This window comes from Ascaphus truei, chromosome 3 (assembly GCF_040206685.1).
Source record: "Ascaphus truei isolate aAscTru1 chromosome 3, aAscTru1.hap1, whole genome shotgun sequence".
Classification (NCBI taxonomy): domain Eukaryota; kingdom Metazoa; phylum Chordata; class Amphibia; order Anura; family Ascaphidae; genus Ascaphus; species Ascaphus truei.
Genome location: NC_134485.1, coordinates 86,713,774 through 86,785,862, shown reverse-complemented (window position 1 = coordinate 86,785,862; position 72,089 = coordinate 86,713,774). Strand labels below are relative to the sequence as shown.

At 44.8% G+C, this 72,089-nt stretch overlaps 2 protein-coding genes across 3 annotated transcripts in view; one reads left to right on the top strand and one right to left on the bottom strand.

The window, feature by feature from the left end:
- Positions 1-18,010, bottom strand: part of METTL27 (methyltransferase like 27) — a 19,640-nt gene extending 1,630 nt beyond the window's left edge. Inside the window, exons 1-6 of the mRNA XM_075594519.1 lie at positions 17,924-18,010; positions 10,505-10,793; positions 10,277-10,405; positions 6,557-6,692; positions 5,355-5,447; positions 1-3,781 (exon numbers count right to left, since the gene is read on the bottom strand). The exon at positions 1-3,781 is cut by the window's left edge and continues 1,630 nt beyond it. Of these exons, the coding sequence (XP_075450634.1) occupies positions 3,546-3,781; positions 5,355-5,447; positions 6,557-6,692; positions 10,277-10,405; positions 10,505-10,624 (714 nt within the window). The 5' untranslated portion in view covers positions 10,625-10,793; positions 17,924-18,010 and the 3' untranslated portion in view covers positions 1-3,545. The remainder of the gene's footprint in view (positions 3,782-5,354; positions 5,448-6,556; positions 6,693-10,276; positions 10,406-10,504; positions 10,794-17,923) is intronic.
- Positions 18,011-36,512: 18,502 nt separating this feature from the next.
- TMEM270 (transmembrane protein 270) lies at positions 36,513-60,160 on the top strand. Of its 2 annotated transcripts, XM_075593321.1 has the most exons (3): positions 36,513-36,914; positions 53,131-53,505; positions 59,919-60,160. In XM_075593321.1, the coding sequence occupies exons 1-3, from the start codon at positions 36,843-36,845 to the stop codon at positions 60,132-60,134; spliced, it is 663 nt and encodes a 220-aa protein (XP_075449436.1). In that variant the 5' UTR covers positions 36,513-36,842; the 3' UTR covers positions 60,135-60,160. The 2 variants fall into 2 exon arrangements, 1 of the variants encoding a protein (XP_075449436.1); XR_012800173.1 differs by lacking the exon at positions 53,131-53,505.
- Positions 60,161-72,089: the final 11,929 nt, after the last annotated feature.

Sequence of the window (72,089 nt, the reverse complement as noted above, 5' to 3'; positions counted from 1 at the left end):
CATAATTTAACAAGCCTTTTCTCACTTTATCTCCCTTTTTGTAGTGTGAAACAAGCCTGCTTTTGTTCCCCCTCTCCCCCCGTAATATAAAGTACGGAAGAAAAAAGTGGCACGATACCATCAAGGACCAATACTTCTACGATTATTTCTTATGCCACGCACGGGTAGTGGTTTACAGCTGGGGTTGCCAAAATGTTCCATGTAATAATCATTTGAAGGACCAGCATACTTCCACCTAGCTCGCTCTTACCACCGAATATTTAATCATTGTGCTTTCCACAAAATATCTGTTGGCTTTGCACGTTTACCCCAATACCAGAACCGATGTGTGAAGGAGTATTGGGGCATTCCCCTACCACCAGGTCTGGCTCAAGGCCTTTTGGTAGCATAGGTGATATTCTATATTGAACCTCCATGTACACACTCAAGTGTAAGCTCACACATGCTGACACGTGCATGCAGGACCCTATTTTATATGCAGTGAAATAGCTCCTTAATGTCAGGGAAGTCTCTGAACTCCATTTATTTGAGTGGTGCTCACAGGCTGCCCTGACAATAGTGGCACCAACACTTACCTACCCTAGGCAAACACCTACTTTTCCCACCCCCCTGGGCCAGCCATGATTATAGCATCACAAGATTGATAAAAAAACCTTTTATAATAAGTTACGACACCAGTGCATCGCCTCCAAATACCTTCACGTGGCAGATACGGAGCCTTTATATAAAGTTATGTCAGAGAGTGCAACTCGCCTAAGTAATGTCAGGGGGTGTATTCAGTACCTCAATCGCTCCTCGCAGAATCAGGGATACATGAAGTACCTCTCAACAATGGAGCATCAAGGATATTATTTTTTTCCTCCTAGTTAAAATGTAACATAGCAATGTTGTGTTTGGGGGGGGGGGGGGTGGAGGAAGACAGATGTCCATGGAGTTTAACCATTTGGTTTAATGCTAAACTGGATGAGAAACTCCTATTATATTTTTATTTCCTGAGGAAAGCAACCAAAATATTCTAATGCAACATTTCACAAGGAGAAAATAAGTATTCCTTCCCTATGTTTAACCTCTTTAGTTCCCTTTGGACATACTTATCATGGCTGTTCTGGACCAAGCACACCCTGATAGAAGCACAGGGACAGGCAGGTTAACTCAATCCCATATATCAAGCAAGGGAACCTCCTTACTTGCTGAAGTGTTTATTTGGGGCAACAACATATAATTAAAAAGGGCGGGAAAGTACTAAGGGAACACTGGGGCATGAGAGGGGGCGGGGAGCTATCAGGGAAGTGGGATAAATGCAAGATATAGGGATAGGTAAAAATCAGTAACTTTACCAGGATAGGAGAAATGACTGCTCAAGATGGCTGCTGGTACTAAAAGAAAGCAGGCTGGTCTGTGCTGATGGGATACCACCTGGAAAGGGGAGGAGGAGCGCTCCATCTGGGTTATAAAGGCAGGAAGGGGGGTTGCCAAGGCAACTGGCTGAAGCCAAGAATCCCAATGTTGAAACATTGTTGCCACAGCTAGGCTAAGGAGTGCGGGCAGCCTGAAGACAGAGAAAAACACAATCCTGTTCCAGGACAATGGCGCTAGGCTTGATTTCTGCAATCTGCACGGAAGGCGATCACCCACCCATCGACGTTACCAGCGTGACATAGTGATCACATGATTAGTAAGTGCCAGAGGGGGCCGTGGCCACGGAGGTTGCAGGACCCTCTGCCACTGAAGTGTTTGAACCTCGGCTGACAAAAGCTTAACATGGCAAAAACAGAGCTCCTCATACTTCCTCCCAATCCTGGCCCTATTTCCTCCTTAGGAAATTAGGCCTTGAGCATACACAGCGCTATGCGACGTGCGCGCGTTCGTCACTGACCCTTGGCGGCCAATGGTAGTGTCGCCGCTGCAGTTGCTGGAGTCTTTCAAAAGTGTGATTCCAGGCTAAAGCAGCGCGACGTCAGTTTCAGCAGCCAATCAATGTGCAGACGTTTTCATTGATTGGCTGCTGAAATTGCTAGGGTGACGGGTGAGACGGGGTTTATTATTTTATTTATTATTTATTCTAATTATTAAATGATGTACATTATATAACATTATTTATTCATCCGCCGCCCACCAGCTCCCGTGCTTCCTCCCCCGAAACCGGCCCGCTCGCGAATCATTCCGTCTGCTGGGGATGTTCACACCTCGCCCACCAGACGGAGGCGCGTGCACGCAGCGCTGTGTGTGCGCTCTCAGCCTTACTGTTGGAAGTACCATCATTCACCCAGTAGCCCAGGCACGCTGCTTAGGGGTCACACTCGACTCGTCTCTCACATTCAAAAGATAGCAAAAAAACTGTTGTATTTTCCTCCACAATATTACCAAAATACTCCCTTTCCTCTCCCCTACAATCTGTCCTAAACACTGCTGCCAGAATCACTCTACTCTTTCCTAAATCTGTCACCTCCTGAAATCCCTCTCCTGGCTTCCGATCAAATCCCGCATCTCACACTCAATTCTCCTCCTCACTTTTAAAGCTTTACACTCTTCTGCCCCTCCTTACATCTCAGCCCTAATTTCTCGCTATGCACCATCCCGACTCTTGCTTTCCGCTCAAAGATGTCTTCTCTCTACCACTTTTTATCTAAAGCCCTCTCCCGCCTTAAACCTTTCTCACTGACTGCCCCACACCCCTGGAATGCCCTTCTCCTCAATATTTGACTAGCACCCACTCTATCCACCTTTAAGACCCACATTAAAACACACCTGCTTAAGGAAGCATATGAGTCGCTCCATGGCTGATAATTAACACCTCCTACATAAAGCTTGCCCCCCTGCAGACGCACTTACCAGAACGCCCACCTGTCTCTGTACGTTCTTCCTACCAATAAATTAGATTGTAAGCTCTTCGGAGCAGGGACTCCTTTACCTAAATGTTACTTTTATGTCTGAAGCACTTCTCCCTTTCATGTGTTATTTATATTTTCTTATTTGTTATCTATATGATTGTCACATGTATTACTGCTGTGAAGTGCTATGTACATTAATGGCGCTACATAAATAAAGACATACATGCACATGGTCTGAGAAAGTGTGTAACGTTTTCTGAAATGAATCTGCTCTGTCCCAACTTTCCAGCATCCAAGAGAAGCATATGACACATTTTCACTCCACGTCCTTTGTTGCTGCTAAAATATCCTTTAATCTCAGTTGGTGACCCTGTTTTAAATGGTATAGACATAGTTTAAAAAAAATTCCATTGACCCTGAATATAATTGGAAAACAGTAACCATATCCCATCTTTCCGAATGTGAACAATCGTCTAATTTACAGTCTCAAACCATAATTAAGATGTTCCTTCCAGCCTCTCAATGTGGTTGCCTTTCTCTACTTCTTTGATAGTAATAAAACATTCCGCTATAAACGCCCCCTCCTACCATCAGTAGCATCAATGCTTTTATAGAACTCTTCTGTTTAGAAATCATATATTTCTTTACATTAAAAGCACTGGGAAAATATTATCCGTGAAACCACTACTGCTCCCCTGGGTCCTCTTAAAAACATCACCGCACCCCGGGAGTGGCTGCAGGTTTGTGGTACAGGTATATGGACCCGGAAATGTAGTCTGATTCCTCTGCGGCCTCCTCCTCAGAGCTGGCTTTCTCCCACTTCTCCACCTCCTGCACAGAGACGCAGTCCCATAACCCTTTGCTCTGCAGTGCAGACAGCTCTCGCTCGAGCTCAGCCTTGTACTGGAGGTTAGATGGATTACTGCGGGTAGTGAGACACACAAAGCCCCCTGCATGGAGAGAGAGAGAGAGTTAAAAATAGAGAGAGCAGGAAAAGTCAGAGAGCAGAGAGAAACAGAGTTAGTTTAAAAAAGCGACGCCTCCCATTGGCCCCACTTGGTGGTCTTTCACTGGAAAAAAATCCAGTTTGAAAGAAATGTAATTATGTTAAAAGAAAGCATGTTGGTAAAACGTTTGTTTTTCCACTAAGGGATTGAAACTCCTTGGAGGGTTAATATTTCCAGACCTGACACATTCATCTGAAATAATGACACAAATATGCTGTGTAGTGTGGATTGTTTACTTACTGCACCAACCCCCCTCCCCAACAAGTGATGGTGTGTTTAATAAAATATACATTTCATTCCTTACTGTGTTATGGTAGGTGTGTGGGGGGGGGGGGGGGTGCAGTGCCTTGCTGGCATAAGAATGAAAGTGATCTTCTTAATTTAGGATCTATACAAATACCACAGAATAGGAAATATACTTCTTACATCCGAGAATGCAGAGACGACTCCACAACTGCAGTGATCAGGGCGGATTTAGAAATCTATAGTGAAACAGTTCGTGTTTGTGGACATTTTCATTTCCTTTTTTTTTTCCCCTTCTCCTGTTCAATCAGTTCTGAAATCCAATACCAAGAATAATATAATCTGCTCGGTTGGTGATTTTGCCATTGCTACAAATGCACGGCAACAACTTCATTGCAAATCCACAGTATTGATGTCATTGAACAGGGCTGGGGCGCAGAATAAGCTTCATTATAGACTGACAAACCCACCAATGACAACTAATTAAATTACTTCTAGAATTATGAGACAAGAGTGGTGATGCACTTAGAAAACTCAGTTCGGAAATGATGGGGGGGAGGGGGGTTAATAGTTTGCTGGATAGGAATCATTTTCCTCGTCTCTGCGATGTTGGTCAGCTTATAATAATGGTTTCTCCTGTATAGCGTTGACAATGTATGCAGCGAGTCCCTGCCCGGTAGAGCTAACGATCTATTTTTTTGGTGCCTGAGGCACAGGGAGATAAAGTGACTTGGATCACAAGGGATTTGAACCAGGCTCCCCTGCTTCACACTCCGTGTCATTGGTTTCAGAGTCGGTGCCTTTACTCATTGAGTCATTCCAAAGTGGGTACTTTTGCTTGTTCTTTGATAAACACAAATACTAGCAATGCTACTGTAAGGCATTGTTTATACCGGCAGCGGCCGTGTGCACGCCACCAAAACAAATTAATGTAATCCAATGCAACTGCCTATAGTTCGTGCTCGGCTCGAGCGCTGCAGAGCGACCACGCAATCTTTTCCCAAGCAGATTTTGAATTTTGACACGCGCCGGCCACATTATGTGAGCGGTTCAGCCAATGAGGGCGAACCGCTCACAACAATGCCTCCTCCTCGCCACCCGATGCCTTCTGCCTGCAGTGCAGGTTTCGGTCGTGCGCATCGCCCTTGTGACGTCACGAGGGAGCGCGCACACTGCCGGACCGGGTATAATCAAGGCCAAAGAGTCACCACGAGAGCGGCAGAGTCTGCAAGCGAAGAAGACTGAGATAGGACAGACAGTGTGGTTCACTCACCAGGTTTTGTGACACGAATCAGCTCCGGCATCACCGATACTGGAACCTGCCCCTCACTCAGCGCTCCCACAATGACCACGGCATCGTACCGCCCTGAAAAAGAGTGTCAGAAAGCCCGTGAGAGTAATCATGTACCAGTGCATCGCACTCAGCTGAAACACAGTGCCAGAGAAAATGAGACAGCTGGAGTGCGTCACAAACTAAGTGTTCAAGAGACTGTAAGATCCACGTTTAATGGATGAGCAGTGTGGTAACACATTTCAATGAATGTTAATGCACCACTATAATGAATAATGGCCCTGGGGTTACATTTATTAGGCCATGACACACCTTTCCTGTGTTGTAGAAGACACTAGTCTTACTCATTTGAATCAAGCTCAAATCTGGAATAGGGGCCTGAGAGAACGTGTTATATGAACTCAGTAGGGTCAGACTTTAAGGCTACGGCCCTAGAGCGCACGTCACGCACGCGACGGGATGCTTGGCGGTGTTCGTTCCCTACATCCGAGTAATCTGAAGGACTTGAGATCACTCGTGATGGGAAGTCGCAGCGGGAGTGCGACCAGGATGTCACGCAGCCGGTTTGCCCTCATTGGGTGAACCGCCGCCGTGACGTGGCAAAAGCTCGGCCGCTGTGCCAAAAATCGTGTCTTTTGGCAAAGGTGGTCACGTATCGCGCTTTGTGCAGGCGCGTGGCGGCAGTGACTAGGGCCGGGCCCCATAGAGGGCCGTATCTTGTTTGCGTCTTGCACACCATAGCGTGCACAGCTGCAAGCAGTGGGGATGAGGTCTAAGGCTGGGGCCATGGTGCCTTCGCCCGTGCAGAGGCACGCGCGGCCGTGACGTCACCCGCTTAAAGCGGGTGCATTTTTTGGCCATTGTACGCGCTCTGTCTGTGGGCGTGTATGGGGGCGTGCCAGTGACGTCACTGGAGCTGGTTCGCTCTCATTGGGCGAACCGCTCACGTGACCTGTCTGTCGCACTGAGAAATCAGTTTAACTGATTTCTCACGCAACGCGCGCCCCCTCTTGCTTTCGCGTGGACACGCCCGCACGCCACATGGACGCGAACACTGCCTTAAGGCAGTCGGTTTGCTCAGCGTGCGCACTCCTCCGCACGGTCTACAGAACCATGGCCCCAGCCTAAGAGAGGCAAAGCACAGTATCATATCTTCCAGGCACGCCCATCACACTATCTGTTACCAGACGGAGAAGGTAGTGGCTCCTGTCCCAGCATGCACTGCTTCAGCTCCTGATACAGTCCTTTGCTATGAGCAACTTGAAGCATCCCAGCACTGCCATCCAATCCGTGAAACAGGCTAAAGCCGCGACGCTGCAACTGGACGAAAGGGAGAACTGGTGAGAGAAGAAGAGGGAAAAATTGGGGGAAGCTGGGGAGGAAAGAGCAGACAGGAATATTACAGAACAATAAAAAAATGTATTAGTTGCACAGTCATAGTGTTACATAGTTACAGAGTACGAGGTTGAAAAAAAAGACATATTTCCATCGAGTTAAGCCTATGCTAAATGTAGACGACAGATACTTATCCTATACAGGTGGTCCTCCCTATCCGACAGCCAGATAATGCATTCCGATGAACGCATTATCCGACTTTAGAACGGATTATCCGACACTCACCGCCGCGGATTAACATAGAATCCGCAATCTAACGGTCCGCTAACCGATTGCGGTTTGTGGGATGGATTCCGGGTGATAATCTTTGTTTAACATCTACCTGGTATGAGCTGAATAGGCAGACCTCACCCCCCCCCCCTTAATTGTTAGCCAAGTGACTGTGTGTTAGAGTATTTAAGTGAGTCTATCTTGGCTGTGAGCCACATGGCTGTGTCACCTCAAAGCGTCACATAAAGTGTCTGCGGAGTTAATACTGGAGTTAGAATTGGAGTCGAATACTACAAGACGATCTGGACTCTGCACTTCAAAAACAACTACAATCTTGTAAACTGTGAGAACTTGACTTTCTAATTGCTGTGATAATTTGTGCTCTTCCTATCCACCAATACCTGGTTTAGTCTCTCGTCTTGCATCTCACAATGCCTTCCTTACTGCTTTTTCTGTTTAATGTCTCCTCACTCCTTTGTAAACGTTTCTGTTCTCTCCAACATTCCCACTTCCCGCCTATCCACATTTCTTAATCTCTCCTGCCCTCCACCTATGTCTGTGCCCATACTGTACACTGCAACATTATTTATACACCTCTTTCCCAACAACTTCCTTGCCCCTCAATAAAAAGCACCCCCACAAATCTTCTATTCACACCTTCTTTCCTCTCCTAATCCTGAACCCAGACATAAATACACCTGCTCTCACCCATGCCTCCCTGCCATTTCCTCCAATGCAAATGGTGTTAACATTCTGATGTAATTCTGACCAACCTTAAAATTTACCCCACAAATCAAGCATCCCAATAGCCTGCACTCATGGCTATTGTCCCACACTCACAGTCACTCCTACCACCCATTGTGACCAAGCACAGCCATCTACAACACGTATTCCTCACCTGCTGTCTCTGTAAGTTTCCCAACATAACTCTAAGATTGTAAGCTCTTCGGGGCTGGGATTTCCTTTCCTATTGTCTGATTTTGCTGCGCTTAATGTATTATTATAATTCCCTGTACTGTATTCTTTGTGAAGTGCCGAGTACGCTTTTGGCGCTATATACATAAAGACATACATACATACATACATACATACATACATAACACGCCTGTATTTGTATTTACAGTATTTTGATCCAGAGGAAGGCCAACAATGATGTCTCATAAGAGGAAAATAAATTATTTCCTGACTCCAATAATGGCAATCAGATTACTCCCTGAAGAAACATAGTTACATAGTTACATAGTAGATGAGGTTGAAAAAAGACATAGGTCCATCAAGTTCAACCTGTGCTAAATTTATACAACAGATACTTTATCCTATATCTATACTTACTTATTGATCCAGAGGAAGGCAAACAAAAAACCCCATTAAGGGGAAAAATTAATTCATTCCTGACTCCAAGAATTGGCAATCGGATTAATCCCTGGATCAACATCCTTCCCATGTATACTTATTTGGTATATCCCTGTATACCTTTCCCATCTAAAAAGATGTCCAACCTTTGTTTGAACAAATCTATTGTATCTGCCATCACAGTCTCCATGGGTAATGAATTACACATTTTAACTGCCCTTACTGTAAAGAACCCTTTCTTTTGTTGCTGGTGAAATTTCCTTTCCTCCAACCTTAAGGGATGGTCCCGAGTCCTTAGTACTGCCCGTGGGATGAATAGTTCTTTTGAAAGCTCCTTGTATTGTCCCCGAATATATTTGTATATAGTTATCATATCCCCTCTTAGACGCCTCTTTTCTAATGTAAATAAATCTAATTTAGCTAGCCTCTCCTCATAAGTTAGATTGTCCATCCCCTTTATTAATTTGGTGGCTCTTCTCTGCACTCTCTCTAGTTCCATAATGTCTTTTCTTAGGATTGGTGCCCAAAATTGTACTCCATATTCAAGGTGTGGTCTTACTAGTGCTTTGTAAATGGGCATAATTATGTTTACTTCCCTTCAATCCATTGCCCGTTTGATGCAAGATATGATCTTGTTTGCCTTTGCAGCTACTGCATGACTTTGGGCACTATTGCTAAGCCTGCAGTCTACAAGCACTCCTAAATCCTTCTCCATCAAGGATTCCCCCAATATATCTCCATTTAATTTGTAAGTCACCTTTTTATTCTTGCATCCCAAATGCATAACCTTACATTTATCTGTATTAAACCTCATTTGCCATTTACCTGCCCACGTTTCCAGTCTCTCCAAGTCCTTCTGAAGAGAAATTACATCCTGCTCTGATTCTATTACCTTACACAATTTAGTATCATCAGCAAAGATGAAGACTTTGCTCTCGATCCCACATCCTTTCCGTGTTTACTTATTTGGTATATCCCTGTATAACTTTCCTTTCTAATAAGATGTCCAACCTTTTTTTGAAGATATCTATTGTATCTGCCATCCCAGTCTCCATGAGTAATGAATTCCACATTTTAACTGCCCTTACTGTAAAGAACCCTTTCTTTGTTGCTGGTGTTGACACACCCATACTACCCACACTTCACAAACTCTTACAAAACTGCACATATGTTCTGCACACACATACAGACTGCTCATGCACTACTTTCACAAGAACATATCACTGGCATGCATGCATGCATGCATGCATACACATACTACTTGCACATATACATAATTCTGTGATACTCTATATACACGTGCAGTGCTTGCATACATACATGCTTCTCATATTCTTCCCCTGGCACATCCCTAGGGTATGTGCCGCCCTTAGGCAAGCACTATTAAAGATGAACTTTCCCCTCCCCCCTAAAAAATATTTTGTCCCCTGAATTTTTTTCCGCATAACATCTCCCCCCCCCCCCTTCCTTGGTAGGAAGCAGTGAATTTCTAGTTGAACCCCTTTCATTTCAGCTATTGGGAGTCCCTGCTTTCTGAGATACTTACCTCCATAGGGGGTACCAGTATCTCAGCTCAGGTTTAGATGTCCCATCACATGGGCCAATAGGAAGCCGTGATATCATATATGGCTTCCTATTGGCCCATGTGACCCGGGGCTTTAAACCTGAGCTGAGATACCGGCACCCCCTAAGGAGGTGCTTCTCAAGAAGCACGGGGTCCCCGAAGCTGAAATTAACGGGGTTCATTCCTACATGTATATAATAAAAATTAAGGAAAGCAGCAGTGCTGCTACACTTTCCTTCTTGACGCCCCCCTGAGACCTGCTGCCCCTATGCGGTGCCTTACCTGCTTACCGCCTAGGGACGGCCTTCTCTCATCGCTTGCTCATACATACAGTAGACTCCCCAAACATGCTAGTGATGCCCGCACTGAATTGCCTTTTTACCTCCTGAGCTGTAAGTCCGGTTCCGCAAGCTACGTCCAGCACCAGCTGGGACTCCCGATCAGAGACACACACTGAGGCCAGCGCCACCGCAGCCAGACAGGGAGCTTTGTACTCCAACACCGAGACATCCTGAGGAGAGGAAAAATAAATAAAAAAATCACCGACACATGGGAAGATACAGATACAATCACATGGAGAAACTTGTGCACAAACACAGAACTTCATTACCTCTTCGTATTCCTGGGCCCAGTGGTCATAGAACTGCAGCTTTTGTGCAGGTGAGCAGTCTTTGTGAGCGGAGGCAATAACCTCTCTGACTTGTTGCAGGTCTCTGCAAGGGGCGGCCATACCAACCCACCGCTCTTTCCCCCCTGCGACTCTCCCTTTCTGGCTATATAGCTCTTCTCTGTGTACCTACTGGGCTTTGTGACACTGTGACGAAGCCAAAAACCTCTGCCCACGCAGGCTTCTGCTCTCCTCAGTTTCCTTAAACTCAGCAAGACAAGTTACTTGTTCCCTAAAGGAGTGGAAGCAGAGACAATATTACATTTATACATCGTGCAGCTAGAATTTATTATAATATATTGTAAAATAAATTATTCTAAAGGTTTGGATGTGCATATAGTACACGTTTTTTCCCCCTACATCTGAGGATTGTTCTTCACATGGTAAAGGCTGCTCTGCTTTTACTGTAGACGTAGTTCCACGTGTTGGAAAAGTGGCTATGCACATTCTATAGGCTCACACGTTTGTAAAAGTGAAGCCTACTTTCAGTGTGTTGTTAAAGGCATTCCATGCATTTCAAAGGTTACATGTAAAAAGCTGCTGTGGGCAATGTAAACTCATGTTGTGCATTCTAAACACCATTCTGAGCATGTTAAATGTTTCCTTGTTCTTTAGGTAACAAAAAGGGGTTTATTCTATGTCCGCCCAAGCAGCCGATTGGGCCATTTTTTGGCCGAAATTCCCCATATTTACTAAGCTTGTTTGCCTTAAGACAGAAGCCCATGCCGATTTAGCATTTTATATTTTTTTACTTACTTTAAGACATCTATCTTGCCTTTTACAAAGCGGTTTGTATTTTTTTTGTAATGTAATGATCCAGGTCAGGAGATATGAGTACTTAAAATATTAAGTACTTAATTAATGAGGCTTTCCCCAGAGCCTATTGTAGGCTAAAGGTTACCACGGTAACCAGCCGGCTCTTCGGCAACTCGTCGCCATGACAACGCAACATCAAATGACGCCACTGGGTCAAATGGCAACTCGACATCACATGACGCCGCCGATGGCAGAGAGCAGGTTAAGGAGGGGGGAGGGGAGAGCAGACGGGGGCGCGAACAGAAAAGTTTGCGCACCCCTGCCTTAAGGGGACCGAAACGTTAGCCATTTTTTCTATGTACCATACAATTGTTTAACATTACTCCTTGTGCCTTTTTGCTTTTGTCATTCTTACAAGCATTTTGGATCAATACCTACAACCTGATGCAGTGAAATGCAGCTGGTGTCTGGATTTAGCAATGATGTAAACCTCGGGATATTCCACGCATCTTTCCCTGTCACTCCTAATTCTAGTCACAATTTGCATCTGAATGTGTGCCTACTAAATCCTAACGTGATTAGAGATCCACAGAGATGTTTTCGTAACCTGCATCTAAGACTTGTAGCTGTGATTAATATCTACATTTTCCTACTTCAGGATTTTTAATATCGGACGGAGGCTCATTACATTCACATTTTCCTGAATTATGGAAATATGTTTCTCTTTTGTAAGTGTTTATACAAAAAAAAAACAATAAAAAAATGATATGTATATAAATTTGACACCCCCTTCTCCCCCATGTCAGCTGCACTAGCACAGAACATTCTCAGGTTATTTTTTTATGGAACTTGGACATTTCCACTCCAACACACCAAAATTCCTTCAGAGTGATGGCCTCCTGGTGGCTGCAGAACAAGTTTTGGCAAAATCTCTACATGAGCACATTTGCCAAAGGTGCGGCCCCTTCAACACAAAAACATCAAGACTCTTAAAAAGTCTAAAACTTTCCGTATAAATGTTCTCCCAAATTCTTATTAGAAAACGTTAAATAGGCACCGTTATGCAGACCTCGTGCGTGCAATAAGTAAAAAAATTAAAACAATCCAAAAGGCATCTAGGTATTTTTACCATTACATTGCCAACACAACGCAAGGGGACTTTGCATTCAGCTTCAGAGTATAAAAAACATTTGCGTTGTTCAGCGAGTGCTAGTTTACAATTGATGGGGGGGGGGGGGGGGGGTTCCAATAGGGTGAGTTAAGAAATGCACGTATATACATAATATATATCAAATGCACGTATATACATAATATATATCAAACAATGTGTCTGTAATTTGTTTTTTTTGTTACTTTCTATTTGTAACTTATTTTTTATTAGAGGTTTAGGAAAACAAAAAGGAAGGGATACAGAAAATAGAAAAGGGGAAGGGGGGTGGAGGGAGTACCACATTCTTAACAGGGGAATCATAAAATACTGCATATCGTCGATGAGTGACCACAACACCGCTAACATCACACAATAATCAACTCTCTGAGAGGATAGAATTCTCTACTCACACTGATTCAAACATTTCCATTAAGAGTACCAAGGCTCCCATACCTTATGAAATGTTCTTGTGTTATATCTTACATAGGCTGTCAATCTCTCCATTGATTGGACCTCTTTTACACTTAAAATAATCTCTCTCCTGGAAGGGGGTTGGGTCTTTATCCAGACCCCTGCGTTTGCACGCCTCGCCGCGGTCAGAATATGTGATAATCATTTGCATGTATTTTGGTTTAAATTATCCAGGGGTTTCCCCGGGGCCATTGTAAGCGGGTCTAGGGGGATCCTTATCTCAATTATTTCTCGTATCAATTCTGCACGATTACCCCAAATCTCTGTATTTTTGGGCAAAATCACCAAATATGGGCCATATCCCCAACACCACCGCAGCCTCTCCAACACAGATTCGTGGCCCCTGGGTAAATCTGCCTCTGAGGAGTCCGATATCATCTAAAAATAACTTTATAAATATTCTCTTTAGATATTGTTGCATTGTCCCATATCTCTTCCCACAAAAACTCTATCTGGAAATCATGAGCCCATTGATCCATATAACGGTGGGTATAGGAGACGTTAATTTCCCGAGAGATAAGAACTTGGAACAGAGGAGATGAGACCCTTTTGATCATTTTCATTTCTACATAACTCTTCGAAAACAGAGCTATCTAGGAAAGACCCACCTGGGGACAGCAGCCTAATATAATGACAAACTTGTAAAAATCTAAACACCTCAGCACCCGTGAAAGAGCATTTCTGATAAAAAAAATACCTGAACTTTAACAGTTTACCTTTAAATAGCATATCTCCCACATCTCTAATATTCTTTGCCTTCCATACATCAAAAGTGCTGGTAAACCATCCTGGACCAAAGTCAGGGTTATCAAAAATGGGGTTACATCTCGAGGGAACTGATAATAACCGATATTGAGGTTTAACCCTTTGCCAAATCTTAAAAGAGAATTTTATTACTGACAAATCAAAAAGGTCTGGTCTAGAACATTTTATTAATTTATTATTCCACAAAAGGGCCGGAAGTGCCGCTGAACTATTAAATATATTTTCTAAATCTACCCACCTATATTGTTTTTTCTGAGCATGCCAAAAAAATGATCTGTTTCAAGTGGGAGGCTAAATAATATTTCTTAATATCAGGTACCGCCAGACCCCCTCTTTCCATGGGTGCGAGCATAACTGATCTCGCAACTCTTGGTCTTTTTTTACCCCATATTAACTGCATATTCTTATTCTGTAAATCCCTTATATATTTTATCGGGATAGAGACTGAAAGTGTCTGAAAACAGTATAGTAGTTTCGAGAGAAAATTCATCTTAACTGATATAATACAGCCCATCCAGGAGATATGGACACCATTCCATATTAAAAGATCACGTTTGATTCTTGTGAAAAGCTCCGGGTAGGTATATTTGTAAAGAGATTGGTAATTTTTTGTAAGAAAGATCCTTAAATATTTCAATCTTGCTGTATTCCAATGGTAGTTGAAATGTAATTTCATTAGTTTTACCTCTGTATCTGATAAAGTTAAGTTTAGTGCCTCTGACTTGGCAGAATTAATTTTATAACCCGAAAGAGAGCCAAACTCAGAAAGATCTTCTTGTAAATTGGGAAGAGAAATCAGGGGATTCGAGATTGTCAGAATAATATCATCAGCAAACAAAGATAATTTGACATTTTCCCGGTCGATTTTAATACCCTGCATATTTAGAGTTTTGCTAATTTTAGTTGCAAGAGGCTCAATCGTTAACGCAAAAAGCAGAGAAGATAATGGACATCCCTGCCTAATGCCATTCCTGATTTTAATTTGGTTTAACTCCCCACCTGGAATTTTTTTTAAAAGCGGTTGGGGAGTCATATAGAGCCTGGGCCCCTTTTAAAAATGGACCAGAAAAACCAAACGCTTGCATAGTTCTATCCAGAAAATCCCATTTAATTCTATCAAATGTTTTTTTTGGCATCTAAATTCAATAACACAGTTTTGGGTCTAGAAAAACTTAAATAATCTATTATATTAATAATCATACACGTATTATTCGAGGCTTGACGCTTACTTACAAAACCTACCTGATCATTATATATTAGGCGGGGAAGAATTGGGTTTAATCTATTCGCCAGAATTTTACTATAAATTTTAACATCTGTATTAAGACGTGAAATTGACCTATAACTTGCGCAACTCATTCGATCTTTATCTTCTTTAGGTATCACTACCAAATTTTCTTCTGACATTTGCATGGGGATCTGGGAATCCTTAAAACAATTATTGAACATACTGTATCTAGAAGATATGGAGCTACAATGCCAAAATATTTTTTATAGTTTAAATTTGAGAATCCGTCTGGACCAGGAGCTTTTGAGGGTTTCAAACCTTTAATAACCTCCCTTAACTCTAAAATATTTATTTTAGCATTGAGACCCTCGAGCTCTTCCGTAGTCAACTTTGGCAAATCGCAAACCTGTAAATAGCGATTTGTTCTATAGATGCTTTACTAAAATTGGGGTTTGATGACTCCAGATTATACAATTTATTATAATATTTAGAAAACTCCTCGGTAATTTGGAAAGAGTTAAGTGTAACTTCTCCGTTACCATGTCTTATCGCTGAAACGTGCGTTTTAGATGTAAACCCTCTTAACTTACTCGCCTTATTACCCTTTTCTGTGTTTTCCAATCTTAGTCTACGTAATTCCTCTCTGGCCTGGCGTAGAATTTATTAATCTTCCTGCATGGGCGTCTTTTTGTTCCTGTTCTAACTCAATTATTTTTGCCGTTAACTTTCCCTGGTTAAGGTTTTTGACTCTTTTCCTGTATGAAGCTATTGAGATAAATTGACCTCTCATAGAGGCTTTACGGGCTAACCAGAGAATGGTTGGACTCTCAACTGAACCTTTATTTAACTGAAATTGTTGTTACTTTTTATTTAACATTTTCAAATGTCATTTTTAACTTTCTTAGTCTCACAAATCTTAATTTACCATCTTCTTACATACGACAGTCTCAAGCAGAAACACTATTCTTTGCATTGATAGATAGGCGTGTGAATAAGTCCTCGCTCCATTCAATTAAACGGCACTGCACTCTTCCCAGCACATTGACTAGGAGGCATATACAGTACAGCACATATACTGTAGGAACTAACAAGCAGACATTAAGAGTAATTTGGCATAAAAGTGAAAGGATACCTGTAAAAAAGCATGCAAAAAGGCCTGTTAGGACTGCAGTGATTTGTATGGTACTGGGGGAACAGAGCCTACGTTGGTATTTTTACACCCAGGGCACTGCTAATTTTATTTAGAAATGTACAATTATAATTGCACTTCAACCACTCTTCAAGCTCTTCGGGGCAGGGACTCCTTTTCCTAAATGTTACTTTTATGTCTGAAAGTACTTCTTCCCATATTTGTTATTTATACGATTATCACGTGTATCACTGCTGTGAATCACTAGGTACATGAATGACATTATATAAAGATATACATAAATACAAGAGCAACCCTCCCCCCGCCCCCCTGCTGTTATTATTATTTTTTTTACATAGGTGGGGAGCAGAGAGTTTACAGAGCTTTACCACATTACATTTCAGCTCTGGTGCCCCTCTGATTCTCAATATTTTTACCAAGGAAGGTGCTGTCTGGGAAATCAAAATCGCGGTTTAAATATTTGGGTCAAGCGGGCCAATAGGAAGCCGCAACGGCTTCACTAGGGAGTCCTCAGAGCTGAAATGCACATGGTTCACTCCGGATAACCTCTGCTGCCCACCTATGTTAATAAATAAGGGGAGTAAGGCAAGGACTGCTACTGCTAATGTAATGCTGCGTCCATAGACACTGCAGCCATGCGGAGGCGCGCAGAGGCTGAGAGAAAGCGGCTGCTTTCCCTGGCATTAGTACGCGCCGTCCGGGCGTGTCTATGGGTGGGCCACTGCCATCACGGAGCTAGTTCGCCCTCATTGGGCGAACCACTCACGTGACCGCTCTATCGTGCGAGAAATCCGTTTTAACCGATTTCACGCGCATCGCACGCCCCCTCACGCTGTATAGACGCGATCACTGCCTTTAGGCAGTCTGATCGCTCAGCGTGCGGACGCGCGGTCTGCCTATTGCAGCCTAAGGTTATGGGGTCCATTCTATATATGCTAAAATTCCCTATTGTCTTCAATGGGGAATTTGACACAAAAAAACTGCCCGATTGGCCGTTTTGGCATATATAGAATCTGCCCCTATATCTGCAATGAAGTGGAGACTACTCCTTTAATAATAGACAAAAGAAACATGAAAACGAGTGGTTTTGGCAACAGCACTTGGTTGCTTTATCCAATAGACAAAACATGAGCTTTTTATTTTATGCACTTTTGGCTAAGGCCTATTTTTTTTTCAAGGCTGTTTTGTACAATATCAATTTAGATAATAGAAAACAGACAAGAAATATGCGCCTTGGCAAATAATTATTACTCGGAGCCAGAAAAGACACATAAGTTGTGCAATTTTTGCATATAATAAAACAATGGAGCAAATAAAAAAAAAATACAAAAAAGCTATGCAGACTGGAGAACCCTTTTGGATAAAGACACTACTCCTGGCTAATATTGTCCAACTTTGCCAATCTTTCCACTATAATCCTGGCATTGTATAGCAAAACAATGTCTTCATTTGACGTCAACGAGGGCTATTTATGAGTTTAATTCTCTAAAAACCCTAATCTAATTTTCATTATTTAGCAAAAAAAAAAAAAGTTGGACAAAGACTGCCCCATAACATTTATAGAACTTGAAATCCATGTTTCATTTGCAGACCTCTTAAACATGACCATTCTGATATTAAGATTTATGGACAGCTTTGCTGATATTTTGATGGAGCCCTATAGAGAAAATCAAACTCTTCCAACATCCAGGAAGATCAAACGTGCTAATATTGTGCAACAATGCAGAGAAATTGCACCACGAGAAAGTGTAGATATAGAAGGATGAATATTAATGCATTGTCACACATAAATCTCCCTCTGCAATGCTCTGCAGTGACTGACTGGTGATCACACTGCTTTACCTTACGGCTGTCGCATTTCCTCAAGCTGCTCTTTTACAGTATGTTGACTACACTTCCCAGCATGCACTGTGAGAGGAAGCACTGCCTCCTCTCCTCGGCATGGTTAGCCAGGCCCATTGATTAAAGCGGGCTAACTCTTCAATGCATAACATTGTTAATGAAAGCAGTGTAACTGCTCCTCAGGTGCCTCAATAAAAGCAGAGCACACAGTGACCTTATAACCACATAGGGTTCAAAAGGTGTCCGAGCACAAGTGGTGCAATCCTGGGGAAAACAATCTGCAATGTATGTATCATAATATCCCGTTGAAATCAATAGGATTTTATCTTTGACATATCTGGTGCAGCTTTTTTTGCTCCAGAATTGCACCACTTTTTGGTGCCTAAGTCCCCTCAATGTATATGACCTTGTGTCACGGAACTCTTAGATGTCACATTAACCTGTCCCTCTATGGCCAAAATATCACATCAACCATGCAGTGTCACATTAACCCTTTATATGCCACTCATACAAATTACACTGCTGCTTTGTCACATTAACCCTTTATATGCCACCCATCAAAATTATATCAACTTCTCTGCCATAAGCCCTAGTGTTCCTTCAAAATATTTAACCACTTAGATCCATTGTTCATAAACACAGGTGTCACATTAATTTCTCAATGACCCGTGTACTCAAAATGTCACATCAACCCCTCTATGAGAATAGCTTCTTAGAGACATACAGTATTCAATAAGCCCCGAAGCAGCTCATTATGGTAAACTCACATTGTCTTGAATGGGAGTTTTCCTGCTTCAGGGCTTATTGAATACGACTTAAATGCTATTTGAGCTACTCGAGCATCATCTCTTCAGTATACTCTGGTCCATATTTACAAAGCGGCGCTACACCGCAAAACACATTTTCACACCGGAAGATGTCTTGAGGATTAGCACAGTTTTGTAAATATGGGCTTGTATGTCTATTTACTCAATTTCATATTAAAGCCGCATTTCATTCAAAATCCCTTGTTCTTTTGTGGTTTTTTTTTTTTAAATAAATCAGTTGTGAAGTATTAGATAATACGGCAACATTTGTTAAAACATCTCACTCTTTACTTTATGTCTTTATCGAACAGATCGATCGACAGCATAGATAATTGCATTCCCGTAAAGGCAAATAACTGCTGCCTTTATTTATTTTTTTAAAAGAAAGAAAACGGGCAAGACAAAATGCTGCTTTAAGTATGGTGACCATATTTGTATCGGCAAAAACTAGGATAAATGACACTTGCCGGCTGCTCTTGCACATACACGGTCGGCGTTTGCCGGTTGCCCATGCACATGCGCGATCGGAGCATGCCGATTGCACATGCAAGGTCGGCAAATGCCGATGACGTATGCACATGAGCAGCCAGCAAGTGCCGATCGCCTATGCACACGAGCAGCCAGCAAGTGCCGATCACCTATGCACATGAGCGACTGGCTAGCGGGATAGAAAACCGTGACAGCACCCCAAAAAGTTAGGACAGAGGCCTAACAACCAGGACTGTCCCGGCTAAATTGAAACATCAAGTCACCCTAGCTTTAAGGCCACGATGTTCATTAAAATCACAAATCACAAAAAAGTTTCAGCACATCATAGTTAAAAAGCAACAAACAAAATATGTTTACTGAGACATGAAAATAATAAAGTTATGACATGCTGACGTGAGGCACATTCGTTAACAGTTGCATTAAAAAACGGAAGATTTCACATACAATCCACAGGCAGTAAAAAAATGAAGTAAGGTACCTATTATGCCTAAGTGCCACAGAGAAGCAGACTCAGAAATTAGAAAGGCCCAAAGGCTTGTAAATACAGAAAACTGGCTGATAAAGGGGCCTGGTCCCAAATGTGCCTGGAACTGTCCCAGCCAAAGCATGATCTAGACACCTAGCATTAGCTCCGTAGCACTGGGATTATGTCATTTCATCTTTATGGGACTGCAAGTCTGTGCACAATAAAAATTATTGTAATGACTTTGTGATGCCCAACATGGTAAATTCCTCTGTGTCAGTCCCTGCACAATTTCTTCATTATCAGAGTCACATTGGTTGTTATATATAAAAGTCTCCTGACTATCAACTGTAATGGTCGCTTCATGAGACATTTCATTTGTATTGAATGATAGAGGAAACACACACAACATTTCAGTGTCTACTGTACCCAAAACAAAATTGGCCTAGTGGTACTAAGCTGTAAACACCTTACAGCAGGGGTGCGCAAACTTTTTACGTCGAGCCCCAATTTTCATCCGTTATATTAGTAAGGACCCCCCTGCCTGATTTAATCCAAATCAGACGGAAAAAAAACAACTTTATTAAGCGTTATATATTGTAACCCTCCCTGCTCAGCTCGAAGGGAGTCCACATAGAAGTCTTAGTGGTTGGTTACTAAGGGTACATTACCTATGTCAGGGATGCTGATCCGTGCAGGCACTTCCCTTCACTGTAAAACAATAGAGGGAGATTCCAACCCTATCTTAGTGTAACACCCCTATCCCTGCCTAAGGAATCTGCAGGTACTATGGGTGCTACTGGTACAGTGGTGCTATCCTGTTTGGGTACAGAAGGCCTAAGCCTCCACTCATTGGGAGCTTGGGGTGCAAGATGCAGTGCCTCCATCTGTGAGGATCCCGCCAGAGACGAGATGACCCCTCACAGGAACCTATATATCTATACAGTGAATAACCACTTACAGCAGTGTAAACAATAATAACTTTACCAGCAGGGTATCATATAGCACATTTGCATAATACAACACAGCAATAACAATGACAGAACCCCCTTTCTCCTATCCCAAGGAGCAACCTGTGCCCCTTATTGTCCTGGTGGCACCCTTTCCCGTGGGCACCTAAGAGAGCAAGATGTCCGCCAATGTAATACCAAATGTGAGTATGAGGGCAGCGCTACCTCCCCCCTCCCCCCTTGTGTATTGGTGGTGCACGTGGGTACCTTCCTTGTTAGGCCTCGTTCAAGGTGCTGGCTTCGGAGGGCGGGCGTGCTGACGTGCGTGCTGCCGTGAGCAACAAAGTATTCAATTTGAATACTTGTTGTCAGGGTAGCTACTGCCCTGCCTCCGAAGCCAGGCGTTGCCGCTGACGACTGCTCAGTAAACGAAAATTTTGTTTCTTGGAGCTGAAGCAGCGTCACAGGGACCAAGGCAGCCAATGAAATCATTCTTCAGAATGATTTCATGACTGCAGCTTGGATACTTTTACCCTGCCGCCTGTAGCCCCGCCCCCTCCCCAACGCTGAAAAGTCTGCTGGGGGATAATCACATGTCGCCAGCAAACTCCCAGCACTGCCTCCCGCACGCCCCCCCTCCGAGTCCTCAGCTGCCTCCCTGAACGAGCCCTTATACTTGTACAACAAGTAATACAATGTCCCTTCTCTCCTTACTTCTAGCAGCCGCCTGGTCTTTCTTCCAGGCCTGGGGAATCCTCCCCTGCAATCCGTCCCGCTCCGCTGGCGATCTGGCTAACAGGCCAAGTCCCTGACCTATGGCCGGCCCTACAACACTCCTCTATGGTGGTTAGGGACTAACTGGAGCCTATGGGGTCTCTGCCCTAGCCCTAGGCAGCCTGACTGGCTCCCAGGACAGCACCTTCCCATCCGCGGGATCAGGCAGCTCTGACCTTGCCCTTGCATTTCTAGAGGATATCCTGTCTCCAGCATAGGATATTCTCTCTCCGGTCCCTGCCAATCCCAACATGGCCGCCGCACCTCCGCATAACAGTCTGAGGAGCTGGATAAGCTCCCCCCAGAGGTGTGGTGGACTACCCTGCTACATTAGCTATTTATATAATTACTACTTATTATTTACAAGTGAGGTTCCTCCTAGGGTGACCAGATTTTGAAAATGAAAAACCGGGACATTTTTTTTTTTTCATAACAGTTTATTTATTGTAGTACACTTACACTTACTACCATTAGTCCTTGTTACATAGGTGTGTGTGTGTGTGTGTGTGTGTGTGTGTGTGTACCTCACTAATTGAACAAAAAAAACCCAGATGTGAATGATTCTGAACCCCTTAACCAGTGTCAGGATGCCCCCTCTTCACAATTTCTAAAGCAGCAATCCCGCCTGGGATCTTACCTGATCCGCAGACCCTCAAGGTACTATACTGGAGGGGAGGTTTTCCCTACCTGTCTTACGATGTCTCCCGTGTGAAACTTGAGTCAGATCTGGAAGAAAGAAGGGTAGGTTACTTCAGTGTAGGTATACGGCAGTTAAGATAAGACAGGGAGGGTGAGAGAGACAGAGAGAGAGAGGGTGAGAGAGACAGAGAGGGAGAGAGAGAGGGTGAGAGAGACAGAGAGAGGGAGAGAGACAGAGAGGGAGAGAGACAGAGAGGGAGAGAGAGGGTGAAAGAGACAGAGGGTGAGAGAGACAGAGAGGGTGAGAGAGAGAGGGTGAGAGAGACAGAGAGGGAGAGAGAGAGGGTGAGAGAGGCAGAGAGGGAGAGAGAGAGGGTGAGAGAGACAGAGAGGGAGAGAGAGATGGAGAGAGAGGGTGAGAGAGACAGAGGGTGATAGAGACAGAGAGGGAGTGAGAGAGACAGAGAGGGAGAGAGAGAGGGTGAGAGAGACAGAGAGGGAGAGAGAGAGAGGGTGAGAGAGACAGAGAGGGAGAGAGACAGAGAGGGAGAGAGAGAGGGTGAGAGAGACAGAGGGTGAGAGAGACAGAGAGGGAGAGAGAGGGTGAGAGAGACAGAGGGTGAGAGAGACAGAGAGGGAGAGAGAGGGTGAGAGAGACAGAGAGGGAGAGAGAGAGGGTGAGAGAGACAGAGAGGGAGAGAGAGAGGGTGAGAGAGACAGAGAGGGAGAAAAAGACAGAGAGGGAGACAGAGAGGGTGAGAGAGACAGAGAGGGTGAGAGAGACAGAGAGTGAGAGAGAGGGTGAGAGAGACAGAGAGGGAGAGAGAGAGGGTGAGAGAGACAGAGAGGGAGAGAGAGGGTGAGAGAGACAGAGAGGGAGAGAGAGAGGGTGAGAGAGACACAGAGAGAGAGAGAGGGTGAGAGAGACAGAGAGAGAGGGTGAGAGACAGAGAGAGAGAGAGAGAGAGAGAGAGAGAGGGTGAGAGAGACAAAGAGAGAGAGGGTGAGAGAGACAGAGAGAGAGGGTGAGAGAGAGGGTGAGAGAGACAGAGAGAGAGAGGGTGAGAGAGACAGAGAGAGAGGGTGAGAGAGACAGGGAGAGAGGGTGAGAGAGACAGAGAGAGAGGGTGAGGGAGACAGAGAGAGAGAGAGGGAGAGAGAGAGAGGGTGAGAGAGACAGAGAGAGAGAGGGTGAGAGAGACAGAGAGAGAGAGGGTGAGAAAGAGAGGGTGAGAGAGAGACAGATAGAGAGAGGGTGAGAGAGAGACAGACAGACAGAGAGAGAAAGAGAGAGGGTGAGAGAGAGGGTGAGAGAGAGTGGGAGGGAGAGAGGGGGAGGGAGAGAGGGAGACACACACACACGGGTACACACACACACACGCACGCACACACACACACACACACACACACACACACACACACACACACTGGTACACACACACACACACACACACACACACACTGGTACACACACACACATTGGTACACACACACACACACACTGGTATACACACACACACTGGTACACACACACACACGTACACACACACACACGTACACACACACTGGTACACACACACACACACACACACACACACACTGGTACACACACACACACTGGTACACACACACTGGTACACACACACACACACACACTGGTACACACACACACTGGTACACACACACACTGGTACACACACTGGTACACACACACACACACACACACTGGTACACACACACTGGTACACACACACACACACACTGGTACACACACACACACACACACACACACAGACACTGGTACACACACACTGGTACACACACACAGACACTGGTACACACACAGGTACACACACACACACACACACTGGAGTACAGACAGAGGCAGCCACGAGCAGGCGGCTCCTCCTCCCCCTGCACCCACCCCCGCGCCCATCTCTCGCACCAAGAGGGGGGGGGAGAAGGAGCACCGAGACGCAAAGGTACAAACTGCCGCCCCCCCTCCCCCGGCGGGCAGCCACGGGTTCCCGGGGCAGAATAGGGGGACACCGCACAGCAACCACTGCCCGCCCCCGCGCCCATCTCCCGAACCAAGGCGACCATAGGGGAAGAGAGCGCCAGGACAGGAGGCAACAGATCAAAAACCCACCTCATATCACCCCGGGCGGTCAGAGGGGGGAGACACCGCTCAAGAGGAGCCAGGAGCGGGCAGAGACACACCACGTGTGCTCTGCCGCAGGAAGCGGAAGCCCCGCCCCCAGGCACGCTGGTCCCGCCCCCAGGCACCCTGGTCATGCACCCCACCTCCAGGCACGCTTATCCTGACCCCCCCAGGCACGCTGGCCCTGCCCCCCCCATGGCACCCTTCCTTCCATCCATTCCCACATGCCGGGCCTTGGTGAAGGATGATGCCGGGGGGTGGGGCTTAATGCCGGGACGCAGGGGATTGGCCAACAAGGTAGGAAACTGCCGGGGGGGGCCATAAAAAAAAAAATACTTACCAGCCGGGCTGCTGCAGTCTCCTCCTCCGCGCCGCCGCAGACTCGCGCACCGCCGGCGATGCTAAAAAAACGGGAACACATGGAGGAAAAACCGGGACATTTCCGGGACACACAGGAAACCGGGACAGCTCTCGAAAAACCGGGACTGTCCCGGCAAAAGGGGGACGGGTGGTCACCCTAGTCCCTCCTCCTATTTATCCTCTCTCAACCTCCCTGTCTCTAGGCAGAAAAGGGCCTCTGCTAAGCCACCCTCTATCATATTTCAGAAACAGGGTGTGGCCAGGCCACTTTACAAACACACTATCTAAAATGCAGGTGCCCAACATCTAACTCCTTTAACCCATTACACCCATATGGTCACCCCAAAGGGGGGTTACACAATATAAATGTGAATACAAATAGGTAAAAAATACTTGCATATTTCAACATTTTTAATGAGACATATGAGCATGAGACCCGGCAGTAAGGACATCCATTCTGGGTGTTATTCCAGAAACTGCTACTCTGAGCTGTGGTTCCACATCCAGATGGGAAGAAATTTTGCTTTTTAAAGTAGTTCATTTGAAGAAAGTAGTTTCACACAGGTAAGTTGAAGCAAAAGGGAAAAGCACTTCAACAGATTTTGCAGAAATATCTGGATATTTTTTCTTCATGGTGAACCAAAAACATGTAAGGCTTTTTGCTTTGAATTCCATTTTTAATGTGGAGTCGGTTGATAACTATCAACTTTCTTGCTCAATAATTGGTACGTGGGTGCTTTCTACATCCGTGTCAAAAGGATTCCAAATCCAGCCAAGCTCTCCTGTTTTGTAAGTCCTGAAAACTTTCAGAGATTCTGGTGGAGATTTTCAAGGCAGGTTTTTATGACAGAATCCGTCTGACTTGGACTAATATTGGAAACTTCGAAGAATTTACTGAGGCATTGAAACATTTTGCAAGATCCTATTTTTTCGTATTTATGCTTCCAGAGAGTAAGCTTTTGTAAAAAATCAGAAATCTTATCACCCATTGTTGAAATATGACTATATTTTCCATGTAGCGATGAATTAAGGTCGTTCATTTTTTCGAAAATATCGCTGACGTAACCAAAAATAGAAGCCATCTTTCAGTGCAGATTGTTTCAGCCAAAGTTTGGTTATGATCCAAAAGGTAAAGTAAGAGTTCATTCTTGAGCTCAAAATATGCAAAAGGAGGTTAACATATTGTGAGTCCATTTAATTACAGAAAATAGAAAATAATCTGGTCTGTAAAGGTCGAGCTTTAATAAAATTCCCTATTTTTATTGGATCATTACTAACTTTGTTTGCTTCCGTCCTTTGCAGCAAAAACTTCATGGTGTATCATGCAACGTGCAAATTTCACATGAGGTATGATGTTTAGCATCTTTGTTCTGAAACCCTTCAATCCAACACAATTATACCACAGCCGATCATTGGCCTTAAACAATTCATCCACAATATTGAAGATATATTCTCCCATAGTATAATATTATAAATAAACATAAATAGTGTGTCCTTCAAGTGATTTGCAGAACAACATTTTCTCTAGGATTTCACCTTCATAACAGTGTCTAATATAGTGATTTTCAAGCGGGGTTCTGCGGCTGCCAGGGGGGGGGAGAGCTGAGACAACTCTCCCAGCTGTCCTGCGGCAGCACCACATGCAGCAGTGTACCGGCGGCTCATGAGCTCAGCAATGGCAGCTGCTATCCTTCCTCTCCATGCTCCTGTCACTGCCGAAACCCGTGTTCAACTTCCGGCTGCCAGTGGGAGAGAGCTGCGGACCAGTGCAGGCTCAAAGAGAGGTAGGGGGGAGAGAGAGTGTGTGTGCCTCAGGCTCAAAGAGAGCTATGGGAGGTCTGTGTGTGTGTGTCACAGGTTGATCTACGGCTGGAGTGGATCTAGTTGGCAGGAACAGCAGGGAGCATGGTCGGGGTCACAAGCAGAGGTCGGAGGCATGTGGCAGGTAGCATGGCCTGGGTCACAAGCCTCTGCCTGAGGCCTGTGAGAGGCCTCTCACAAGCCTCTCCTGAGGTCAGATGCAGCAGATAGCATGATTGGGGTCACAAGCAAAGGTCGCCAACGAGGAGACAGTAACAGGACAGGGACTCGGGAACAGGACAGAGACTCAGGAACAGGATAGACACTCAGGAACAGGACTGGGACTCTGGAACAGGAATGGGACGAGGAGCAGGGCAACAGTAAATACAGTAGTAACAGCAGCAAAAGCAGCAGCAGCAGTGAATACAGGAACTTAGCAGTTGCTGGAGGAATTGGTATAAACAAGCAAGGGAGGAACAGGAATGGGAGGTTTATAAAGGTCTGTCTGGAGACATGGGACAGGTGCAAAGGTGTCAGGTTGCAGAGTCTGGAAGCAAGAGCAGCAGCAGTCCCGGTGGATGTTCATGGGTACTGCAGGTTAGAACCTGGCATTACTCCCCCCTCCCATGTGCGTTCTCCAGATGATCTTTCCTAGGCTTGTCCAGATATCTATGTGGAAAGCCCTGACCAGTCATGGAGCATGTACAAAACTTTTTGGTTCCCAGGACCTCTCCTCTGGGCCATAGCCCCTCCAGTGAACCAAGTACTGGAGTCTCCCTCGGGGTAACTTGGAGTCCAAAATTCTTTCCACAATAAATCCCTCTACAATTTCCACCAGGACAGGGTCAGGAGGAGGAAGGCTCCGTCCAGGAAATGGATTCTCCCAGAATGGCTTCAGCAGGGAAATGTGAAAAAAAAGCTGTGTGTGCGGTGCACGCGCATAGTAAGTGAAACTTCTTTGACTTTTGTCACAGAAATTGTGTTTGTGATGTTTTAATTAAAAATCAAAATACAATTTCTTTGACAAAACGCAAATAAATTTGGACTTAGAATGTGCGTGCTCGGCACACATCCCCTGTATTAGCTATTTGCACTAAGCGTGAATTCCTCGTGCGTGTGACTGTGTGTGTGTGCGTGTGACTGTGTGTGTGTGTGTGTGCGTGTGACTGTGTGTGTGTGCGTGTGACTGTGTGTGTGTGCGTGTGACTGTGTGTGTGTGCGTGTGACTGTGTAGTGTGCGCGTGTGACTGTGTGTGTGTGCGTGTGACTGTGTGTGTGCGTGTGTGATGTATGCGCACCCATCCTGCACCTTGCATATGCCCCTGCACCTCGCATATGCCCCTGCACCTCGCATCACCCTCCTGCACCTCGCATCACCCCCCTGCACCTCGCATCACCCCCCTGCACCTCGTATCCCCCCCTGCACCTCGCATCACCCCCCTGCACCTCGCATCACCCCCCTGCACCTCGCATCAAACCCCTGCACCTCGCATCAACCCCCTGCACCTCACATCAACCCCCTGCACCTCACATCATCTCCCTGCACCTCACATCACCCCCCTGCACCTCACACCTCCCTGCACCTTACATCATCTCCCTGCACCTCACATCACCCCCCTGCACCTCACATCACCCCCCTGCACCTCACATCACCTCCCTGCACCTTACATCACCCCCCTGCACCTCACATCACCTCCCTGCACCTCACATCACCCCCCTCCACCTCACATCACCCCCCCCACCTCACATCACCCCCCCTGCACCTCACATCACCCCCCCTGCATCTCACATCACCCCCCTTCACCTCCTCACATCACCCCCCTTCACCTCCTCACATCACCCCCCTTCACCTCCTCACATCACCCCCCCTTCACCTCCTCACATCACCCGCCTACACCTCCTCCCATCACCCCCCTTCACCTCCTCACCTGCACCTCCCCTCACCCCCTGCACCTCCGATCACCCCCTTCACCTGCGAGCACGGCGGCAGAGCAGTGTGGTAGGAGGAGGGTGGGCACAGGTTGTGTTGCCCCGCAGTGCCGGGGATCAGGGCAGGGAGGACGGCACATACGGCGAGGAGGCCCATGTGAGTGTGACGGCCCCCCCCCCGGGGAAGAACACCATGATGCCGGTGGGGGTTTGTGGGGGGAGGAATAGAGGGGGTAATTGGGGGGGAGAGGGGTGGGGGAAGGTTGAGACGCGGCCGCACCGGGCCCGCCATATGCGTGGGAAGCGGCGCGCTCAAACCCCCCCGCTTCCCACTTTACCCGAGCAGGAGCCAGGAGCGCACGATAACGTCTGTGCGCGCATGCGCGGCACATGCACCCGCCGGGGGCAGATAGCGGCTGCGCGCCACCCCCTTCCCACTCCCGTGGTGATTGGAGTCACTGGCGCCATCGCGCATGCGCGGCACGGCAGTAGGCAGCGGGCGGGGAACGGCGGCCATTATGAGCGGTGCCGGCGGCTATCGCCGCCGCCGCATGTCAGTGGCTGTGTGGGGGGTGCGGTGGCCATTAGGAGCGGCGCCACCGCCGCATCTGATTTGTGGAGCGGGTGTGATGTCAGTGTTGGGGTCGGGCTGAGCCAGAACACAGCCCGGCCTCAACTGCAAGCACTGACGTCACATCCGTTTCATTTCTGTCTCCACAATCCATTTTTGCCCCATCACGAATGAGGTGCCACTAAGGAAGTTTCACTTCAAAAGGGGTGTATTTTATTGGCCTCGGGAGTTCTAATCTAAAGGACACTGAATTTTTCAATGCAGAAATGCGGAATGGCCCAATGTATTTTTGTCCAAATTTAATGGTTGGAACCTTTAATCATAAATTTCTCGTTGAAAGCCAGACCTTATCCCCAACGTGAAACTCTGGGGAGAGTCTGCGGTGTTGTCTGCTGCTTTTTTGTACCATACTTGAGCCTCATAAAGTGTCTCTTTGAGGGTCTCCTGGACGTCTCCAGAATCTCAAGTTTCTCCGTAACTGCCGGAATGGGACCCGAAGATGGAAAACGAAGAATGAAGGTAGGAGGAAATCCAAAATTATAGAAGAGTGGACTCTTTTGTGTCGATGAATGATGTGAGTTGTTGTACGAAAACTGAGCTAGAGGTAGAAAGTCAATCCAGTCATCCTGGAGATGGCAAACAAAACAGTGTAAGTATTGTTCCAATGTCTGGTTGGTCCTTTCGGTCTGGCCAATCGATTGTGGATGATAGCCAGATGATATATTTAAACGGATTCCTAGAGAACAGAAAGTTCTCCAAAATCTTGAAGTGAATTGCACCTCTCTATCAGATATGATTTCATTTGGAGCCCTGTGAAGCTGGAATTCCTCTTTCAAGATCAACTTTGCTGTCTGGTCTGCTGAAGGGAGATTCTGTGCAGCAATGAAGTGAGCCATTTTTGTAAGTCGATCCACTATAAGAATGGTATTATGTCTACTTGATCTGGGTAGGTCAACAATAAAATCCATTGATATGGACCCCCAAGGACGAGTAGGAATCAGAAGAGGCTGTAGCAAACCCACACGGGATGCCCGAAGAGTCTTGGTCCTAGCACTGGTCTCACAGGAGAGGACATAGTCTTTAACATCATGTGAAAATTTAGGCCACCAAAAGGAGCAGGACAACAGTTCCTGTGTCTTGAGGATACTCAGGTGACCAGCGGGTAGGGAGTTGTGCATTACTTGGAGCACTTCTAATCTTACCTCCTTAGAGACGAACAGACGGTCCTTACAGTTCCATAGACTATCACATAGAAATAATTCAGCTTCCGAGGGAGGTTTGTTAAGAAAAGAGTCATTTGAGTAGGCTCCCTTTATTCATGCGAGGAGATCGGTGGAAAACATAATGCCCAGAACATTTTTCTATGGTAGAAGAGTTTCTTCCTGCTCTTTATCTGAACAAGGGTTAGGCAATAACCGGGACATGGCATCAGCCTTCCCATTCTTGGAGCCGGGGCGGTATGAGATGTGAAACTGAAATCTTGCAAAGAATAGAGCCCACCTGGCTTGTTGAGCAGACAGTCTCTTTGCAGATCGAATGAATTCTAAGTTCCTTTGATCCGTAAAGACGGTAACCAGGTGATTGGCCCCCTCAAGTAAATGTCTCTACTGAGAAGGCAGCTTTTATAGCCAAAAGCTCCTTGTTTTTCGGTGTCATAATTTCTTTCAGCTGTTGACATTTGGTACGAATAGAAACCGCATGGATGAAGGAGCAATTTGGGTCTATTTCTTTATGAAAGAATGGCACCGACAGCGGAGTCGGAGGCGTCCACTTCCATGACAAATGGTAATTCTGGATTCAGATGAATGAGGACAGGAGCAGAGGTGAAAGTGATTTCAACCGTTCAAATGCCACATCCGCTTCAGGAGACCATTTGAACGGGAATTCTTTCCGTGTGAGTCGGGTGATTGGAGCAATAATGCCAGAGAAGTTTTTAAGAAAACGTCTATAGAAGTTAGCAAAGCCCACAAATCTTTGAATGTCCTTCTCATTTCGAGGAATTGGCCATTCCACCACGGCTTGAATCATTCCTTGGGTCCATACTCAAACCCTCAGAGGAGATGACATAACCGATAAATTGTATGCTGTTTTTTTCAAAATCACATTTCTCTAATTTAATGTACAATTTGTGCTATTGAAGATGCTCTATGACAAATCAAACATGTTTCTGATGATCCATGATGTTATCTAAGTAGACTAGGATATCATCCAGGTAGTCCAAAAGGCATCACCAGGTTCATAGTGCTCATAACGGTTTTGTAAGGCTGTCTTCCACTTGTCACCGGGTCGGATGCGGACCAAATTATACGCCCCTCGGAGATCTAATTTGGTAAAAATCTTGGCTGACCAAATTATTTCCAATAGTTCGGGAATCAGAGGTAACGGACATCAGTTCTTCACTGTAATCTTATTTGGTTCCCGATAGTCAATGCAGGGACGTAGAAAACCGTCTTTCTTTCCCACAAAGAAGAGAGCAGCACCTGCCGGGGAAGTAGAGGGTTTGATGAAACCCTTTGACAGGTTCTCCTGCAGGTAGGCAGGTAAGAATTCTGGTTCTTAGAGGAAATAGATTCTCCCAAAAAGATTGGCAGCACCCGGTAATAGTTCAATGGGCAGTCGTAAGAACAGTGTGGGGGAAGCGCATCCGCATTCTTCTTGTCACACACATCCAAAAGCTCAGAGTATAGAGTTAGCAGTAGAAGAAATCTTATGTATTCCCACATACTCTGGTGAAGGAGATTTAAGTAGACAAGCTATCTGGAAGTGCTCAGAGGGAAACGTGAGTATCTTGGTCTTCCAGTCAATCAGTGGGTTGTGGATCATGAGCCATGGAATTCCCAGAATCACCGGAAACAACGGTGAAGGAATGAGACTAAATGAAATCTTCTCCTGATGATTGGAATCTATTATTAGTGTTAAATTACTTGTTTCATGGGTAACAGATCCAGAGCTTAAAGTAGAACCGTCTACAACTTCCACTCTTTCTGGCTATTCCTTGGCTATGAGCCAAGGGAGAAAGGAATGAGCACTGCAAGAATATAGACCAGGCTGGAAGCAGGTAAAATTATATTCATTTTTTGGGCATAATAGCCAAACTAGAAATAACAAGGAGAATCCTCTGACGCGTTTCCCGCCTCTACGGCACTTTATCAAAGATTGAATCTAGTTCAGGAAACAGTATCTTAAGTAGTATCCTCCCCGTGCAGAAGTGCACCCGCATCCGCCTCCAATCAACCTGATAGGATAGGTTAATACTCTAAATGTTTTTTAATATGTATAGTCAGTGAGTATGGGTTTGTATATGTATTTTCTTTGTATAGTGTTGTGTGAGTATGACATGTTCAGATTGTATTGTCAGTTTATTGTTTACTGCGGTAGTCTCCTCTTCTGGTTAGGCTGTCATGGCGCTGTTTAAATCCACCCTAAGTTAATTGTTATTTATTATTATAATCTTTTTGGCATTTGTCAGCTTTATGAATAATGATTATTGTCATCTTTGAGGGCTTAATCACAGCAACAGACATTTCCAGGAGAGCAGTGATACAGACAGCATTTGTATACACATATGTTCATGTTTTTTTACTATGTTCATCTGAGTGAATTTCCTCCGGGTGTGCATGATGGACCCACATTGGCCAGTTTTCATCTAGTCTCACCTGATTTTCACCTATCAAATTGATTGGAGGCAGATGCGGGCGCACCTGTGCATGGGGAGGATACTACATAAGATACTGTTCCTGAACTAGAGTCACTCTTTGATAAAGCGCTGTAGAGGCGGGAAAAGCATCAGTGGATTCTCCTTGTTGTTTGTAGTTTGGTTATTATACTCAATAAATGAATATATTTTTACCTGCTTCCAGCCCAGTCTATACTCTTGCAGTCCTCATTCCTTCCTCCCTTCGCTCATCTCTTCTTCCGGAAGCGCGCGACTCTAAAGGAACAGAAGCCTTTCTTTCCCTGTTGGGACATGAGTATATTTCACGGAAGACTATCAGCTGTTTCATTTTCCTTACATAGCCAGTGTGGTGTTTTCAAATGGGTACTGCATACTACGGAGCCGCGGGATCAGACGGATCTCCCTCGCTGGGTAACAGTGCTGATGCGGACTCCACGCAGAGACAGATGAGGTCGGCTCTTTCCTTCCCTTGTATTTGGGCTTCGGGCAGCTTCAAGGTGATTATGTGCCGATTCTATACACCACAGAACACTGGATATACATGCTGGAAATCTGGCTTTAAGGACTGTTCTATATTACTTTCTTGGGACTTATTTATATACATGATATCCATGGCTACACTGTCTGCTATTGGAAGCACTCATCAGGGATTTATTTCCCGTACTTCATCTACGATTCCTTGGCTATAACAGGTACCGAATGGCTCTTGGCGAATTCTATGTCCATCAAATTCCCTGCCGTCCCTGAGTCGACCATTACTGTGGTTGAAAAATGATGTGTTCCCTCTTCGATTATAATAGGGACCAGGATGTGTAGATATAGAGAAGGAGGGTTGCCTATATTTTGAGAAGCAGAGAAAACAGTAGTTGAAATGGCGTGCAGCTGATTTCTCCTAGAGCTCTGGAAAGCTGCCCGCCTGGACTTATTTGGGCAATCGGCGAGATAGTGTCCCTCATTTCCGCAGTAGAAACAGAGATCTTTCTCCAGTTGAAATAGATCCCCGTAATGTGTTTACTTGCATTGGCTCAACCTCAGTCTCCCTGGAACGTCTTGGGGTGCTAAAATACATAAGTGTCCCAGCACTCACTGTCTGTAGAGAAAAAAAGCTCAACCAAAGGAATATGTCCAAAATGTCAAACTGAATTTAATGTGAACACAAGAAAAAATCACAAAAAAGGGGGAAAAAACACTAAAAGGAGGAGGGTATGCAAGGGGGGACCCTTTTTTGTTTATTTTGTGTGTTGTCAGTTTGTCTCCCTGTGTCCCATCTCCCACTACTCCTCCCTGAGACTATGCTTCCAATGTGATGTACAACTCCAAGTGATTTTTTCTTGTGTTCATATTAAATTCTGTTTGACATTTTGGACATATCCCTCTAGTTGAGCTTTTTTTTCTCTACAGACACTGAGTGCTGGGACACCTATGTATTTTTTGTATATGATTTTAGGGGAATTAGGGTCCCCTAGGTCCCATTGCACCCTGCATTACAATCGGTTATCTCTCTTGAGTGCTGTCTATCATCTGTTTTATTGATGACTTGGGGTGCTAGTATCTCCAGCCCCGGGGTTGTGTGTCATGAACCCCTGTCTCTCCAATCGTCTTTGCATAAGCCTTCGATCGATTTGAATGCATAAGCTGACAAATTCATCAAACCCTCTGGAGGCACCACCCGGGCCAGTTCGTTTTTTATTTGCTCAGAGAGACCCTGCCGAAAATGATATCTCTGAGCGGCCTCATTCCACTCAGTATCGTAACCTCATTTCTTCCACTGCGCATGTGCAATCAACTGCAGGTGAAATTACTCACTAAAATTGCGGACCCTGTATTTAAAGGATGTCGCTGGACTTTTATTCCACATACCCCTGAGGAAGAGAGCAGAGCGCTCTCGAAACGCGTAGGGTGGCGATTTTAATACCCAGCACCTTGGTGACAATATCCCCACGTATTGGCGAATCTGTGTGCACTATCAACCGGCTAGTCTACCGTTGCCGACGGCGTGCCGAATCAGCTGCTGCTGTTTACCATCTACTGGACGTCCTTCCCAGCGTGTTGCAGGAGTTCCTGTTTGACGATTTACATACACGTGCAGACGGAGACGCCAGTCAGCAGAGAGCAGCTTAATGAAACGAGAGGGGATACTCTCTAAACTATCCACTGCCTGCAAACCTATTCCATCTGGTGAGTAGGCATTGCAACTATCATCATCGGTGCTACGGAGTATTAGAATCATTATTTCATTCATTTTTACTTGTCCACATAATATATGTCCATGTGTATTGTGTATTATATTAATTGTTATTAAATATTTTTATTGTGTAAATTCACCTATCTATTTCTCAGCTGTTATATGTTGTCTTAAGTGTTGTTTGTCATATATTCTACAGTATTATGCTATGTGTTGTGCTTTTTCTTTTCTTTTAAGCACACCGTGAGGAGCCACGTTTCTTCACAGCCAACAGGCTTGGTTTTCGTATATCCTTTTCATAGTAGTTGTTAATATAGGCGCCCACGGATACTATCTTTTGTCCATACTGTTGTTCTGACCAGGGGGTCAGTTTTTTGTATCCCAGGCAGCCCCTTATGTACTGCTGCGGCACAGTTTATTCGAGCATTTGCCCGTTCTGTGCCGCAGCAGTAGCCTGGCGCGCGCCCGAGAGTGACGGGCGCGCGCCGAAGCAGCGGAAGAGCGCCTTCCGATCGGGGCGCTCTCCCTACCGCTGCCGGGTCCGCCGGGTCCCCCGGAACCCCCTGCCGCTGTCCCGCGATCGCGGGACACCAGGGCTCCCTCGGGGAGCCCCTGGACGCGCGTGCAGGGGGCGCACGCTCCCGAAGACGCGTGACCGCGCGTCTATGACGCGCGGCACGCCGAGGGGCGGCCACTAGCAAGCCGGGAAATCTCCCGGCTTGCAGATCTGGCCGCAGTGTAATAAACTGTGTCGCCAGTGTATAGTTAATTATCTAAACATAGGGTACTAGATACTACGTCATATCTTTGCGGTTAGCGCTACCTGTTTTGTTGTTTTTATATATATATATATATGTATATATATATATATATATGTATATATATATATATGTATATATATATATATATGTATATGTATATGTATATATATATGTATATATGTATATATGTATATATATATATATATATATATGTATATATATGTATATATATATATATGTATATATATGTATATATATATATATATATATATATATATACTTAGTTAAGTTATGGTGAGTAAAAAAGTGACAAAAACCCTCCACAGCAAAGCATATAGCAAATGTAAATATACTGTATGCTCATTTGCATCTTAGGCAGGTCTGCAACCCCGCCTTTCACCATTATCACCCAGCACACAGCACTTCCACTGCAGCAAGGGATTCTGGGAAATGACATGCAAATGAGCACACAGTGCCACTTTTTGCTTCAAAAACCATTTTTAACATGGTTCCCTATAGGCTTAAGCTTGCTGCATGGTCACAGCTTTGAGCACAGCCAGGATTAAGATGCATAGCCAGAAAACCCACCCACAGACAGCTGTTTTGACCTTAATGGGTCTCATCAGTGTGGGGTTGGTTAACTGGCTATGCAATGAAGCAATGAGGATGGGGTTTACCATACTTAGTTAAGTTATGGTGAGTAAAAAAAGTGACAAAAACCCTCTTCATGCATGTGTTGTGGCTCTCGGAATATTTGGGACAAAGAGCCACATGTTACATTGACTCAGCAATGCCATCAGCATGCCTGTCACCCAGAATATGTCACACAATATTTTATTGTGACCCAACTGCTCCCAAAAACCTCATGTGTGTGCGTTGGGGGGGGGGGGGGGTGATTTGTGTGTGTGTGTCTTGAGGGGAGTAGTGTGTGTGGGTGTTTGGGGGCTAGTGTTTTTTGGGGGTAGAGTGTGCGTGTTTGGGGGGATGGTGTGTCTTGGGGGACAGTGTGTCTTGGGGTAGTGTGTGTGTTTGGGGGAGTAGTGTGTGTGTTTGGGAGGGTAGTGTGTGTGTGTTTGGTGGGGTAGTGCGTCTTGGGGTGTAGTGTGTGTGAGTGTGTGTGTGTGTATGTGTATATTTGGGGGGGTAATGTATGTGTATTTTTCCCTTTCCCTAATTCTGATGTTACATCACGTTACATTGGCCCAGCAATGCCATCAGCACATCTGTCACTCAGAATATGTCACACAATATTCTATTGTGACCCACCTGCTCACACCATCTCCAACAAGCAGTGAGAAAGGACAGAGGCAGCATAGCAAACACACACAGCTGGAGTGGCCGCATGGTGTCAGAAGATGGAATGTGAAGGGACAGAATTGCCCAAATCTAGGACAGTACTCTCACATGCTCGTCAGATAATAACATCGGTATGTATGTACTGGTAAATCTGTGTGAATGTTGAATAGATATTGCAGTGCTGGCAGTGAAAACCATAGTTAGTATTTTTATGTGTGTTGATATTTACAGTTTTTGTATTGTATATCAATTTATAGCCTTGTTTCTCCACTTAGACGGGGGTACATTTTTTGGGCAGGGTATCTTTTTGGCATTTAAAAAAAAAAATCAATTATTTGTATGGTGGGTGTTTCTCTTCTTTACTTTCTAGATAAATAATTTCTTAAAGGAGCAATTCATACGCCATTTTTTTTTTATTATTATTATTTTTTTTTAAATAGTGGTCTCCCTGGAAGTGAACTGTGTTGATTTCAGCTCCGGGACCCCTGCTTCCTGATATACTTACCTCCAAAAGGGTGCCGGTATCTCAGCAAAGTTTAAAGCTCCTGCGTCACGTGGGCCAATAGGAAGCCGAACCTGATGATGTCACGGCTTCCTATTGGTCCGCAGGAAGCGAGAGCTTTGAAACTCCACCATTCTATGAACCCTGCAAGCCAAGTGGAGAGGCTACCGGCATCCCCTTTGGAGGTCAGTATCTCGGGAAGCAGGGGGTCCCCGGAGTTGTAATTAATGGGGTTCAGTCCGGATACCCCCCTTCTTCAATGCTATTAAATTTAATTTTTTTAATGGGAAATAAACAGCTGCTTGGATTGCCGCTTTAATGTTCATTTGTTTTAACAAGGTATTTCTTTCTTGTATCACATTTTTTTGTGGGGGAGATGCAGGTTATTTCTCATCTTAACCGCCTTTTTTTTTTACAGGATTGGAATCAGGGGGTCTTCCAGAGCTAAACAGTGCTCTGGGCCCCACCAGTTCCTAAGACACTTTCCGGTGAAGTTACTGCTATTACTTCATTGTTTTATAAAGGGGATTTAATAGATAGCCATCAAATAGAAAGCCACAACTGATGATGTTGCGACATCTGATTGACCTGAGATATGGCAGCCATTTTGTTTTCCCCAGAGGGGGATTTAAACCCTGTAACTTCAACGGTTGAGTATCTCAGGAACAACAGGTGCTAGGAAATACCATGGTTCAGTTTTGGGGACCCACAGACTCCCACCTGGTAAAAAATGGAGGTAGAAGGGGGGTAAAAAAAGAAATTATGAGCAGCTGGAATTGCTGATTTTTAACATTATAATAACAGAAAGGGGTTGAACCCGTTTAACTACATGCCACCTTCATTGTAAAACGAGCGGGCATAGTGAGTCACGGTTGTTCTCATATGGCTCTGAGGCTTGGGCGCCACGGATTAACATATAACCAGCCTTTATTTTGAATACAACGGTTATTACGTGCAATGCCTGTTTCTCTTACTACAGGTCTGATATATCTGATACAAGTGTAACAATAAGTAACATAAGTATATACTAAGAATATACACTCTCAAGTCAGAGTGCAGGGGTAATTGCTGCAGCTACCCCCCAGGGGTGGCCAACCTTGTTTTCAGGCGGGCCAATAAATTGGCACTAATGTTTTGACGGGCCACTGTCCTACTGCCCCCCCTCCTCCACATCCAGGTGGAAATTCATAACCGAAACGAAATAACGGCAAAAGTAAACGGGGATAATAAAAACATTAAAAATATTGCAAACATTTGTTATTGACAAGAGAAAAACTTGAAATCCTAATAAAAATGAAAAGAAAGAAGAATCTGAATGTAAAATATAGCAATGGGATGTCCCACCTTGCGTTTCAGTTAAAAGTTTTTCAATATTAGGATGGATTTTCGAGGTTGATAACAGAGGCAGACAGCGCCCATCTGTTATTACAGATCTGTACTTAGTTTTAACAAAGTTCATTGTCAAAAAACGTCTGCACACAAAGCAAAGACGGGGCATAATTTGAATTTAATTTGAATTTAATTATTTCAATTGATTTGATTTATTGTGTTTTTCAATGTTAAACAAGTTATGAAAATTGTGTTCATTTTCTAAATTGATGTTAATGTTCATAAGTTTCCCCGTCATGTTTTTTCATTTTAAGAATTTGTTGATTTATTTTTCAGTCGATCTTTCTTTTTTGTTCCTTTATCACGCGGGCCATTCCAAATGCCATCACGGGCCATTCCAAATGCCATCACGGGACATTCCAAAGGCGTTGTGGGCCACAGGATGGCCACCTCATGCTCTACAACTGTCATCTATTGTAACATCCACATGATCACATATTGTTTGTTTTTTTATTTTAAGTTAAGTAAAAGGATAAGAACAACTACTTATGGAAATTTGAGTCTTATAGAATATAGTCTTTGCATCTTTCCTGTGGTTTGATTTTGGAGCGGGTGCGAGTACTTTTCAGGTTAGGTAGTGGGATTTTAACATTTCTATCATAGATGTTCTGCGTTTCGCTGGTAGCATCTCTGGTTTCTGTGAGGCCATCTTCTGATTCCACATCTTTCTTCTTTCACGTCCTCTGTGGATTTGTTGATATACCTTGGTTGTTTCCTGGAGCTTCTTTCATCATTGGTTCTTTGTTAGTATGATGTTTTATTGGTCGAATGAATGTTTGGCTCCGGCGGAATGTATGTCCTTCAACTTCTAATGCATAACAGTGAAGATTTAATAGTCCCAAACTTGTAGCCCTTCCCAAGGTTGCCAATCCCACTCTTTGGCAAATTTGTTGCTGGTAAATTGTGGCCCATTATCTGGGCGATAATTGTTGCTGAGTAGGTGTCTGATAGTTTAGTCTATTTCCCAGGGCTCTGAGTAGTAATCTACGATTACAAGGTAGTTAGTAGCTAGAAAGGGGGCATTCACTAGAGCACCAGTTGAGCAATAGTGCATGCAACTATTGGTCAACATGAGCTCTCTCTCCACTCCTTGAATTCTAACACTTATCGCAGTGTATTCTTGTACTTCACAGTGCTGCATTTTTATGGAAACTTGTACTTGAGACCTTTAATATACACTTTCAACATGACATGGATGCTAGTTAGCAATTCTGTTATGGCTTCAGAAAATCATAAGGTTACCATCTTTCAAAAAGGGTGGATGTGTGGACACGTGATTTTTGACGATGGCTCAGATGACTTTTTTCTGCCATCCTCCCATAGTAATTTTTCCAGAAATAAGTGATTAGGTCAGCTGCTTTCTTTTCTCTGTCTTTCTTTCCTGTGCATTTCCAGTTCTCTCAGGCTAAATGTTAAGCTTAGTTCAACAACATGTCCATCAAGTCTTGGGCCCCGAAGCTATTGTTAGGCCACAGTTTATTACCTAATCAGAAAAAGATAGTTCCCAGCACTCAAATAGGATAATAAATCAGCTAATATTTAAAAATACATTTGTCAGATTTAGCAAATATGTCATTTTTTACTGATTCAAGTGAAACAAATGCATAGAAACCAGTAGACGAAAAGATTACCTACAGATTCAGGACAGTCCCAATGGTGGTGGGCCAACAGACTTGCAGATGTTCTTTTTGCCCACTGAGGTTAAAATGTTATGATTTTAATGGCAACATAATCTGTGTCTGAATAGGGTAAGTAGTGTAACATGTCCAGAGACCACTGCGAGATGACTCTTCCTAAATATGAGGGCAGAATTGCCTTAAAAGATGATTGTGGGCGCATGCGCGACGGCTAGGAGTATGGCAGCCTAACCTGACAGCTCCCTGCCTCGACCCCCATAAAGTCAAATATAGCCCACAAATACCGAGACCAAACAACACAGAAATAAAGCCCCAGACAGCTTAAGCACTCAGGATGTCCCGCAAAACCCCCAAACCTGGGAAAAAACGGGTGATGCCAGAGTATTACGGAGCGGCAGAGCCGCGCGGTGCAGGCTCAGGAATGGCGCCACTTTTGAATGCCGGCTCAGAAACTGAACCTGACGGAGAAGAAGAGCAATTTACCCTCCAAGAGCAAAGACCGGCAAGGCAATGCGACATCACAAAGCTGTGCAATGATCTCAAATCGTTTGTCCAGGCCGAACTGAAGGACTTAAAGAGGGAAGTAACTGGACTGGGAGAAAGAACAGGAGTCCTAGAAACAAAAGTGGACCAGTCTATTCGCGCTATCAGACGGCAGGATAAGAAATCCTTGGATCTGCAAGCGCAGATAAATGAATTAAGAGAAAGGCAAGAGGACGCAGAAAATCGCGATAGGCGAAATAACCTGAGAATCAGAGGGGTACCGGAGAGCGTACTGGACTGTGAAGCATACATTACACTTTGGGTAGAATCGCTGCTCCCTGAGACCCCCAAAGAAGCACTGGCTATGGACAGATGTCATAGAGCCCTCCGGGCTAAGCCCCTACAAAATGATCCACCAAGGGATATAGTGATTCGCCTACACTATTATAAAACGAAGGAGAGAGTTCTCACAGTCACCAGACCCCTTCCAGTGGTGGAGTATGAAGGGGTCAGGCTATCGATCTTTCAGGACCTGTCTCCGGTCACTCTTGCCCGCCGCCGAACCCTGCTTCCAATCACTAAAATCCTCAGGGAGAAGGGGGTCAGGTACCGCTGGACTTTTCCCTTTGGACTGATGGTGGCAAGAAGTGGCAGATCCTTCATGATAAAGGATGTGGATGAGGGACCTGCTTTCCTGCACAAGCTGGGACTAGGGGAGGCCCCTGAAAAGTTGACCCCAGAAAGCTCTATGCCAGACCCCACCTGGTCCCAAGCCCAAAGGTCCCCCAGGGCACATCAAGATAACGCCTAAAATATGGCATAAAAGGACTATATGTTTGTTCTACTGTTGTTTGGTTCAAGTTAAATGGGTCACGAGCAACCACCAAACCCTGTAATGTGCTCCCGGTATCGTTCCCTTAGCGCAGTCCTTCAACCACAAGACAAAGGCTGTGAAAAAAAACAAATATAAGAATTCTACTTACCTGGACAAACTATGAGAGCAGCTGGGAAGACCCCAGAGACATCGGCAGGGAAAAGCATGATGGCTCCCCTCCAAAGAAGATGGCGGCGACACACGAGGCAGCTGGAGCCAAGGTGAGACGCAGGAGCCGGAAGGCAGCTGCAGGCGGGAAGCAGGAACGCGCTCACACTCAACCGCCGGGGACGAAAGCTCAATCCAAAATGGCGCCGGACCGGAAGGACGTCATCATACATGGGGTGGATCCGGGGAGACAGACGCCATCTTGAGTGTGGCAGCACAGCGGAAGGCCCCAAGAGGTGGCGAAAGAGCGCCTGCTGGATACAACGCCCCAATCAGGCACCAAATAGACAGCCGCAGCCAAAATTTAAATACACGCCCGCGAAACCAGAAATCGACGCAGGGGCAGCCCCAGAAAAGCCACAGAGGGAAGAGTAGGCAGCGCGAGGGGCGAAACACAGGTAGTTGAGAGTAGAGACGGAGGGACCACCACACGGGGAAGGGAAGAATAGCAGGTAAGAGGGCTAACAGTTTAAGGAGGTAATCTGCAGGCAATACAAGGCGTGTAGCGATAGAGAGAAGAGGGTACAGCAAGTGGTTAGGAAGGCCTGGGAAGTAGCAAAGGAGGCAGCAAAGATAGAAGAAAGAACAGAAAGATAATGCAATAGTGCAAAAAGGGATGGCGCACTAGGAGGGTATCCATAGCAGCGGGGGAGCAGAAAGGGGTAAGACAGCGAGGGGGAAGTAGTAAGGAGAGGAAGGAGGAGTGGAAGGAAATGAAGGAAGAGAAGAGAAGAGAAAGTTACAGGAAGGGAGGCAGGAAGGTTGTACTGTGCCCAAGATAGATAGAGAACAAGGGAATAGGCTCTAAGTGAAGATAAGGGAATAGCACCTGCGAAATGACATAGAGCAATAGCCCGGGCAGGAATATACAATAAGCAGAGCTGCGAGGGGGGAAGGGATACAAAACCCAGAAGGGAGACAGACAGGAAATACCGTAACAAACGACTAAGGACTGCAATTGCGACAAGTCCAGCGCTATAGTAATAAGGGACACAGGATCACGGGGAGTTGGTGGGCTCACCCTTAGTTCAGTGGGTGAGAAGAAGTTCTACGTTTATTAGAGGGGGAGAGGCAGGAGAGGTGGGAGGAGGCCTGCCCTGAAGTCGGCATGGGCCTGGCGTTAGTAAATAGGGGAAAATTCCCTATGCACACTAGCGCAACCCTTTGGGTTGGATGTTCGGGGACAGGAGGTAAACACCCGGCCTCGAGTCCGAACATTCGAATTCTGGACTATAAACCCAAAGGAGGAAATCTTGGCGAAAGGAGGGAGGAAAGAGAACGCCGAGAAAGTTTATATGTTTTGATTGTTTCAGAGTTTTCCTGTGATGTTGTGTACATGTTCACCCCCCTGTTTCCCCATGTGTGTCCCCCTCCCTCCATCCCTACAGATGGGGTCATCAAGCTAAAGGTGGCTGGTGCTCACGTGAAGCGCAGAAGTGGCCTTGCCAGAGGCGGCAGAGAACTACTACGACAGCCGGAACAGCACAGCTCTGCTCATGAGTAAGGATATAGTTCTAATATCCCATAATGTTAAGGGCCTGAATAGCCCGGCGAAAAGGCGAGTAGCATTTAAAGACTATAGACGTAAGGGCGCAGAAGTACTCTTCTTACAAGAGACACATTTCTCCCAAACTAACTTCCCCAAGTATTTTGATAAAAATTTCCGAACCCATTTCCTAGCATCAGATCAAGTTAAAAAAAGAGGGGTCGCCATTCTAATTCATAATCATATCCCATATAGACATGACAAAACATACCAGGACAAAGAAGGGAGATTCCTGATCATCACGGGTTTCATCCGAGAAGCTCCAATAACATTCGCTACTGTATACGCCCCAAATGATAACGCCACATCCTTTTTCAATAGCTTCTTCATTAAACTAAGTAAAGTTGCAAAAGGCAATATCATACTGGCAGGCGACTGGAACAGAGTCCTTAACTCTAGTCTAGACCGTTGCACGACCACTAACAAACCACATAGACAGGACGTATTAACTCTAACTAACGGTATAGCCAAGTGCCAACTAATTGACATATGGAGAGAACTACATCAAGGAGAACGAGAGTATACTTTCTACTCTCACCCACATAACTCATACAGTAGGATAGACTACTTCCTCGTGTCTAACGGTATGGTCCCTGGGGTCTCTCGCACAGAGATCCATGATATTTCATGGTCAGACCATGCACCAATAGAGCTGCGGTGCACACTAATTCCGCTGGATAGACCTAGAGCGAACTGGAAACTAAATGAGATCCTGTTAAAGATCCCGGATCTCGGAAGAGAAGTAGGAGCTAGAATTCAGGAATACTTTGAGGAGAATGAGGGTAGTGTAGCATCACAAGCTACATTATGGGAAGCTCATAAGGCGACTCTCAGGGGGACATTGATGAATTTGGCAGCCAAACGAAAAAGGGAAAGAGAGAAAAAAACTAAGGCCCTAGAAACACAAATAGCAGAACTCTCTACCCTGCACAAAGCTAATAAACAGGCACATATACTCAAACAACTATTAGACACTAAAATTAAACTCAACCTCCTCCTTACCTCCCAGGCTGAGAAGGAAATGGCTTGGTCTAACCGGAAATTCTATGAAAAAGCGAACAAGCCTGATACACTACTTGCCAATAAGCTAAAAAAGAAGCTTCCAAATAACGCTATTCACGCAATTCGAAACCAACAGGGAGACCTTACCTCCATACCTGGGAAAATAGTGGAGCAATTTAAAGCCTACTATGAAAAACTCTATAATGGAGACAAGGTCACCCACAGCAGGAAAACGAGGGATCTATTGTCCACTTTCCTGAAAGAGGCAAATTTACCAACCTTGGCAAGGGCAGAGCGGGAGGCACTACAGGCGGACTTTACCCTGAAAGAACTCAAAGAAGTCATCAAAGCATTAAAATCGGCCAAAGCACCGGGGCCCGATGGCTTCTCTAATCTATATTATAAGAAATATATTAAAATTCTAGCCCCACATATGCTAAAATTGTTTAATGGTATACTAGAGGGGAACTCCTTCCCAGCACAGATGCTCCAGGCGTCTATCTCGGTGATCCACAAACCTGGAAAGGACCCGGCAGACTGTAAGAGCTACCGGCCCATTTCACTGATCAATTCGGACATCAAAATCTACTCCAAACTTATAGCGAACAGGGTGGGTAATGTCCTTCCCAGGTTAATTCACACGGATCAAGTAGGGTTTATCGGAGGAAGGCAAGCGGCAGACAACACCAGAAGAATCATAGACTTGATTGATCTGGCCCAAAAGAAAAATATACATTCTATGGTGTTGAGTCTAGACGCGGAGAAAGCCTTCGACAGAATAGACTGGCCCTACTTATCAGCGACGCTTGGGGCGTTTGGCTTTGGGGGACGTCTCATGCGGGCCATCATGGCATTGTATGAGAGCCCTACGGCGAGAGTGAGGCACCAGGGTTTTCCCTCTGAGCAATTCCACATAAAAAGTGGAACGAGACAGGGATGTCCACTTTCGCCGCTGCTGTTTGCGCTATGTGTCGAGCCCCTGGCAGCCCATATACGAGATAGCCCTGACATCTCGGGAATCTCAATTGGGGAGCATGAGTTCAAGGCCGCCCTGTATGCAGATGATGTCATTCTAACATTATCTAAACCGCTCACGTCCCTTCCTAATGTTTTTGAAATCCTGAACAAATTTAATCATGTCTCCGGCTTTAAGATTAATCAGTCTAAATCAGAAGCCCTCAATATAAATCTTCCCAAAGAAGTCGAAAAACTGATTGATCTTAACTTCAATTTCAAATGGCAACCCTCCGCAATCAAATATTTAGGGGTATATCTTACACGGGACTACAAAACTCTATATAAAGCAAACTTTCCCAGGTTAATAAAGACGCTGAGAGAGGATCTCAGAATATGGGCAAAGGGGGGCATCTCTTGGATTGGAAGGATACAAAGCGTGAAGATGAATCTCCTTCCAAGGATGTTATATCTTTTCCAAAGCCTACCCATACCATTGGTGCATTCGGACATCCTCTCCCTCCAGTCAGCAATAATGAAATTCATCTGGAATAAGAAAAACCCACGAATTGCTAAGGGTATCCTGACGAGACCCACAACCAGGGGAGGCCTAGCGGTACCTTGTTTGTTCGCTTATTACAAAGCGGCTCAATTAGCCCAAATTCTCCAATGGCACACAGACCCAAGCCTTAGGAGATGGGTAGAGTTGGAGAAAAAATGTTGTGCGCCGATTGATATCCAATCGCTGATCTGGCTGCCCAAGGCGAGGGCGCGCCAGATCGGCACACCACTACAGACCATTGCCAACTCTATTCGAGTGTGGGAGGCCTCCAAATTTAGTTGTAACTTAACTACAAAGGCATCTCTTATGACGCCAATCATCGGCAACCCAGACTTCGCTCCGGGCCTAGCCAGTAAGAATATGAAATATTGGATGCAGGCGGGCATTATCCGACTGAATGATCTGAGGGACAGGATAAGTATACAATCATTTGATCAAATTAAATCCGCAAAAAATATCCCAAATACAGAATTTTTTAAGTACCTTCAGATCAGGGATTTCTATAACAAAACTGCAATTAGACCAAAACGCACTAATTTTGAGCAGCTGTGCTCCAGAGATACGGACACAAGGGGACTCACATCTAGGATGTATGGGGAAGTGGTCTGTCCAAAATTGACAAGCGAGACCCGGCCAATCTACATGCGACAGTGGGAGACAGACCTAGGGGAGACATTAGAGGACGAGGAGTGGGAGCAGATCATACAAGCAGCGGCTAAAAGCTCCATCTGTACCACACTAAAGGAGAACGCGTATAAGGTCCTGATGCGGTGGTACTACACCCCAACTAGATTGGCTAAATTTGTTAAGGGCTACTCCCCGCTCTGCCCAAAACAGTGCGGGGAGACGGCCGACCTGCAACACATGCTGTGGTCTTGCGCTAAGGTGGTCCCGATTTGGGAACAGATTAGAGATTGGTTGCAGCGGATTCTCGGTTGGGAGATCCCCCTGGACCCGTGGTTGTTCCTGCTGGGCAGACGGATCCAGGGTATGCCAAATGCGACACACAAATTAATAACGCATTTCGCAATTGCCACCAGGTGCGAGATTGCAGCATTATGGAAGCAGACAGCAATTCCAGTTATCCCAAAGATTCGGAATCGAATTTGGCTCGTTTGTCGGATGGAACAATTAACGAGTTTGGTTAATGACACCGGCACAAATTTCCTGAAAGTCTGGTCACCATGGCTAGCACAGGCGGACATCCCCGGGGTGGACACCGCCGCAATTCTGCTATAATAATCGAGAACGCGTTCTCCTTTAGAGGGCAGAAGCCAATAGACACATAGAGACGTACAGTTAGAAGACAGCCCCCTAAGTAACAAGTAACAACCCGACGACCCTACTGTGCAACAGCAAGATGATTCACTAGCACTAGAAACAGGTTTGCAAACAGCACTACCTCTACGGAAATGGCGATGAAACGCACAAGCGGACCCCTCGACGGCAGAAACTTCTGGAGCAGACCCCTCTCCGCCCCCCCCTCTTTTTACCCCCCCCCTCCCTCCCCCCCTCTTGTCCGATGTCCGGTTTGTCCTGTATGTCTTTTATGTACTGTCCCTGTCATAAAACAAAGTAGCCTTAATAAGGGACAGATGTTATTAAAGAGAATAAGAAAATAAGATGTTGGGGGATGGGAATGCAATGGGCTGTGATATATTGTCAGAATATGTATCCCCAATAAAGAAAATTGAAGTTGAAAAAAAAAAAAAGATGATTGTGAACTCCATGACTGCATCACCTACAACCTGCTGCTTCCTGGACTCCATATGTAGCCAAGTTGGCCTATGCCAGCTGTGAGCTAATGTGGAGGTATCCTGGATTTATAATTCCTGGTTACAGGCCTCAAAAATATGAAGGGGTGGATTACGGCCAGGAGGGGTAATTAACAGCCAGGAGGATGCAAATAGACAAGCTGTGGGGGAATCCATAAAGTGAGCAAGTTCTTCTGCTCAGTGTACTGTGAGTCATCCTCCAAATCAGGACTCTTGGCCACGCCAGGCAGCACCATCACTCCTACGTGCCATGATAGCGGTGAGGTAGCCCTTTGTGTGCAGCATGGAAAGATTAAAATGATTCCTCTGCATGACGTGGGAACATGAGGGTTTGTATTCTCCAACCTACTATGGTTGGTAGCAGAGCTAGGGTTTATTTTTTCTAAAGATGTGCAAGTTCGGGTTGTGGGGGTTATATCCTCTAGTGAGTGGCCAAATACAAGGCAAACCCGGATTCATAATCCCCAGAAGCTTGTCTCTCTCCTTCTGATACCCAACTGCCCCATCCCATAGTCTCATACCCAGACCCCCTGCTTTCCTACTGCTAGCTCTGCCCACAAAGAATACAAGCTCTGCCCCATCCAGTATGCTCCCTGTGCAAATCCCCCCCCCCTCAATTGTCCTTCTTTGCACATTCCCTGCATATCCCTCCATCACCCACTGCACATATCCCCAATCATCTTTTACACATAACATCCATCATCCCATGCACATCCACTCTCCTCCATCCCTCATCATTTTCTCATCCCCCCCACAGAACTGCCTTATCCCCCCTGCATATATATGTATCACCTGTTGGTAGCAGGTAACCTAACAGCGGCTTTCACATTCCCCGGAGCCGCTACAAAATGCTTTCCCCCCCCTCTGCCTCAGTAGTATGGCTACATATTTATATATCTATCTGTTCAAATAGATTAGGGCTGAAGGAGCGGTTCAGTGAGTAAAGATACGGACTCTGATTCCAATGACACTGAGTTTGAAGCAGGTGAGCATGGTTCAAATTCTGGTGTCAGCTCCTTGTGACCTCAGGCCAGTCACTTTTCCTCCCTGTACCTCAGGCACAAAAAACATAGATTGCTCATCCATACATGAGCACAAGCAGGGCCAACTTGATCTGTGCCACTGCAGCGAGTCCAGCGTCGCCACGACAACGTGGCGTAGCAAGAGGAGATTCCGCTCTGGGGAAGGTAAAAGGCCCTGCCAAAATCCCACTGCACCGAGCCCTGCAAAACTCCCAGCCAGCCCTGAGCACAGGCAAAATACACTTGTCAAAAAACTTCATTTTGAGGCACAATCGAATGTTCCCTTTGCAAGATTTTCTTCTTTTTTCCAAATGCGCTCCATCCCATCTTCCTTTTCCTATTGATTTCATTCAAAAGGTTCCCACCCATTGTTACTTGCTGACCAAAGTAGCACCAGCTAAATATTAGAGATTTTATAGGTCGATAAGCTTATCACAGCTTTGTGAATAGCTAATACTGGCAGAAAAGGGCGTTTTTGGCTTTTTTTGGCCTGTCAAGCAACTTTTTTGCCTCTGGCTGTTAACGATAGTTAAAAAGTCAGTATAGCACGATATTGCAGTGTTATCACTGCGTTGTGAATAGCAAAGGAGGCAGTATCACGCTATAAGGACATTTATCATCCATTAAACCACTTATCACAGCTTTGTGAATCGGCCCCTAAGAATTCTTACTATTTCCCCTCTTCTTGAATTCCCGGATTTTACCATTTTTGAGAGGTTATGCAGGAATAGATGTTATCAAAAGGGTCTAATTACTCCTGTATAAAGAGCTAGATCACAAGGTGATCTCCCAAGTCATAGCTATATGAGTAAGTGGAAGGCTGACCTACGAATCGAAATCCCATGGGAACATTTGGAAGATATCTGGGACTGTGCATCTAAGACATCTATTTGTACAAGTAAGGAGAATGTTTATAAAGTACTTTTTAGATGGTACCTCACCCCAAAAAGATTGAGCCAGTTATTAGTTCCTTTGGATCAGTGCTGGAGAGGAGGTGGACCGATTGGTGATATCTCCTACATTTGGGGGTCTTGCACAGAGACCCAGACATTTGGGGGTAGAATCCAAAGGTTAATAGAAGAAACTTTAGAGATTACAATTCCCCAAGATTCGGTGACAATGTTATTTTCTAAGCCCGTAGACAATTTGAATTCATCGACTCGTAAATTGATTACCCAAATTCTCACAATGACCAGATGGACTATTGCTGCATCGTGGAAAACACCCAGCCGCGCCTTCAAGACGAATGATTACTCATAGGATCAATTACATAATGCTGATGGAAAAACTTACCTCTTTCATGAGGCACACAGTTAAAAATGTCTATAAAGTTTGGAACCCATGGATCAATAGCTAAGTCAATAAATAGAATTAAGAGGCTCAGACTCAAGAGTTTACATTTTGATTGTGGGCTCTTAGCGGGACTCAATAGAACATTCTCCTTGTTGTTTAGTCTGTTGGATTTGGAAAAAAATATTGTTTCTGGAATGTGCTGGTAATATGTATGTTACAATTTCTGCTGTTTATTTGATCTATGTTTATTTTGTTGAAATATAGTGATGGAATTTTCCCTTCCCTCTTCCCCCTTCCTCCCCTTGGTAATCCTTTATTTTTTTGTTAACCCTCTTCTTGAAAACATCAATAAAAATATAAGTAATAAAAAAAGCAGAAAGGAAGGGATCTGCTGTGCGAGCTTCAGGAGGCTGTTTTTACCATTAACTATAAATTTACCATGAACATTTATAAATAGTGTCTTGTTTATAAAAAAGCGGTGCCCTTGTTTAAATGAATAGTTTTCTCCTGCTCCCTATCTCTTTAATGATGGTACGTAGAACCGTAAGTTATGCTGATCACTCTCATCTTCAAATGAGAAACTACTTGGACACATTGTAAGTCGCCAATAAGGCTACTATACAACTTTATTTTCTTCAAAGTATTTTTTTATTGAGGAAAGTTGCATGTGTTTGATAGAGAAAGGAAAGTATTTCACATTACAGAGATTGTTACATCCAGTTTCATGCAGGTAAGTATACACATCATCATTTCATTGGTTCGTTTCTGAACATACAAATACCAATGTGCATTCATTGTACATACTGTACTGTACCATATATCAAATGCAAGCTTGTTAGATCCCCTTTTTTTGTCTTGCTTTTACTCTGTTGGCACCGAATGTTCTTTATGTTTCCTCTATTCCCGTAGGTTTTACATTCCCGTAGGTTTTACATTCTGTTTCACTCCTCTTTTATATATAAATATATATATATATACAGCTCAACCCCGTTATAGCGCTGTCCTCGGGGGCCACCCGATCCGACCGTGCTAGAACCGGGGTCGCGCTAATTTTAAAAAAAAATGGCCGCCGGGCGCCCGATTCTGTTTCACTCCTCTTTTATATATATATATATATTTTTTTTAAATATCAACTTCTAATCTATAATCAGAACCAAAACTCCCCCTCCCCCGTGGGTAAAATATTTTTGACTTTTAACTGTTATATCGGACCTTTTTATTGAGCAGATGTGTTATTGTGAGGTTTCTCTTTTGTTAAAATATATACGGTACTCTGTTATTATTGGGATTATTAATCATCATTCCTTTCTCGTTGATTTAGTAACTGTCTAGTTAAACACCATGTGACATTTTCAGAGTTTTTCTATTTACATTTTAACCTTTTTTGACATCGAGTTGACAAACTAGCCCCATTTCTGGAATCATTTATTTGTCTTTGCTTCTTTATGATAGCAGGCTTCTAGTTTATCTATACTCTTTAGGCAGATTAGGTAGTTCTGTACTATAAATCTGTTTGTTTCAAATCCGCCGCCCCTGGCACTCACATGTGTCCTGCTGCCTCCTTGCTGCCGCCCTGGGGTTTGGAACCCCCTACGTCAAATGAAGCCGCAGACGTCATCAACGTGACGGCGCAAAGCCACGCGTTACCATGGTAGCGCAGCATCATTTGATGTCACAACGTCACATTGCCATGGCACCGAGAGACGCCGTGTGATGTCACGTTGGGGCGTCCGCGGCGTCATTTGACGCTGGGATTCCAAAGGAGATGTAGGGCGGTAGCAAGGAGGTGGCCGACATGTAAGCGCCTTTCCATTAGGTCTGAAAGGCCCGAGAGCACTGCAAATCCATATGGGGGGGAGCAGATATTTTTGCCGCCCCAACATTTTGCTGCCCTAGGCCCGGCCTAACAATCCTAATGGGAAATCCGCCAATGATATCCATACTTGGAGGGGTTGATGACAGCCATTGCAGCATGATAGCTTTCCTACTGTAGCTGCTAGAAAAACAAATTCAGCAGATTTGATTGTTTTAGTTCTATTTACGTCCTCCTCCAACCCCGACTCCATATTAGCAAATACTAGGACCAAAGGGTCTTTAGGTTTTTCAATCTTCATTTTTTTCTTGATGATTTCCAATACGGAATCCCAAAATGTGGATATATATGTGCATGACCAAAGACAATGTTTGAGGTCTGCTCTTATTTCCTGACATTTGGATCCAGTTGAACTTGTTTTTTTAAAGTACAAGTATTGACACATTTTTAAAATAAAGATGATTTATTTGCAGAACTCATTATTACTAAGCATGTCCGAAGTTTGCAGCCAGTATGTGGCACTGTTGCTCCAAAGGTGCGATCCAACTAAGATGATCCCAATTTATACATATATACAGGCCTCGACAAACGACGGCAAAACCCACTCGCCCGCCCCCCCCAAAGTAACTCACCCCCCCTCCCTCCCCTCACGACTCTTACCTGCGGCGGGGGCTGGCAGCGTGGTGCGGCGATCTCCATCTTCTCCCCTGCAAAATTGTAACGTTTCCTCTGCAGGTCCTGAAACAATGGCCGCGCGGCGTCAAGTGATGTCACGTTACCATGGCAGTGGGACGCCGTGACATCATGGCCTCACGCAACGTGGCACCGCGTGACGTCACAAAGTGACGTAGTGTTCTGTCACCATGGCAACACAGCGTCATTTGACGCTGCGCGGCCATTTTTTTAGGACCTGCAGGGGAAACATTACAATTTGCAGGGGAGAAGATGGAGATCGCAGCACCACGCTGCATGACCCCGCCGCAGGTAAGCACTCGACAGTGGCCAAATTGCTCTCGCCCGTGGCGTGCGGCAAGTGCATTTGTTGAGCCCTGTGTATATATATATATTTATATATATCTACAGATCGCTGAATCCCTTACTACTTTTTCACTTTTTAGAGCATTTGGTTGTAAGAGGCACGATTTTTTATCACAGTGTATGGATAAGGATTGCATTAACCTTCCAAATAACCTGGTTACTTGAAAATGATTTAATATAAACTACATTTAATTGTCTGAACTTTTTGTTAGAGGCAGCTGTGATTTATATCAGATATTAGTTCACTTTGATCCTAACCTGCACCTTTAACCTGTATCCCTTATTGCAGCTTCGCCAGAGCCGACCTATACCGTACCAGTTTGTGCTGCTGAAGATGCCATGGTCCCAGCACCACCTGCTGGAGAGTGACAGTATGAGCCAGGACCCAGTCTCCTCCCTGACCACAGACAATTGGTCATCTCATTCCTGTGTTGTGGGACAAGCCTGTAGGCCGGTGTCTTGGGTGCTGTGTACAGGGAGGAATGTGGTGTACAGAGGAAGCAAGGCCTTAAGGAATCACGCACTGATGCTTGTGGAGCCGTGGAAGGGGCTTCTGTATTACTGGGCCCAGAGCATACTTCTAGCTGTGCTACTGCTTCTGGTGATTGCATGGAAGTTGTACAACAGGATCTGCAGAGCAGGATCCCGGATAATGCAAAGTCTGGTGAGGTCCAGCCTGGAGAGGGGTATTGGCGATATACACTCTTAAGGAGCTATGTCTTAAACGTCTGTAAAGTGTGCTTCTTATATTTATCTCTGATGTTGTGGATTAGGGCACCATTTGAGACCTGGAAGATTAATGCAAAGCAAATAGAATGGAAAACCCACTTGGTATAGAGGCAAACTTGGATAAATCCCATTTTAAGACTATAGCACTGAGAAACACTTCTCAGCTGCTACTTTAAAGGGGATGTGTAGATCCATGCACAATTCACACAACTACTGCCAGATACTTGCATAATTCACACAAACATACATACAGGCAGTCCTCGGTTATCCAACGGAATCCATTCTGGAAGTAGCGTTGGATAGTGAAACCGTTGTAAAGTGAGTCCCATTTTAGTCAGTGGCGGTGAGCGCTGGATAACGCATTCCGGCGTCGGATAACGCATTCAGGTATCAAAAAAGGCCCCCACTGGGACCTTTCTCAGCTCTGGAGCTGTGGATAAGAAGAGAGGCAGGCAAGCCTTAGGCTGGGGCCATAGAGGGGTGAGGAGTTCGGAGCCGCGGTGACGCTGAGGCTCGCCTGCTGAAATCTGCGCGATTTCATGCCCATGCAGGGGAGCCAGCGGGCACGATGAGGAGGCGGGGGGAGACTGAGGGAGGCGGGGCAGTGACGTCACTGGGCCAATCGCCCGCGACGCACCAACGTCAACGTGACGGCGCTGACATCACGGCGCCGTGATGTTGACGCTGCTCCGCGCTGATTGGATGTTTTCAGCCGACAGCGCGCTGAAAAACAGCTTGGCTGTCGGCTGAAAAATCCAGCGCCTCCGCACGCCTGCGGACGCTCGCGTGAGCCCCCTCTCAAGGCATCCTCATTGAGGATGCAGGGGCTCAGCGCAGAGCATCCGCACGGCTCAGCGCGGCCTGTCCTTCTATGGACTCGGCCTTATCCACAACTCCCCCCCTCCCCCAGCATCTCCCCCCCCTCCCCCAGCATCTCCCCCCCTACATGCTGTTACTTGTTACCGTTTTATTACCCTTACAATTTCTTCAAACATCCCTGTCACCCCACCGTATCTAAATCTCTGTTTTTTTCTGCTTTCCAAACCTCTGTTTTAGCCATAGGTTCCTTTGTAAACCAGTATTCCTGACCCGAGGAAGAGAGGAGAACTCTCGAAAGCTTGTCCTATGACATAATTAGAAAAAAGGTATCACCTAATACTGAAGAACTCATTCATTCTGCACTATCGCAACTGGACTCACACGGCTATTTCTGTGCATATATAATAATAATAATAATAGCGTGTTCTTGTATAGCGCTGCTAGTTTTACATAGCGCTTTACAGAGACATTTTGCAGGCGCAGGGGGACATTGGTGCAGTGGAGTACATTCCTGAAGATAATCTCTATGAGCTGCCAGTGAGAAAAGATCTGAACCAGTTGAGAATTGTGCCACCCGGCCAACAGAAATCCTTCAGGCGTGCCATTAACATCCCATGGTCCATGGTCTCTCCACCAGGAGATCATATAGCACACAAAGCCTTATTTAACTCATAAATGTTAATATCTTGCCTCCAGATCTGGTTAGTATCTTGCATCCTGCTCATTAAAAAAAAATATATATATGTAGCCCTGTGTGGTTTGGGCTATAGGTCTGCCCTCCTCCTGGCACTAAGACCTAGTAAGGGTAGATTTACCAGGAACAATCATGGGTTTTCCCCACTTCATGCAGTGCAGTGAGTCAGTGAAGGTAGTGTCATCAGGCTTTGTGTCCAATTAGAGACACAGGGGTGGTGCCTACTGGAGCTTACTTAATGTACTGCCACTTTCTATTTAGTCCATCTGTCCCTACCACGAGAGGGACAAGGGTACCTAAACCAAGCTGTCAGGGATCTGACAGGCTTGAGGCCCTCCCTCAGGGAAGCGGTGAGGAGATTCATTCCTCCTATCCCACCAGGGGATAGGGGAAGAGTTGGAACTGCTCTCGGTGCCCAAGGCTGGGAGTTGATTCAGGGACATCCTGAGGGGGAAGACCTGGAGAACTGCTGCTGAATAGGGAAGATCAAATAAAGAGCTGCTGCATTTTACCTATACCTTCCTGGCCTGAGACTGAAGTATATTGGGAGGAAGGGGGAGAGTTATTTTGAAGAGACTTCACCCCATACAGCTGGGGGCTGCACAAGATGGAGGCACTGCACCTGTAAGTAGATTTCGGACACAACCCCAGAAGCTTGTCCTGCTATTCCCCTCTACCATCGGAAGACTCAGGGCCCCCTATTACCAGCAGGTATGCACCAACCAGACAGATGTAACTGTAGTGCTATTTCCCTAGAGAGACCCAAGATGAGATTGGATGGGGGAAACAGGGTTACATATATATATGTAAGCCTATAGGGAACCATGTTAAAAATGGTTATTGAGGCAAAAAGTGACACTGTGTGCTCATTTGCATGTCATTTCCCAGAATCCCTTGCTGCAGTGGAAGTGCTGTATGCTGGGTGATAATGGGGAAAGGCGGGGTTGCAGACCTGCCTAAGACATGCAGATGAGCATACAGTTATATTTGCATATATATATATATATATATATATATATATATATATATAATTTGTATAGTTACAAATCATAATTTTCTTAATCTCTAGCTTCTGTACTGTAGTTACTGTGGTAACTTTAAGACTGAGCTGTGGGAAGAGCTCCATTTTAATCTCCCAGGCACTTAATATATTATAATCGCTTATCACCTGAGCTAAGAATCAGATTTTAAAAGTAAAAAACGCATTGAAGAGTATTGAAATAAATATGTAACCCCCTTGTAAGGATACCTCTGATTGATGGACAGGTTCTTGAGCCAATGACTGAGAATCCAAGGGAGGTTTGATATGATTGGTTTCCCAGAGGGGCTAAAGAAGGAGTGTTTTAGAGTCCCAATGGAGCCCGTGGAGGGAAAGCTGATGAGACCAGGAGGGTCGTGTCACTATCCCAGCAAGTTTGGAGACTAAGACAAGCATGTGAGCAGAACTACTGCTGTTCTCCTGATTTGGAGCAACCACAGATAGGACAGTCAAGGTCAACCCCACGTATCAACTGCACGTGTTCCGGAAGTCGTAAGTAACTCCCGAGAGGATACCAGTTGCAAACACCACAGTATACATACCGGTTCCTTCTCAAGTCTATGCAAAGTAACAGGCCTGCAACATTTAACCCTACACACCTATGACCTCCAACGCTGTGCCGACACCTATAAAGGGTTCCTTAATAACAAAGGGTCGTTGGGACTTAAGAAGAGACAAACGCACAGCAATTCACACGTTGGTGTATTGTTGTATAACCTGTGTTGCTTGATAAGTGTATAATCCTCACAATTGAGGATCATTGATGTGTTCCTGTGGGAGCATATAAATACAAGCCCCTGTTATTGAAAGATACGTGTTGTCATACTGTCTGATCTCCGCCAAGCTCTCCACTAGCGGCCTAGCATTTCATTCTCGTAGGGGAATAGGACTTGAGCCCCCGCCCTAGCATATGGCAGGGGAAATAACGAGGGGATACAAATAGAATGCAAAAAAGAAAAATGGTGATTAGCGCAGACTGCTGTTTTAAGATCATAATGCTCATTTGAGACCCTTCATGCATTACCCCTATGACATCATATAATTCCTAATAGGTGATGTAAAACGGCAATGTTATCCAAAAACTACACAGTGTATCCATCTCAGTCTGCATATACAATTGTGGCAATGTTTATTTCATGTGATTTAGAGGTTGAAACACTTTTTTGGACGCTAAAAAAAAGTAAACAGATTACAGCATCAACCAAAAAACGGGAATAAATCACAATATACAATGCATCGGATAACTCTTTACTAACTCCTACTCTTAACACCTTTGCAAATCATGATACCTTTACAATGGATCAGAAAATTCCCTTTTTGAAGCAAGGGTTTATTAATTGAAGAGCAATAACCATTATGCATCGTTAACATCTATTCAGGTGAATGGCCTTTAATGAGTGATAATTGGTATCATCGGTAATTGCAAATTTTGCTGCAAAAAGGGCATTTGTGATTTCATGTCTAGTCCCTTTTCTTTTGGCTTTATCAGGGTTCTGTTTTCTCTTTGCAGTGGAGGAAATGCAAAGGACACAGTATAAAATTGGTAGTGCACGACCTTCTCAAAAGGGTGCTACCTTGACAAGGTTGCTGGCTTAATATGTGTTGGCCATATAGAAATCAATAAAATAATTTGTCATATAGGATGTGCATTGGGGCTTCTTTGTTTGCTCTTGTAGCACCTTTTCAGTTGCATTAATTGTTGTGTGTTGTTGGGAACTCAAATGTAGAAGCATTCTGCCTTTCAAAAACATCACAGTAAAAGGAGATATGCAGATTCAAGCATTATTGGTGACCATACATCAATATTACATTGCCCATACTGTAGCACATAGGTTATCAAATGAGATTCGGTGGAGAATGAAACATTGGCAATTGCCACTGTACCGTATTGTCCTTAATGGAACCAAACCAGCCTCCTTCTCCTTTTAGAGATTCAAATATGGGACAACAAGAATTCAGCAGGGTCAGCGGGACATTCATACAACAGGCACTTGATGTCTTAGGCGTAATCAGTGGTATATCCCCTCATGTTTACAGAACTTGGTTAATAGGAAATCATTGTGCATCTTCCGTTCTCAGTTGTAAATTTAAGACTGAAAATGTGCTACGGTTCGTTTGATTTGATTAGCTTTGATGCTGTTTGACACTATTTAACGGTCTTAAACTGTGTTGTAACTGCATCGTTTGTAGAGCAGTTTGAATGAATTGAAAGATGCTGCCATTGTCTGTTCACCATAAGATTTTAACACTCACTTGTCCTAGGAGGAACACTTGGATCTAGAAGGGGTTCTTAACCATTGGTGATTTCACCCCCAGGTGGGGATTGAAGGGGGTTCAGGTGGTGATTGAGAAGTTGCTAGGATTTGTTGAAGATTTAATTTTTTTAATATTAAAAATGATCTAAACTTGAGACATTAAGCATTCGTGAATTTGGCTCACTTGTAAAAAAAATTAGTCCCCGCAAGTTAGTGTGGCCCATTGCTTTTTGCATCAACATTCCCTGGCTTCAAAAACTTTTCCACCAAATGTTTAATCTGCTATGGCAGTTGCAGTGCAAGCAGTCAACTTCATCAGGCCTCGAGCTATGAATCACCACTCCACTTCTTCAAGCTTTTCTGCCAGGAATTATGTGCAAAAATTACATCTTACTGTACCACACTGACGTTCGTTGGCTTGCACTTGGTCGGATGCTCAATCGAGTGATGGAACTATGTCTAGAAATCACACTTTTCCTACAGGAGAAAGAAAGCAATCTTGCTGATCAGCTTGAAAACTGAGACTTTATTCTTTCCTTGGCATACATGGCCGATATATTTTCTCATCTAACAACTGGTATTTTTGCTTTGCACCTACGTCGAGTATGTTCATATTCCTTTTGCTGGCATATGAAATAAAAATATTGAAATGGTACCATTACGTCATAAATAAAATTATTGGTATAGGGTGATTGGGGACCTTGTTGGTCCCTTAGGGGGATTTAAGGTAAAAGAGGTTAAAAACCCCTGATCAAGACTGACAGTTTCAGACTGTGGCAACCATGTTCCAAACCCTCTTCCCCCCAACCTAGTAGAGAAAACTGCAAATCAACAGGCTGAACCTGTCTTTAAATCTGTGAAGCTGCTTCCTAAGGCTAGAGAAGAGATCAGGGAGTAAAATGTTCTCCAGCATGGGAAGCAGTAGGAGAATTAAGGACGTTAGTCAATGCTGCCAAAGTGGCTGACCGCACTGAGATCACCGAAAACTGCCATTGACTTGAATGTCCACATAAGACAATATGAAGTCGAGTCATTTTGTGAGGAATCACCAGTTGCACACATTTTAATTGGATCTATTGGGACTGTGAATTTTGCTCTATTCTAAGGCCATACATTCTGCCAGGTATGAGATGGTGTAAAAGATATTTCGTGCATTTGACAGTTATATAGAAAAATAGTCAATATTGTAATGACCATCTTGAAGCACTTTGCAGGAGTTTCATAATGACATCCTTATTCTATTTCTCGATTTCTCATTTGCTGACCTCTCTCTTTCTAACTCTTTTGCCTCGCATCCTTTTGGGTTTATTTTTCTGTCTCTTCTTATCTGTCACTTTATTTCTCCTGTCTGTCAAATGTTATCCCTTTTTTCATCTGTCATCTGCTCCCTTCTAATCTATCTGTCTTTACCTGGCTTTCTTTTTTCCACTCCACCCCCTCCCCCCCCCATCTCTCCTTCCTCTCCTTTTTATAAACCTTCTCCAGTTGCTGTATCTGCTATTCCATGTTGGTTTAAACCTTATTCTTGCTTCTGTCCTCAGCGGGATTTTCTCCAGTCAAACTATGCCTGGTCACTTCTACAGCTATGTTTCTGGCACCTGGAGTCCTGTGTGGCCACTTGCTCCTGGCACTCTGCATATCTCGTAGCTCAAGCAAGCAACTCTTTATCCCGACTTGTGCAGGAAGCCTATGCACACACCCCTCAGCTTGTAAGTGAGGAAGAGGAGGGGCAGTGCGAAGAACTAAAACCAGAATGATTAGCCTCCCATGTTGTCTTGAGTCTGTAGCCAACGCAATTAATAAAAACTCAAAACTCCTCATATTCCATTTATGCACCTTCTCCACCCCCGAGTTAGCTTTATTAGCACCTACCTACCATAGCACCCACTATTATTAAGCAGCCATTCAATTACAGATACAGCAGATGTTATTATTGTTCATGTTGCAGAAGGATACACACACAGTGCCAACGGAAGCGGACGTGGGCCAGTGGGTGCAATAATGTCTGCTACCAGTGGCGGAACTACCTTATGTGCAGCTTAGGGACCACCACCTGTAGGGGCCCATCCTCCATGTGCCGGAACGCTTTTCTGGCACTTATTTTACGATCCAGAACAGCATTAGGGCAATTCTAAAGGATCCCGCTCCGCAGACTCTCCCATGGTGCTGAGCCTTACCCGGCTACGGCAGCAAAGGGTCCCACCGAAAAGCCAAACCCAACTTCCTTTATCACCACCCGGGTGGGTTCCCTCCATTGCATCTGTGTAAGGACACACTCCACAGACAGGGTCCTCGGGGGGAGGGAGAATGGGGCGTTTTTTATTTACTGGCACTGGAGCCCATCGGTGATGAGTCCTGCCCCTGTCTGCTACATCTGTACTTTTATATATTAATTGTAGGTGGTGATACTTTTTAGAAGACCAACATTAGCCTTCTTCATAAATTAAATGAATGTGTAGAGCTTTCAAAACCTCACAGCTTTCTGCTTCAGGTATAAATGTGTAATGTATATCTGTTAGGTTTCAAAAACTCAAGAGTTGAGACCGTGCTTATCCGGTGTCCTCAGCTGCCTGATCCTCTTCCCGCTGCTCCGGAACGCTCTGGCGATCAACCGGGACATAGCAAACGTTAAACAAAGAAAGGAGCGCAGAGAAGACAGGATGTCAGAGAAATAGTTCACATTTATTAACACACATATAGCAGCTTAAAAACGTACAATTTAGTTCCACAACTTGATCAATTAAATCCAACCCACACCACCGATACCAACACAGCGAGATCCGCAGAGTCCCCTCTTCCTCCAACTGACCCGGATCACCACCCGGTTGTCAAACCGGAAGTGAACCAGGTGCCGGCCAACCGGAAGAAACTGATCCTCTCGCTGGAGCCGCTGCCTAGCTATAGCAGCGCTCACAGTTGTTTACCTTTGAGGAGGTTCAAATGCCGAACTTGTCCTACACTTGAATAAAATATATAATTTTTTGTGGGGACTGTATAATGACGCGTTTTGCGCTAATTTGCGCTTCTTCAGGAGGAATCGGATAAAGTAAACAGCTGTGAGCGCTGCTATAGCTAGGCAGCGGCTCCAGCGAGAGGATCAGTTTCTTCCGGTTGGCCGGCTCCTGGTTCACTTCCGGTTTGACAACTTGGTGGTGATCCGGGTCAGTTGGAGGAAGAGGGGACTCTTCGGATCTCTCTGTGTTGGTATCGGCGGTGTGAGGGGATTTAATCGATCAAGTGGCGGAACTTAATTGTACATGTTTAAGTTGCTATATGTGTGTTAATAAATGTGAACTATTTCCCTGACATCCTGCCTTCTCTGCGCTTCTTTCTTTGTTTTAGGTTTCAAAAACTATTGTTACTGTCTCTCTGAGGAATTCTAGTGTTGATCCTGCAAAGGGAATATCATCCTATACTAAATCTGCATTTCTCTAGGACTAATATGGCTACAAGAACTTTAAATTGCAATTACTTTTATGTAAACAGATTTATGACTGCAATCAATACTAAAAAACAATAAAAAATATTAAAGAGTTCAAATATACAATAATCATAATGATGTAAGATTTCAGGTGGTGCAGAGCTGTACAGAAGTACAGGACAGAGAGAAGACAGCTTGGAGAAGAACTCAAGAGGTGAGCAGGTACTTTGCGTTTTATGAGAACAGAAATATAAGGAAGGGCAGAGGAGTGAAGAGAGTATGAGAACTTGTAATGGGAAGCCAGTACAGGGGTTTGAGAAGGAGAGAAGCGGATAGAGACACAGCAGACAGAGAAATAATTCTAGCCGCAGAGTTTTCAATACATTCTAAAGTAGAGTGTGAGATAGAAATTCCAGTTCAAAGAGGCGGGAAAATGAGGGCATGGATTGAAGTGTTGCAATTAGGGTGCTTGGAGAACAGTTACAGTTACTGTACGTGACATTCATATTACAATGAGATGTATTCAACTCAATTAGCAAGTGTAAAGCAACAAGAAAGATACCCACTCGACCAAGAGTGAACAACATGGAGCGAGCAGGTGCACTAGGTAAGAGCAACACTGAACAAAAAAGAGAGACCCTGAGGGCAAAAGATACCCCACTATAGGTGGGGAGATGGCAGGAAGATCCCAATAGCATGCATTCTATGTTCGCTAATGGTCTACTAGTGGGTGGATGACCCAAATATTTGAATGTGCCTAAATCGTATAAAATAACAGGGCTGAAACATGAAGGCCCTGTTACCAAGGATCTTACTGTAAGTCAGTCTCAGGATGGGTACCTCATACTAACTTTTCAGCTAATGAAGAGACAGTATTCACAGAACTCCAGCAGAATTCAAACATTGTTAATAAATCCTCTGATAAGGGAGGTAATATAGTCATTTTACGATGAAGTGACTATGTCGCTGAAAACTTGAGACCCCTCTCTGATCCCACATGCTATAGAGTCCTCCCCTCGGATCCCACAGTGGTGTTTAGGACCAATCTAATTTTCATCTTGAGAAATGGTGTGACATTGAAAGTACTGTCCAAACACAAGTATTATTTGATACAAGGGAGGACACCATGTATTGCGACATTTTACAGTCTACCTAAGGTTCATAAACATCAGAGACCTCCCCCATGACAACCAATAGTATCTGGCTTGGGGAATTTGACTAAAAATGCCAGCATTTACGTTGACGGATTTTGCAACCTTTTGTGTCTAGCCTTCCCTCCTATTTGCAGGATACAAAAGTTGCTCTACGGAGGCTTGTGAGCATCTCATTGGATAATCAGATACTTCTGGTGGGCCTTGACGTGGAGGCAATTTATACAAGTGTAACCCTTGTTCCCCCCCCCTAGACTCAACTGATGTATCTAGGGTGCGTGAGGGCAGATTACATGGTGATGGGTGGTGCATACCTGTTTGGAACAGGAGGGCCTGAGCTTCCCGCGATGTTATGGGGTAGACAGGACCAGGCTTCTGAGGTATTGGCCTCCATGTGGTCTTAATGGTGCAGCGCCTCCATCTTCTGTAATTCCCAGGGATGTGGGAAGAGACCCTTATAGAAGAACCCCCTTGGTCCCGGGGTGAATACTCCAGAATCACTCGGCACAATGTTGAAAGCAACAGAGTCTTTATTGTACTCACTGTCGGCAGGGCAGTAATAGCAGCACAGCAATACAGATACACGATATGCCTCCTCCTCCTCTCCCACCAGATCGTTCTCCGCAGGATGGTCTGAAGGGTATCTGTTTCCCTGCCTCCACCCGCAGCCAAGGGCACTACCGGTGGGGCTAGCTCTTCCCTCACCCCCTAAGCAGGGTGAGAGGCATGGATCTACTTCTGAACTACTAGGCCCTACTCCTCAGGAACCTAGCTACACTCTCTCTCTTACTATCTGACTGTCCAGCCAGACACTCCAACATTCTCATCTGACCTCCTGACCAACTCACTCCTCTCTCAACCCAGGGAGTAGACAGACTGACTCTCTCCTCTCACCTCCTGAACAACACTCTCCCAGAGCACACAGGAACAGCTACTAAGTTTGGTCAGCCCCGCCCCTCATGACATCAACAAGACCTCCCCTCTGCACAGACCGGCAGCAGAGACAGGCTTGCATTAATCACACAGGCAGGGCTTTGCAAGGGGGAAAACCCATGATTACTACTGGGGTCTGCCTTTAACAGGACTTACCACAGTAGTAGGAAGATTTAGTAGCCTGTGCTGTTTACAGGGGGCTACACAAGCATGCCACATGACAAAGGGGTTAGTGCCACTGCTCCCTGTTTACGGGGGCGCGGTATACACTTTTACCCACACAATGAGTTTGTCCTTCAACCGTTGGATTGAGTTTTGTCCAACAATTACTTTTTGTTCAACGGTCACATCTATCACCAGATCCATGGCAGGTGGGAGGAGATGATTGTTTTCAGTGAGGATTTGCACAGGTACACACAGTTCATCGACCAATGGTGTCGCCACATTGATAACAACTTCATCCTGTGGCACGGAGTGACAAACTGAGAATCTACATTTCCTAGACCTAACTATTTTCAAGGACAGCAGTGGCGACCCGGGGACCACAATTTATCGTAAAAATACTGCTACTAATAGCCTACTGTACACCGGACACTCACCACCCTCCGCATCTGGTGCAAAACATTCCAGTGAGACAGTTTCTGCGGATACGGAGGAACTGTTCCACAGAGGCAGATTTTTAGAAACAATCACGACTCATGACTTTTCAGTTTTTACAGAGGGGTGATAGCAAGTCCTGCGTCAAAAAAAGCACAAAAGGCCTAAATGCTCTAATTGCACTGATCTCCTTAGTGGCCCTAGACCTACCGCTGCTGCATCCAAGGTGATTTGTTTTGTAGGTCCTTTCAAAAACAAATGGACCCGCTTTAATCATATTTTGAAAACACATTTGCACCTCCTCTTGGAAGACGAGGACTTGAGGCAGGTACTCAAACTGAGCCCGACCCTTGTGAACCGGAGAGTACCCAATCTAAAAGATCGACTAGTTCATAGTCATCTTTCCAATGTCATTACTGAGACATGGATTCTTCATTGCCCCAAGTGTATCTACAAATGTGGGACATGCAATGCATGCCAATATGTACTCCCATCTAAGTCCTTTTCAAACAGGGACAGTACTCTGCAATTTACTATAAAAAAATTATAAATTGTAAGAGCCGGTGTATCATATATTTGACAACCTGGTGGTGCAAAAAAAAATATACGTCGGAAAAACGCGCCGCGTATTTTGGAGTTCAGTGCTTTATTTTGAGACCCTCTTTGGTCCACCATTTCAACGATGCACACAATGGGGGTGTTAGTGATCTTCGGTGTTGTGACATCGATCACGTCACTATGGGACCCAGAAAGGGGGACTGGGATATGCTTCTTCTTCAAAGAGTGAGTTGGTGCATATATGATCTCCACACTCTCAGCCCCCACGGCCTAAATGAAGGCTTCCTTTATACATCGTTTTTATTGGAAGTGATCTCCCAAGGGTGAGAGGAAAAAGCGGTGCACTGCGTTCCAATGGAAGGAAATGGATGACGGAGGCTAGATCACTAAAAAATCCTTACTTTATTGAAGCAACATGAGACAAGCAGGAGTCTTGGAATAAATTTGCGCATCCGTGCGCTTTGTCAAAGCAATGCGGCCAACTTTAAATAGAAAAAATAAAATAAAAAGATTCATAACACAATTCAGTCGTCATTCTGATGATATTAAACCTATAGTAACGAGACACTGGGACATACTCAAATTGGATCCTATACTCAAACCTTTTGTCCAGAATCAACCCAAATTCGCCTTCAGGAAAGCAAATACACTCTCTACACATCTCTCCCCAATATAGATGAAGTCAGGGGAGCATCATTACCTATAGGAAAAAATAAATAAAACCATAGTGCAAAACGTAATAGTAAAATACACTTAAATGGCAGATCTCTCTCAAGAGCAAAAAAGACGCTAGGTGGTAACACTGCAACCACAGACTAGCGACAAGTAGCAAAATCAGGAGGAAAGTGCGTCCAAGACAGAGACACAGAGTCAAAAGATAAAATGCCAAACTTTTATCCGACAGTGATAAAATTGGAGGCTTACGAGATATCAGATGTTAAACAGCATTTGTGTATGGTAAAGATGTTCGCCGAGTCGCGTTCTCGGAATCCCCGCACACTGCTGCCGCATCCACCAATCCCCGACCTCCGACCTGTGCTGCTGGAGCCGATACGTCACATCCGGTTCTCTCAACTGGAGCCGATACGTCATATCCGGTTCTCTCAACTCGTATGGAAGACGCCACCGGAGCTTCACAGCAGTCTCTCCCTTTGGATCTAACACTGGGGGTTACGCTCTACGTGTTTCGCCGTGCGTGATGACGGCTTCATCTCTCCCCAAGCCTGATCAGATCTCCTATAAAACAAACAAAAGGCTTTCTACCGCCGAGAGGATTTAATACATTTCGCTTTTGTAGTGTATATAAACATGCTAGACCTATAAAAATCGATTAAATTGGGAGTTAAGAAAGACAATACAAGATAAAACCTTTAATAACATGTAACACCGATCATGTCATATATTTACTACGATGTGGGTGTGGAAGTAAATATATGTAGGACCATCAGACCCTCTCAGGATATGGATAATGGAGCATCTGAGGTCCATCAAAAATAAGGACCTCAGATTTCCAGTATGCAGACACTTCTCTAGCTGTCCTCAAGGCCACATTGAGACTTTCTCATTCAGCAGTTTGGAACATATCTCATTACCTATTAGGAAGGGTGATCGACAGAACGTCCTCAACCAAAGAGATGTTCTAGATCTTCACCCTTAACACCTTAAACCCGGCCGGCATAAACACCGACCAGGAACTTAAACATTTTCTTACATAAGATTATAGTATTGAAGGGATTGAGATTGGTTCATTGTTTTATATATATAACTATGAAACAAGGAGTTAATAACATAATCTATCAATGTGTCCCTAGTTTCAATTAAAGCAGTTTCTGATTGAATAAATTGACTTCATCTTTCAAAACATCTTTATTACTATTAATATATTTAGATCCACTAGGGGAAATGTAGATTTGTTTGATCTTTCCCTTTTTTGATTCACTCAATCATTGCGTCTACATGAATTTAATGATTAACCAAGGAATTATATTTAGATATACAGTATATATTCCATTGGGCATAGTCTCATACAGGCATACCCCGGTTTAAGGACACTCACTTTAAGTACACTTGCTAGTAAGGACATATCGCCCAATAGGCAAACGGCAGCTCACGCATGCGCCTGTCAGCACGTCCTGAACAGCAATACCAGCTCCCTACCTGCACCGAAGCTGTGTTCAAGCGGGGAGACTATAGAGCCTGTTACAAATGCGTTATTTACATCAGTTATGCACGTATATGATGATTGCAGTACAGTACATGCATCGATAAGTGGAAAAAAGGTAGTGCTTCACTTTAAGTACATTTTCATTTTACATACATGCTCCGGTCCCATTGTGTACGTTAATGCGGGGTATGCCTGTATATTGGTATTTTTCATTATTATTATATTATACATGTACTGATTGATCAATACTATCATGTATATATATATATATATATATCTTGAAATTATGTATTTTGCAGGAGTCATGTCTTTTGATTTTAAATGTCACTTTATTTCAAGTTCGTTTTTATTATTATTTCTATTTATTTATTTTTACGTTCCCTTTTTCTTTTCACATAGACTATAATCAGATGTCTAATACAATACAATGACACTGATGAACTACTCTTTGGTATAAGGATCTTATCTCTTACGGGCTTGTTTGTGTATATGTATTGTGTTTTCTTCATACTGTATGTTTGTGCATAAGTGTAGGTCAGATCGCCACCGGGGGAGCTGCCAGTCATAGCTCACTCATTCCCCACTCGTGGTGTCTGTACACCATGGGAGATGGAGTTTATTGTGCACAATGGGCGGGCCTTCCTGTTGGGGATCCCTACAAGATGCCCGCGTCTTGGGAGAAACATCACTCTATGACAAAGCGCACGGATACGCGAAACATGTTAGAGGTTTCTTCCAAGACTCCTGCATGTCTCATGTTGCTGTTGCTTCAATAAAGTAAGGATTTTTTAGTGATCCAGCCTCCGTCATCCATTTCCTTCCATTGGAACGTAGTGCACTGCCTTTTTCTCTCCCCCTTGGGAGATCACTTCCTGCATTCACCGCTGGCTGACAGCACGCCGCATTCGGGAGTCCGGACACACAAGGTTGTGAGTACAGGCATACCCCGGTTTAAGGACACTCACTTTAAGTACACTCGCTAGTAAGGACATATCGCCCAATAGGCAAATGGCAGCTCACGCATGCGCCTGTCAGCACGTCCTGAACAGCAATACCGTCTCCCTACCTGTACCGAAGCTGTGCACAAGCGGGGAGACTATAGAGCCTGTTACAAATGCCTTATTTACATCAGTTATGCACGTATATGATGATTGCCGTACAGTACATGCATCGATAAGTGGGACAAAGGGAGTGCTTCACTTTAAGTACATTTTCGTTTTACATACATGCTCCGGTCCCATTGTGTACGTTAATGCGGGGTATGCCTGTACTTCATGTTTATTCAATACAAGGACTGTTCAAGTTTACCTCTCATTTTGGTTTAGCTTCAGGGGTCATGCTGTTAGCGGACAAGGGGGCCTGAGTTACCACTTACATGGGACATTAGACATCCCCAGCGCTTCAATACACAACACACCCGGTATATATGGGCAATATATGACCTAAAACTCACTCATTCTCAAAAGTATAATACAAGTTTTGACTGAGTGACAGTAGGGATAGCTCAGCCGTAGTGAATAGGGGATCCCTTCCTGACTCTCCTCTCCCCTCCCCCTGTTTGTACGGTTATGTACAGAATGGTGAGGTTATGTGCTTTTTGTGTGGGGGCTTCTTCCTGACCCACTAGTGATATCCCCTGCTGTCATACACAGTTTAATAGTGTTCTACAATCCACTAGTGGCTTCCCACTTCTTTGTTTCATCCACTGTTCACTTGGCTAGTAGATATTTACATCGCCAGTGTATGGGGTGACCCTGACCCCACAGGTGGATACTGGTGGCCTGTGTGGTGACTCAATCCCTTTGGGCAGACTATCCCTGTCCCCTGGGTTGGGAATCGACAAAGGGCTAAAGGCGCTATAAGGGTGCCTTTCCCCCTACCTCCTTGTTTTGCTCCTCTTTTCCACCCCTCTCCTTCCCATTTGTTCCCCCGTGTGTAGGGGTATGTGTTCAGGGCCAGTTATTTAACTGTCCGCTTTCCATCCCCTACTCCATCGGATACATTAGCATGTTGGTCCCTTATAAGCTACTATGATTTCATAGCCATTTACACTGTTTCCATTGAGCTGGACACTATAGGGCTCTACAGCTCTTTTATAACATTTGTCCCTATATTTTATTATATACAATAATATTAAACTGTTTTTAATATATTCAATTTATATATATGTGTTTCGGGACATTTTTTGGCTGTATTTCTTCAGTGCCTTCATGGTTCAGCTCCGTTATTTTATACGGTTTAGCCGCGTTTATATATTCGGGTCATCCTCCCACTAGTAGACCATTAGCGAGCCTCAAGTGCATGCTATTGGGATCTTCTTGCCATCTCCTCACCTTTTAGTGGGGTATCCTTTGCCGTCAGGATCCCTCTTTTTTGTTCATTATTAGCAACTTCCACTATTTAATCTTTTACTATAGTCAAACAATCACGCCACATCCCAATTTGTTTCTATTGATATGTGATTATTTGCATTTTCATGAGCTTGGTAAATAGTGGTATCTTCAAGTAAAATTGCTGCTTTAATGGCCAGTAAAGAACTATAATGGCTTTTGTATGTTAGTTAATACGTGTCATCTCAGAGATTCGTTTTGATATTCCAGTTTTGGTATCACATGTGCACTAGATCAACTTTCATAAACACTCTGCAGAACTTTTTCATTTAAACTTAATTTTAGCGCAGAAGCCCAAGCCAATCTTATTTGGCTAACTAGATCTTGACAGCTAATGTATCAGAATTGAATCACTCAACTTTGAAAGTTTTTTTTTTCCTTGTATCCTGGTTTTTATTTCTGGGGCTAATAGTTTTCACAGATATTTTAAGGTTATGACACATCCAGAATCCAAACACAAGGTGGGGGTGTATCCATGGCAAAAAAAAGAAGTGTACTGTTTCTAGGGCTGGATGAGAAAGTAAATTACATGTAGAAGGGCCACCACACCTCACTTGCTTCTCCCCCAAATGCTCCCCTCCTCACCAGCTTCTCCTGCACATGTGCCCTCCTCACCTGCTTCTCCCCCAAATGCATCCCCCCCTCACCAGCTTCTCCCCCACATGCTCTCCCCCTCAACTCTCTAGCTTTTTCCGTTCATACTCGCCTGCATCTTCCCCTTTCTCTCTTACTCCCTTCACACTCTCTTAAGACCTCCCTCCCCACTTCTTTCTCACTCTCACCCTTTCTTTCTCACGCTCCCTCACTCCTTTCTCTCACTCTCTCCCTTCTCTTTTAATCCTCCACATCTCGCTCTCTCTTCTCCCCCATCACTCTTCTCCCCCATCTCTCTCACTCTTCTCCCTCACTAACTCTTCTCCACCTCTCATTCTTCTCTTGCGTTTCTCACTCTTCTCCCTGTCTCTCACTCATCTCCTCTCTCTCTAACTTCTCTCTACCCCCTTCTCTCTCACCACTCTAAACCTCCCTTCACGCTCACACCTCTCTACCCCTTCTCTCTCACCCCTCTCTACCCTCCTTCTCTATTATCTCTCTCTACCGCCCTTCTCTCATCCATCCTCACTTCTCTATCACCCCTATCTCGTTGTCCCTTTTTTCACCTCACCTCCCTCTCCCTCTCCTTCTCCCTCTCCCCCCCTCTCTCTCTCTCTCTCTCTCTCTCTCTCTCTCTCCCTCTCCCAGCCTTCTCTAACGCTACTCTACTTACCCCCTTCTCTCTCACCCTTCTTTATCCCCCTCTCTCACATCTCTCTACCCCATACTGTCTCACCCTTCTCTACCCCCTTCTCAAAACTTCCTTCTCTCACATCCCCTTCTCACCTCTTTAATCGCTGTGTCTCATTTATCTCCCTCTTATTTCACTTCTCTCTCACCCCCCCTTATTTCACTTCTCTCTCACCCCCCTTATTGCACTTCTCTCTCATCCCCCTTATTTGACTTCTCTCTCACCCCCCCTTATTTCTTTATTTCACTTCTCTCTCACCCCTCCCCCTTATTTCACTTCTCTCTCATCTCCCCTTATTTCATTTCTCTCTCACCCTCCCTTATTTCACTTCTCTCATCCCCCCTTATTTCACTTCTCTCTCACCCCCCTTATTTCACTTCTCTCTCACCCCTCCCCCTTATTTTACTTCTCTCTCATCTCCCCTTATTTCACTTCTCTCTCATCCCCCTTATTTCACTTCTCTCTCATCCCCCTTATTTCACTTCTCTCTCACCCCTCCCCCTTATTTCACGTCTCTCTCACCCCCCGTATTTAATTTCTCTCTCACCCCTCCCCCTTATTTCACTTCTCTCATCCTCCCTTATTTCACTTCGCTCTCACCCCCCTTATTTAATTTCTCTCTCACCTCTCCCCCCTTATTTCACTTCTCTCTCACCCTCCCTTATTTCACTTCTCTCACCACCTGCTCTTCCATTCTGCAGTCCTCCCTGAGGTAGTAATAAAGCGGCGGCGATGGAAGGAGCCCACCCATGCAGTGATCACTGAAGTTAACAAACTTCCAGTTGGGGCCTAACTTCCATGTTAGGCCCCACCTGGGTGGGTTTACAATGCCGTCGCACTGTCTGTTCCAGCCGCTGCCGCTCTTGCAGCTGAGGCGAGAGGGTGAGCCCGGAGAGAATGGTTCGGTGGGCCAGAAGTGGCCCGCGGGCCGTATTTTGCCCACCCCAGCCCGTGAAAATCCCTGAGATTAAAAACATAAATACTACCAAGTTTAACATTTACATTCTTTACAGTTTTGGTGAATGTCACTGAAAACAAATTGATGTTTGTACGTTACATATCTTTAAAAAAAAAAAATCTAAAATCTTCGTTTGTTTTGCCATAGGGAACCCTACAGATTAATTTGAGACACCCTTAGGTGACATGGCACTCTGGTTGAGAAACCCTGCCATTTCCTCTATTAAAAGGGCCAAGGACGCATATATATTTATAT

Excerpts from the sequence above, each read along its gene's own strand:
- TMEM270 (XM_075593321.1), top strand. The coding sequence starts at position 36,843 with ATGGAATGTGAAGGGACAGAATTGCCCAAATCTAGGACAGTACTCTCA. Across the intron at positions 36,915-53,130 it reads CTCGTCAGATAATAACATCG|CTTCGCCAGAGCCGACCTAT; the intron begins GTATGTATGTAC and ends CCCTTATTGCAG. Across the intron at positions 53,506-59,918 it reads CCCGGATAATGCAAAGTCTG|CGGGATTTTCTCCAGTCAAA; the intron begins GTGAGGTCCAGC and ends TTCTGTCCTCAG.